Below are 70,755 nucleotides of genomic sequence, written 5' to 3' on the forward strand. Positions count from 1 at the left end.
ACTGCCGATCGCTATAAGTTGTAAACAACTGCAATTTTGACCTATAAACGCCATGGGACCCTATATTTTTTTCGGGCTTTTTTATAAGCGCTTAGAATAAAGTTTCAAATGGTGCCAAGGATTTGTCTGAAATTGAATTAGTAGAGTACTGAGAGGGCAAAAGGTTTGTATAGAGTTCTATGGGAAAATAATTAGTGGTCTTTTCCCTCAAATCAATCTCCCTTGCAGAGTTGTCGTTCGTATCTCTCTTATACACGAATGTATGAGCCGTTGGTTGAGAGTGTGTTCAAATCAGAGAAGACAAAAGTATATACTAAGTAGATATATATTTGTTATTGTATAATTTCTCTAATAAGAAATCATTAATGTATATGAACATTATGCTCAACTCTTTGCTGTTGTCATATTTTCAATGAACATCGATCCATAATTTCTTTTATTAAATTTGTTTGGAAAGGTGAAATTTATGTAAGCTCCGGCGTGATTCGAACTCAAGACTTGATTTATAGCTAACTGGTGGTCAAACCCATTCTGCGCTACGTCGTTACGCAACAATTTAAAAAAAAAAACAAAAACAAAACAAACACAAAAAAAAAAAAAAGAATTATATTAACATTCATTGTTTATTTCAAAAATACCTTACAATATGAATGTGTCGATGTATCTATTTTGTAAATGTCCGATATATGCACATGGATGCATTCATAACAATGTCAACCCGTGCACGCATGGGTCAAAATCTAGTACGGTATAAAGTGGGTTGGAACAGTTTACGCTTTTTTATAAACCGCTTCTCGGTTTATAAAGCGTAAACTGCCCCAACCCACTTTATACCGTATAAAATGGGTAGCTATTAAATTCATTCCTTAAACAAACAAACAAAATAACGCCAAAGTGTTATTGTCAAGTTTATTAAATCGAAGTGACCAGTTTTATGAATGTACGTTACTTCTTCCTTTAAACATTTATAATAGATATAACATTTTAGTTCTACACCTTTTCTCCATTAATCCGGCCAATTCACAGAAAAAAATTACGAAATTAAAAATTATTTGGAATCACAGTGTACCAGCCGTTGTTACTTCTCTGAACTACCAAGATATGACGCCATAATAGAATATGACGTCAAGTCACTGCAAACTTAAGCAGTCATGACGGGGAAAGTGTCATAACTTTTACACTCCTTCTCATGGCATGTAGATTTTATTTCGACGTTGTTGTTTAAATCAGGTGACTAAATTGTTGTTGAAAGTTTCTATGTGCTGTTATGATGGTGATTATTTGCAATACAATACAATTGTTTCTTTCTCTTTTTGATAATGTACGTATTCAAACAATAACAAAAAATGACTATGAAACGCTCCCCCATACACGTCCGTAGACAGAGTTAGAATTTATAAATCATGCATATATTACACTGGCACAAGTGATTAACAAAGATAGACTGAAGATGTTTTATGTGAATCTACTAAAGAAGTGTGTCTTCTAACTGAATTTTGCTTGGGGATCGTATGCAATTTATCCTGTTTTGTATAAATTGCGATGAAGAGTGGAAAATGCCCCCTTGTATGTGGGTAATGAAAATAACAATCTGTTACCTTCATTTGGTTCTTAAAGTTAAACCTGATGTTTTTGCGATTATAAAAGTCAACGAACTTTATAAAGCCGTAAAATATAAAAGCGAAAGGAACGTAGATTACATCCTTAAAAAACTATTATGCTGACTCTGTCTACAAAGGACATCAATTTCTACTGATACGTGATATCATTTTCAAACTTTATGAAATGAATAATATGGTGACTCAGCGTAGTTTTAAGCATAAAACTGTTGATATAGAGCAAAGTGTTCGACCTTTAGGTTAGTTATATAAGGCGATGTAACGTAGCTTACTAAATTTCGGCGGCATTTTTCAATAGTTTCTATCTTGCACACCAGTCAACCGATTGTTAAGAAAATTTCAGGACTAGAAGTGTACATTATATGCAATGATTTAAAAGCAATAAATTGATATTTTAATCATTAATTTTTTAAAAGCGAAACGTTGAATTTCAACCAATTATCGAGCGACATGTTGAATTTGATCAATTAGGGGTGTATCCATTGGTATCACTTCAAAATGTTTTAATTTTCAGTCATTATTTTTTGTTTATAACCTGACACGTTGGTTTTATTTATCTAAAATAAATACGATTTGAAAATATGTTTATCTATTATTTTTTTTAAAAAAAAACTTGCGACAAAGGTCAAATGAAAGTGGAACGATTTAATGGAGAATAGGTGTCAAACTGTAATTGTTTTCTCCTGATCTAAAATTTGGCGGGAATGTTAATTTCACAGGAGTCACGTGAAAGGAAGTTACCATAGTTGAGCACGTGACAAACACTTTTCTCTGGCAAGGTGCCCCGAAGAAGATCTCCGTTTATCTATTTATCAACAATAATGATAAAATAATGCATAAACTATATGAATGAATTAAAAATGAAAACAGCCGACCACTTAAGCAGCAGTTTACCAGCGGTTTTAAAGCAGTATCTTCCGGATTATGAACCAACATTACCCCTGTAAGTTATGTCGTCCGTCGTGTTTACATTAGAGATCAATATCGAAAATGTATTTTCAATATTTTACCTAAAAGATTTGAATTTCCTGAGATACTTGCAATTTTTGTATTTCGATAGAAAGTTCAAGTAATACTTGAGCTGCATAATGTCATGTTCAATGAAAGTGAATAGTGTATTTGAAATAATTTTAGTTTCTTTGCTATATTGCATAGCTCGAATTTCCTCAGTTTGGTGTTGTATACGAAATACTTCTAAATTACACACAGTTTTATCTCATTGGTATTTGTTTGAAGGATATAATATTAATTATTTCCAATTTAAGACTATATATTTGTTAATAATTTTTTGGGAAAAAAAAATAAACATTGTACTCAAATGTTGTGAGCATTGTGTACATTTATTTGATATATCTCCCCCTTTTTTTCTTTAATTCATATTTCAGCTACATTCAATGTCTGGTAAGACTAGACTAATATATAAGTTTTTTCCCCTTAGTTTTGTCAGGTTTGGGGGTTTATTGTATTTTATTATTTGAGGTTATAGATCTATTTCTAAGTGATTGGTTAATCCAGAGAGAGAATTGTGTTATGCCTCTCCTTGTCCTTTTGTATAAATACAATTAAGCTTTTAGTTAGAGATTATTAATGGTGTACATGGCAGGTTTAGAGATGAAAACACAATTAGTTTGTTTAATTTTTTCCTGAAATGGGATTGGAGTTAGAAATTTAAGGAAACTTATTGTAATTATATTGAAAATCCATAGGTCATAGAATGGATATTTATCCTAATGAGCACAGATACAGTTTTGTGAGAGCCAGTCCCTTGTTGTTTTCAATTTTAATAAAATAAGAGACCCCTTTTATGAATTTTTACACAGCATAAATTGGCAAATATTGTTTCTGTATGTGTCATTCACAAGTGTCAGTATGCTTTAATACAGTCCAATCCACACTTTGCAAAAGTTGTTTACCTCTGCTTGGTCAATCAAAAGGTCAATGGGAAAAATCATTATTTCCTATGTAGCTTGTGACACGAGCTTTGATTGGTTACAAAGTCGGGTGTAAATTTCCGTACAGCCGACCTGAGCCGGTTGTAAAAAAAAAAAAGTGACGTCACAGTGCACTGTCTATCTCTCTCTCTGCACGCTAGCAAAAGGGAGAGATGATTAGAAACTGAAATAAATAGAGTACATAAATAAAACAATCATCACAATTCCAAACTTCTATTAGTAAAAAACTTATTTTTTCTTTTGAGCATTCGACTCTAACAAACATTGTCTGCGGCTGGCTTCATGACTTGCACAAGCTTCACGGTTTACAAGAAACAGCTTGCACGGAACGCTGTATATGTTTTACACATAGGTACTCCTCAGCTTAATTGTGTAAAAAAATAGGAAATAAATTTGTTATCCAGGTCCAATCAAGGGTTTATGGGGATTTACCTTGGGTTGTATTCCATACACCCTGAGGCCGAAGGGTGTATGGAATACAACCCAGGGTAAATCCCTGTACACCCTTGATTGAACCTGGATAACTAATAATTAGGGATGTCAACGAATAGTCGACTATTCGACTATCAGTCGAATGGACCGACGATCGAATAATGAAACGACATTCGAATATTATTATTATTGTATAAATGCAACAAAAAAGTGATATAACGAGATGGAATTCTCATCTTAAAATTGAGAAACCGTCTTTCCTCAGAGCCAGTCGAAAATTTTCCTTAATAAAAAATTATTGAATTTCCATGTACTTATAGAAAGTATAGTAATTGTAAGTGTTTTACTACCACGGGAATTATATGTCAGATACTACCTGTGTTGTTTTTGTAATAAATTACCCATCAAATTACTGGACTTTGTTTGGAAAACTATTAAATGGGCTTGATCTTATACCCTGTAGCAATTATATTTTGTTATTTTAGGATTACTCAAATTGAAGGAACACTATAGCCGTGACAAGTTTTGACACTTCGATAATTATTAAAACAATCCGCTTACATTTTAAGGACATTTTGATAGCCGGGCAATCAATTGAATAGTATCTAACTGTTTTTATTTATTTCATAAATATTTTTTTTTAAATATCGGCTGGCAATTTTTAATTAATGCTTACTAAACATAAATTGACTGTTTAGACCGATTTATGAATTCGATTGATGGGGAAATTATACATTATGGAGAATTAGGTGTCTAAATTTATTTCATATAATCATGCTATCCACACGTTACGTTGCATTAATTTTGAGGTTACTTTTTAGATAGATTTATATAAAACGGTTTTTAAGTTACAAATACGTCATATACCCGTGAAGTTTAAAATAAAATTTTATTTTTAGAAAATGTTCCGAATATTCGACTATTGTTCGAATAATGCAACTGAATAATCGACTATGGAAAATAAAAATTTTGACATTCCTACTAATAATGTTTCTCTTCTTGACACTGTCAAAGATTTGGGCATGTTGAGATAAATTCACTGTGTCTAAATTTTTTTCTTTTAATTTATGGGTAGCTCCATCACGGGGCAATCAATTAAAATACACAAGATCAATAGTCTAAGATTGTTATTAAGTCAAATTGACAGTGTTACAAACCTGAAAGTTACAAAGGCCAGTGTGAGGATTCTAGTTTTTTTTCTCCAAAGGCAGCAAAGGGATCTAACTTTTTTAAACTATCAACTGCCTTTTTATGACTTGAGGCCAGCTGCAGCAGGGCCATCTCCAGTTTCTGGAAAGGGGGTGCAGTGGAGGATCTGGGAGAGGTAAAGCCTCCACTGAGCTCAAGTTGTTTATATTTATGAAGGGGTACCATTTAGTGGGTTCTTGTGCATTCTGAAAGTCATTTTTTCACATATTAAATAAACAAAATATAGCAGCTTTTTTTAAGGGGTGGGGGGGGGGGGTCACACCTTACACACACCCTGTTCTGACGGCATTGGGGAACTGATAATTGTTCCTCCAAAATTTTCTGAGAACTTGATATGTCTTTCATCACAGTTAAGTTTGGTGTAAGTTTTGATTAGATACAAATTAAATAGAAAATATTTACTTTGAACTTTGCAGGCTTCTGACATAGAGAAGTGGAGTCAGGTATATTGTGGTTTGATGAACTTAACAGTTCACCTTGTTGAATTTTGAATTATTTATAACAAATTATTACATGTATTGAATACATATACTAACATTGATTTTAAACAGAAATGTTCATATATTATTTGTTTGATATTTTGATCCATGGGAGAGCTTACTAGCATGGATATTGTACAAGATGAGTTAGTTTGTTGAAATGAAATATGTGCATGTTCAGGTCTATTAGTGACATTACTACATGTATATATATTATGATTTAATAAGTTAATTTCCTATGATCATTATGATACATAGATAAACACTTCACACATTTTATTGGTTTGGTAGGAAAAGCAGTAATTAACTTTTTTGCTGATTTTTGCCTACACATGTACAGAATTAAGGCAAAGAGGCAAAGTTTGTTTGAATTATATATTGATAATTTGCTTTATATAGAATGAAATTTAGATACGTACATTAAAAATTTATCGGAATAGCAAAACAAAACTTGATAAAGATGATTTTTAATACTAAAGGCTTTAAAAAATAGTGCAGTGATTGTGAATTTTGAAGTGAGATTCTGTATTCACCAGGCTGAACTTCATTGTGCATTTAAGGTTTATAGGTACTGTAAATCATAAACTCATTTATGCATTTGGAAATGTTTGCCATTTGCTATGTGATGGATTAGGTAATTTAAAAGAGGGATGCGAGATTTTATCGGTATACCGGTATATCGCGATTTTTTTATTGCGTGACACGTATCGTGATATGGAGACTAAAATACCGATATTTGGTACATAACTATAAATTCCGGAAATTATTCATTTATTTATTCAAACTATTGAATGATAATTACAGGAAGTGTAAAAAATGTTGAAAGCAGTTAAACAATGGCATCTAAAAATGCTTTATATTAAATAAGTAAAAATTCAAAAAGTAAAGTTATGTTTTTAAAGTATATTTTTTTAAGAAATATTATGGAAATTCATTTGAATTTGTAGTAAAAATTGTGTGTAAAATTATCATGATTTATCATGATATTTTTGGGGACAAAATTGTGATATATCACGATACGAAATTTCTGCCGATACCCATCCCTAATATTATTATTATCATTTTAAAAAAACACCTTAACATCAGGGAGTTTTAGGGTTACCAAATGCAATTGACTCTTGACCTGCCCCACATGTATGAAAATTAATTAGCTTTATTAGCTAGGTCACACTGACTTTTTGTGGTAGTGTTGAAAAGAGAGGATATAAGGGTACACTATAATTAATTCAGTCAGTAACTTATCAGACCATAGTGTGTTAACCCATGTTGTAAAATTAACTTGGGTGAAAAATTTATATGTTAACACCTGTCCAAGGTGCTTGCTCTCCACGAATGATAATCTTATTAACTTGTGACTAATTAACCACTGAATGCAGCATGGTTTTATTTGACTTATTAATCAACAATTTTTGCTGGGTGGCATTTGTTAAAATATACAGAATAAGTACTTTAAATTGTGAAAATAGGTTCAAAAATAATTTCAGTGTTTTCCTTTTTTTTTTTACATGTATATTGCTTATCAGGTATATAAATATATATATATATATATATATTTTTTTTTTTTTTTTAATTGGGCTCAAACTATACCAAGTAAGAATTATTTTGTGAATTAAGTCTTAGACAGATTAAGATCAATTTATTTGGGAATACAAAACATTTTTTTTAAAAAACAAAAGCCTAAAATTTAGAGCAAGTAAGGATATTATCATGTTTGAATATAGATTTGCTATACTGCATAGTATTGTATTGATTTTATAAACAGAATTATTTCTGTGGGAAGATATGAAGCTTTTTACATGTTATAAAGGGCATACTACATAATACCTTGTAGAAAACCCCGAGAATCAATAACCCCAAGGAACAGGTCCCCAGGAAAACTTTCCGATAGGAGTAGGTCCCCAGGAAAGAGATCGTCCTCATCCAAAAATAGCAACAAAGATGAGGGTTCCCACCAAAGGTCTTCATCTCCAGAAAATGGACAGAACAAGAGGAGACAATCCAGTGAAGCTGAGGTAAGAGGGCTATGGATTATGTCCCCTTACTAGTTTAAGTCTGAAATTTTCATCAGTCTGTATAAGATCTATATATTAAAGAAATTGAATTTGCAATCAAAGTCTCTTTCAGCTCATCTTAATATTGGATTAGGCTCAAAGAAACAAGAATCTGAAAAGCCTATTTGGTTTTATTACTTGGATTCCCCATTTGACTCTGTATATTGCAGGAAAGAAAAATTGCAAATTGTTTTTGAAGGAGAAGATTTCTGAACAGAGACCTGAACAAGATAATTGCACCAAAAGTACAGAATGATATAGCTATAAAATCAAGCTAGAGGAGGACTGCTGATTCTGATATAGATATGATGCTTGTGTTTCTGGATTTCACTGCTGGGATAGTGGCAATGCTAAGATATATAGTCTATTGCTGTTGAGCTTTCACTTTTTTCTTCCCATTAGAGTGTTTGTATTGATTCAGTAGATTGATACATTTGTTATACAGAGAGGCGAATGGTGGAAATTGATTCGAGGCTGGATAATGAATTAACTATTTGTTCAGGGAATTTCCAAATGCTTGGGTGATCTGTTGTTGGATGGTAGGTGGGAAATTGAATTAGGGGTCATTCTGTTTGCTTATTTCATTGGCCTTTAGCTCTAAGGGCTTACTTGATCATCAAAACAAGTTTATAGATTGTCACAATTCTGCAGCAATTGTGAATTATGTTTAGTTCCATTAATTTATGTCTGCTGCAGTTGAGTTGTTCCCTGCATCTCCTAAGAAACTTGAATCTGAATGAAAACATAAAGTAAAATTGTCCCTGTTGATAATCACTGGAATAAAGTTTGCATCTTTCTGATTTTTTTTTACCTGAAAGAAAGCTACATGTATTTTCTTGAAGATATGATATTGTATCATACTGGCTCTGTGTTTTACAGTATAAGAGCTTGTCCTTAATATTGTACACATATATATGAGAACATTATTGTTGGAGGTAATCCTGATGGTAAAGTGACCAAGTGATTAACTGGATTTATCTCCCTTTGGTAGCATATACATGTAGTTGTATACATGGAGGAATAGTTACTGTAAGGATTAGTTCCCTTCTCATCCTGTCAAAAAGTGAATTGATACAAAACCAGAAAAAAAAGTTTATTATTAACTTGATCTTGATTTTTCTAATCAAAACAAGATAAGGATTTTTGGGGGCATGAAAAAAGATAATTTTTCTACTGGAGAAAATATTAATTTTTCATGCCAGCATTGTAAATGTTCAGTGAGGTTTGAAGTAATATACAAAGCCTTTGATTTTGCATTGACAGAAAGAAGAAGAAAAAAAAAATTATGAACATGTCTAAACAGTTGTCAAAAAATTGATTGTGTGTTGAAACTTGAGCATACCGTAATTTTTTTAAACAGCCCTGTCAATTTAGCCTTCCCCTCTCCATCTTTAAAACAACTGAGTTGTTATTGAACTCAGAGCATGTATGAATATTGTGAGGATGCTGTATTGATATCAACAGCAGCCGTGTTTAATAGTTTGTTTAGGTAATCATGTAACAGTATCGGTTCAATAAATCATTGAAGCAGGACACACTGAATTGTGTTTGCTTAAAACAAGTTACCTTGTTTCCCCGGTAACCCTTTTCATCAATAATTGAGCCCAATCAAGCTTGTACAAGTTTTTCTCTATGTTTAGATAATAGATTTTTTCTTTTCTTTTGAGTGAGTTACAATTATGACTGAATTTTCAATGTTTGTGTAATGGTTTAAAGGTTTAAACTATTGGTAAGAATTGTCAGAGCTTTACAAAAGCTACCAAATGGGGCCCATTAAAGGGAATTGGAAAATCAAAGAGGTTATTAAAGAATATTGGAATATGAACTGCCTATACATATCAATTTGTTTAACATTTATATGTTGAATAATAGAAATTTAGTCAATTTGTACTGTCATTTTCAATTTTGATATTTACATAGGAAAAAGTATGCATTTGGTGGTTAAGTTTGATCTGTGATTTGAAGTTCTTTTTTTTGTTTTTTTTTGTTTTGGTTTTTAGCCTATAGCTAATTATTATTGATGAATATCTTACCCTTGGTATTTATTGAACAAATGGTACCGACGTTTCTAAAATACATTACCTTTCTTTGCAAGAGATGTCACAAATGAACAAAATACAGAATGCATATATTTATCTGTTAAATTAATGGTAATTCTGTAAGGAAAATTTTAAAAACATATCTCTAAGAATCAGTTGAAATGAGTACAAAAATTACAGTATGTATATAGCTTCCAGAGGAGAAATAGGATCATTTCATGTTACAGAAACATATCAGCCAACTTTTATTCTGTAAATGTATCAGTATATCACATTGTTGTTTTTTTTTACATCATGGTCCACTTTGATGTTTGTAAAGTTGCCCCCTGATCTCGTCAGAGTGCCGCTATGAAAGATTGATAATTAGTGGTCCCTGCAGTCCCAGTGATCTCGGAGGCTATTGAAACATTGATAGATCTAGGTCCCTATAGGAGCTCCCAGAGCACAGGGCTGTATAAAGTCTACGTCTATTGTTTCTGCTGTAGCGGGAAGTCCAACAGCTGTGGGGTATATGTTGGTTATGCGTGTAGACGGAACGCAGTGGTATAAAGAGGCCTCTAGCTGGTCAATAATATTGGTTATTATATATGGAACTTTTTTTCCTTTTTTTTACACAGAATAGATGTATTTAGACCAGAACGGTTATGACTTCATAATAAGATGAGGTGTGTGTGTGTCTTTTTTGTATGTGGGTGGATTGCAGGGAATTTTGAAATGGGTCATGCCTCATCGACATTCAGATATGTTTTGCCGTTGCGCTACAATGGCTACATTGAAGAGGTAGTAAGGAGTTGAGCTGTTTAAATGAAGGGGTAATAGGCAAGGTCGGTTGTGCCACGAGTTCGTAACAAATTACCCGTCCCAAATGCCTGGTCACACTACTGGGTAAGTTGCTGTTTTAGCTCATTATTATTTCTAGTGTCTAGAATTATAATTAGTTGCCTGTGTTCACTCGGTCAGTAACTCTATGGCTCAATACTTGTTGAAGTGTATTTCCTTAAAAACGGGGATCATTTTGAATGTTTGTGCAGGCCAGAAAATGCCAAGTTTGAATATATCTGATGTGAAATTCAAGAGCAACAAATTCTATGTTGAATATAATATCAATCAAATATTTACAATGTTTTCATTTAATTATCAAAGAAACAAAGAATCTTGAATTAAATTAACTTTTTATGCTATTTTCTATTGTCTTTAGTCCAAAAGTATCAGACAGAGGATATAGTTTAATAGTAAACATTAAAATGGACTGACCCTTTCTGAAAAAAAAATCCAAGTATTTTTTTTCTGAGATTCGTTCTTCAATAAGGTAGTAAATACATGTACTCTTTTTGCAAGTTGTAAATGCCTTTTGCAATCAGCTGCCGATAAACATATTGGTTTACATATAATGTCCATGGTACCTTTATATTTAACATGCAATGTTATCACAATGTGTGGTTCAAGTACTGTGACTTTTTTTCTATCTGTGTATGTATGTTGTCCTGCTGTTCTGTGGTTATATAAACTTCTTAATTCATAACAATATGCCAGAGTATACTGTAAATGTGTACTTAAAAAAGCGGGCTTCATATTTTAGCGGCTTTGGCGCAGACAACAATGCACTAATTCATTAATACCGCTAAGAAATCATTCATAAATACACTATACGGCACAGACATGTATAGCGCTAATTCATGATTTCGTCAACAACTCTATACCCAGTGATTACACTAAATTTTGAATACGCCAATCTATGTACATGTACAGTATATTGCCATCTAGGTCTGTTGATAAATTTGGTACTGTGTCCTTCTTGGTGCAAATGCACCATATAAGAGTACAATGGTCTGTTTAGTTGTGTGAGTAAATTTTCACTGCTTGCAGATCTCTTGATATATTTATACCTGATTCCATTAATTCTGTTTGTTTATTTGACTAAGATAGGTACGTACCCATGCAGGTATAAGTTTGTAAGTCTGTAGATAATATGTCTTCAGATCTATCAAAATAGTATGCTGTGCTGATATCTATCAGAATAGTGTGCTAGCTGTGCTGATATCTATCTGAATAGAATGCTAGCTGTGCTGATATCTATCAGAATAGTATGCTAGCTGTGCTGATATCTATCAGAATAGTATGCTAGCTGTGCTGATATCTATCAGAATAGTATGCTAGCTGTGCTGATATCTATCAGAATAGTATGCTGTGCTGATATCTATCAGAATAGTATGCTAGCTGTGCTGATATCTATCAGAATAGTGTGCTGTGCTGATATCTATCAAAATAGTGTGTTGTGCTGATATCTATCAGAATAGTATGCTAGCTGTGCTGATATCTATCAGAATAGTATGCTGTGCTGATATCTATCAGAATAGTGTGCTAGCTGTGCTGATATCTATCAGAATAGTATGCTAGCTGTGCTGATATCTATTAGAATAGTATGCTGTGCTGATATCTATCAGAATAGTATGCTAGCTGTGCTGATATCTATCAGAATAGTATGCTAGCTGTGCTGATATCTATCAGAATAGTATGCTGTACTACATCATTTTAGTAATTAATGTGCCTCTGCTTGTTTTTATATTGAAGAGTTTAGGTGTTACAGATTTATCTCCCCTTGACCTCTATATCCAGATTACCTGTATATATATAGTTTCTTATTTTTTTCATCAACAAATTGATGCACGGTAGATTTACATTTTATGCTCAGTACAATATCTCCAGATATACATGCATGTAGTGGCTGTTTTGCCAGTATTGAGTCATGCATACAGGGGTAGACAAATAGAAATTGTCAGTACTTGCCCTCGGATAGGTTTCCATCGTAAAATTACTTGTCCTGCCAAAAAATATGCTTGTCCCACCTTTTTCTTAAATAACACAAAACTAAAACATTATCATTAACATTTAGGACCAACCTTGACCCAAAATCATTAACTTTCCCATAGAGAAATTAAGGGGAAAATTTCTAATTCTAGGGAGACTTCCTAGCATCTGCACTGTGCATTGATTATTAAACTTAAAATTTTAAGTACATGTACATGTCAGTGTATATACATAAACGTACTTATAGGGTTCACTGTATTTTTTACATGAAAATAATACACTTCACACTTGTATCTACATTATTGTGTTATGGAAAAAACTCCTGAATGTCAATTAAGGATTCAACTTCATGACTGTGTGTGTTTGCCAGTCAACACCTCCAATTTAATAACAGCAACATGTGTTTGTATCGTGTATTCACGGCATGATTTTTACATTTTGACAAAAGAAAGGTCCAAAATCCTCTTCAACTTTTTTGACATGACATCGATACCTGCCATGTTCTACTTCTCATGTATATAGTTTATCAAGACATGAATGGGCAATTCTAGAGAAGTTCCTACCGAGTGTTCGATGTAGTGGTCAACTGCATCGAAAACAGATACTCTGCTGTGATTCATTATATTTTAACAACGGTAAAACAAAACAACGTTTGAGTATTTAATTTTTGTTAACTGGAAAAACACTTGTCTGCGGGCCAAAACCAGTTATCAAATAACTTGCCCGCCAAACAAATTGGTTGTCCCGGGCGTCGGGCAATGCTATTTGTCTAGCCCTTTGCATAGTTCCTTGGCAATATATTCATTATCTCCCCTTGATCTCTATACATTCAGATTATCGCTATATATAGTTTCTTATTCTGCAGCAAATTGATACATGGTAGATCTATACAATTAATTTTCAGTACAAAATCTCCTAATATACATGTAGTGTTTGGCTGATAGGCCAGTATTTGGTCATGCATAGATCTTTGTATACAGTCGAATTTCATTATTTTGAACATGAATGGACAGTGAAGAAGCTTTGTTTACTGTAATTGTTTTAAACTTTCCCTTGAAGTTCTCAGTTTAAGGTGCCTTAATGTATTACTGTCCCATCAGTGCAAGAGAGTCATATCTGTGTATTGCTAGCATGACAGCAGTGGGTCATACTACTGTATTTGTTTTATATTGATTGGTTTGGCCCCCAGGCATTTTGTGTGGTCATCATTGAGAATGTGTGACTTGTTATCTACATACCTAGAGGTGGTCAGTCTCTAAGAAGGCACATGGTACTGAAGTTTTTATTTATATACTCCATTGGATATTTCTTCATGTGGATTTTGGAAATTTTGTTGCAAAGGTTTGTCATTCCTTATATTTTCTGGCAGTATTTGTGGCGATTAAATGGATTTTTTTTAGTGTGGTCTGTACTATTCCAGTACTGTCCAAATAAAGCCTCACTTTTTATTCAGATTTCTGAAAGTTTCTGTTTCACCAAAGTGCTAATAATCCTTTGAAGTAATATAAAAGGACATCTCTAAGATTTAGATTTTAAAAAACATTGAAAGAGAGAGGGAATGATGGAAGGTCTGTTTGATTTGTTGGATCCACCTATGAAGTTTCTGTATCTTCCAGTCCAGTGGGTTAATCTTGGGACAATTTTTATTGAATGCTTCTTTTTGCTTGTTGACTTTTTTATGATGTCTTGTTTGGGCACTTTGACAGTTAGTATGCTTACCTATACACATATTGTGTTTTATAGAGTCATTAACTTCAGCATGTCTTCCCAACAGAGCCATAGAAGTTTAGGTGTTTTATTATTTACCAGCCACAATTAGGGGGCGTGTCACAAGTATGGTCCGTGAATACAGAGGAGGAGTTCACTGATGTTATGACCTGAAAATTACCTGCCAATATTGAGGTGTCGATAACACAGGTGAAATAACAGCTGAATTAATGGCCATTTATTGGGTCTGGCCACAGATGCTCTATTTTCATTTTTAGTCAGTAATAAATCTTTAAACTGGAGCTCCATTTCTAAACCCATGTAAAAAATTTATCAATTACCCTGTAAGTGATTCCCAGATTTTGTTTGCTTAATCAATTTTGAGTTAGCCACTGTGGTTTCATATGAAACCAACAACACACTGCAATTCAGTATTTTTTTTTTCATAACTGCTTAAGGTAGCTAAGGTTATGTTGCAGAGTACCAGAAAATTACCCCAGGAGGAAGCAATGGAGAAAATAGGACAGGAAGTGGGTTCTTTTATAGGCAAATGTACAGTCAGTAGAAAATACCAGATCCTGTGGTGGGAAAAAAAACTCAAAGAAATAAAGAGAAGAGAAATTTTTATGGCAGGAGAAGAAAGGGGAAGATGATTGATTTTTTTTTGGTGTAGTGTGATTAGAGCATGTTACTAGAACTCTGCCTCCTAAAGAAAGAGCTGCCTCTTATTTTGTTAATTGAAAGGTAATGAAAATTGATAGAGGTAGCTTCATTAGTACACCATAGAGTCTAGGTCGGAATTCTAAAAAAAGATCTGATTTTATAAATGACCAAAAAACGAAAAGAAATGGAATGGTGATGTGACAGGTTGTAGCTTATATGTCTCAGTAATTGCTTAGTATGTGTTTTAAATTGTAGTCCAAATTGTGTCTTTTTATAGAATAATTTGTATGTAGATTTATGAAGTCTCTCTAAAATTGATCCACAAGATTCAGTTCAGACATTTTGCCCTGCAAAGGAAAAACAGAAATTATACTTTTTGGAAAATTGGAGCTTTTTCACCCAAGAGACTACTGCTAATATAATTCTCGATCCTTCTTACTTCATCAAGCTTCTTTTCACATACTGTAAACATTCTTTTTTCTGCAGGGTTATAATTTCCATGGAATCACAAATTTTGTTCAATCCATGGGCAGATTTTCTTGCATTGTCCTTTTAAGTATGCTTTGAAAAATTTCGACGGAAAATTTGTGACCTCATACATAACGTAAATCAATCTCATGTAGAAGAAAGTACCTATATAGTAACTTACAGGGTATTCATGGCTAAATTAAAGAAAAAAACTTGCATCTTTTTAGACGAAGGGAAGTGGAAGACAATGTACCATTTTCAGTCCTAGTAGATACCAACATTACTAAAAATAAATGCAATAGGGAGCTGCTTTTAAGGATTTATGACATTCTGAGATAGAGCTTTTTTGTGCACGTGTTTGTTTGTTTGTTTGTTTTTTCATTAAAATGCATAAAAAGAGAATTTTTCATCACAAAGACAATAGTGTGCTAAATATTGTGAGCATGTGGAGGGTAGCTAGTATAAAGGTCATAATTAGAATTAAAAACTGTGTTTATTTAGCTGAATACAAATTTGAGACGAGAGCTCAGTATATTCTGTTTTAAAAAACAGAAGTCAGACTACTAAGACTGGCTAGAAATGACACTCAACTGCTTTGTGTCTGAGGATTTTTAATTAGTTTAATTGATACATTAACAAGACTCATCAGGCTCTAATTTGGTTTGACGTAATCTTTGTCGAGTCACGGTAGCAATGAGATTGTCATTTATTGAAAACTGACACCTTGATTCTAGTAATTGTCATATTAGTTTATAGTGTCACACTGCTATAAAGAAGTGTTTCTCCCCATTCATTGTATCATCAGATTGATATTGTTAGACTATGGTGACAGGATGCAGAAGATTTTTAATTTAATGGACACTGGAAAGGAAGTCTGCACCTGATATTAATTATAAATTATTTTGTGCTACAGAATGTGATGTGGGGGTATAGCTACATGTTGCTGTAATATGTATATTGCTGATATGGAAAGGTTCGCTAATTGGAGGTGCTTGTTATTTCATTAAATTTAAATAGAAATATAAAGTTTAGTTTAATTGCATTGAATGAAGCTTGATTGCACTGCCAGTATCATGATAATAATGAGCATTAATTTGCAATTCTGTGGTCCTTACCCTAGCTGCACTGTTCAGCACCAAGAGGAAATGAGTTTATTTATGCAGTATTAAAAGAGGTTTCATGTGGAAGGATAAGTTTGTTCTGGTGAAATGAATATGGCAGGATAAATGATGGAAATTGATTGAGTTAAACTGTCTGATTGTTTGATATTGATGTTTTGAAGGTCTTTGCTGGTTCTCAACTCCTAATGGATGGATTCCAACCGGGAGAAACTTTTGAGAGAACTGTCATGCTATACTGAGGACTATGGGTTCGGGACTGTCTTTTGTGTTTGAGAAATGCTTCGATAAACTGCATGGTCAATACTTTACATTAGCTTGCTAAAGTCAGAGGACAATGTTTATTTAGCATCAGTATTGATGGTTTTCAGAGTTTTCAATTTGAAATTCTGCTACAGTTAATTGATTAGTGATGAATGAAACTATGTGTCATGAAGAAATGAAAAAAATACATCATTTTCTCAATTAAGTAAAAAAAACCTCATATTTTTGATACTCATTTGTATTATTTGTAGTTGAGGAAAAAAAAAAAACTAGGCAGAAAATTTGGTATATTCAGTGTGATGTGCATCTCTACAAACAATAACATGGAGGTTGGACTTTTTTTTAAAATCTGAAGTGTAAGAAAGGGTTCCTTTTCAAGATGATGTGATAATGAATCACAATTACTAGAACTTAGATCCACACCCCCATTTAGCTGTGATCTACCACCATCTGTTCAAGTGTTGTGACAGAATTGCTAGAACTTAGATCCACACCCCTATTTAGCTGTGATCTACCACCATCTGTTGTGACAGAATTGCTAGAACTTAGATCCAAACCCCCATTTAGCTGTGATCTACCACCATCTGTTGTGACAGAATTGCTAGAACTTAGATCCACACCCCCATTTAGCTGTGATCTACCACCATCTGTTGTGACAGAATTGCTGATGAGTTGTGTGAAATCAATTGTAATAAGGTAAAAGCCAAATATTTGCCAACTTGAGAGAACAAGGTCAATTGAATGCTTTCAAAGGAAACATGAAGTCAATAGTGGTATTCTGTGAAGTTTTAAATGTTTGTTTATTCCATGTTTTGTAAGGACCAGTGGTTAAAACAGCTTTTTTTTTATTGGAGGAGACATTCATGTATGAGAGACAAGTGTGCGAACAATACAATGATCAAATACGGCAAAAGAAGGAAGACTGAAGGAAGCAAAGATGTGACAATGCAAAGTACAATAAATGGTTTTTAAAAGCATGCACTTTGATCATTAAATGCATCAAGCTAGCTGACATATTGTATGGACTTTGTAGACAGTCTTTAGTAGTATATGATTTATTGAGTAAGTTAGAAGTCAAAATATGTAGGTTCTCCTCTGTTTTGCACAGTCTGCAAATATCTACAGAATTTGTTCAGATATTTCTTTTAATGGACTGATGTGGGCTACAAAAGTGCTTTTAATTGAATTAATGAAATAACATGTCAGTTGGAATGATCTGTATTGTACTTTAAAGAGTGAATATTTGCTTCAAATTACAGTGGGATGCATGTCTTATGATTTCACAGCTTCAGAAGATGTCCAAAAAAGAAAACCCCCTGTTCATTAACATAGAGATAGGGTCAAAAAGCAAAGAATTACAAGGGTATTATGACTTATTTTGTGTGTATAGAAAATCGTTAGACAATTACTGCTTGAGGTTGGAGAGAGATTTAGGGGGTTTAAGGTACAGTATGAATACACCATGAGGAGGGAGAGAGCTGATTAGCGGACCAGACTTAGATGATATCATGTAATGTCCAGCTAACATTATTGTGGCAGAGGCGTTGATCCGTGTCCATCTGATCGGACAACTTGTTTTAGCGCCACTGAAGGAGGAGGCAAATGGTCTCAATTGTTTGCTCAATAAGCATTACCTTAGGGGAAAGAGAATTTGTTTAAATACAGAATTATAAGCTTTTGTTAGAATGAAATAATTCCGCATTGGGGTTTATTGTGGTCAATAGTTGTAAGAGGCCTATTGAGGGGAAATTGTTTGTATCAAATTACTAATTCATTTTTAGAAGGGGGTGTCTTTATATGGAAAATATTTTTGATAAATAGTGAAATTTCAGTATGTGTTGAAAGCTTGCTCCTAAAATTCATATTTATCTTTAATATAATCCTTTTTCTTTTCCAGTAGTAATTTAAGTAATTAAAAATGCTGATTTGTTTTATGTACCTTATCATTCTATTTCAAACATAGAATGCACTGAAATAAAATTGTTGAAAATAAACATAGTCTCAGTTGCTCATAATTATTCACATAGACACCACCATTATATTTTTTTCTTGTTAAAAATGTCCACATTGTAGTTTAAATGCTCAGTGTCCTATAAGGACCCCATGGACTTATTTATAGATAATTCTCTTTTTTTCGGCAAAGTAATCCTTCTTTTTGACTACTCTGTGCCAGTAGGAACATAAGGGATTAAGCTAGTGACATGTTAACTGTGTTTTGGGATCCTTTCGTCACTGTTGACCATGCTTTTCTCTGACTTTTCTGCCCTCTATACAAGTATACAAATAGGTATACTAATTCAGCCATGTATCCAGAATTTTTACCATTGGGGATTTCATTGTCTGATGAATGCAATATGAGCTGAAATGTCGGAACTTTCTGCTCTTTGAGAATTCTAGTACTTGATGCATTGAAGTTGTTAGCCTGACATTTTTACAGGACACTGGCAAGTTGAAAATTTTGATTCAGTGATGGCATTTGGTCCAAAGTGAGGAATAGGAGCTTTTCTTAAATGGAAAACTAAAACACAGCATTTGCTGTAAGTCAGACCAAGACGGTAAGCACCTTGCTCAAGATTTCTGTCCAGAAAACTTCTTTTTTCTCACCTTCATTGTTATTTATGGTGCATACATATTGTATACCCCATGGAGAGCCCCTTTTATTGTTGCTTTAATTATTGATTTGTTAATTGGATGTTACTAGAAATTGCTTACAGAAATATTGAGCTTCTGACCAGTATATGGGACTGAGCCACATTCCCTCTCTGTAGCAGGGTTGGATGAGTTAGGAACAGGTGCTTTACTGTTTTTTTCTGTGTGAGGTGTATATCTGACCTTGGTAGTCAAACTTCCGCATGTTGACAAGGTGTAAAGATTTACCTGTGTAGGTATCGGTTTGTCACCTGAAAAACTTCAGGTATGTGCAAAATCATTCAGTTGAGTATATGCAAATACTGGCTTGGTTGAGTTATATATGTGTATATAATATGTTCTATATGTGTGTTGTTGTTTTTTTTACTTACTTGTATTATGTTTCATGGTTTTCATTATTTGCAGAGTTGTCCATGCTCTGAAAACTATAGGAAGTTTATAGTGAAAAACAGTAAAATTTTGTGGAATTTTTTAGGACATGTTGCAAACACATTGTTTTATATATTAAGCTAAAGTGTAAATACTAGCATGGTACAATTTCCCATGCTTTGTTTAGGACACAAGATCTTGTAGGGATATCAGTATTAATTCCACATCTATCTGATCAAATAACGGCTAATTCATGGATCGAAAGACGATTAAATATTGATGTTTTATGACATAAAATATGTGTGAAGGTATAGCAATGGAGATGGTCCCCAAGGCCTGGTGTGTCTACCTTCTGGAGTTTTGCATTCCATTGTCATATAGTGTCATTTTAAGTAGAAACAGATGTATTGTCTGCACGCAATGCAACCACATGTAGACATGGGATGCAAGCAAAAGGCTTGTATGGAGAAAAAAAGTTTTCATTGTAATAGCAATTCAATATACATGTATGCCTTTATTTTTGGTTTGCATTTATTTTTCTGTCAAAGTGCCCTTAATACATTAATTCTTCCATTTCTTAAAATGAAGTATTGAAAATGAATGTTGAATTTGTTATTATTATTTTTTTTTGTCCCCTTTTTAAGCAATGCAAGTTTAGTTTATAAGCATGGATAATTTTTGCTGACATATTTTGGTGAGGACATCTTAATTGGAGATGTTGAATTTGATCAGTGTCTTAGAGCACATTACAATGTGTGATTAACCTATAGTCATTAAGACATATCAAAAGTACATGATTACTCATTAACGCTGGATATTGTTTGTGTCCTAACGAATTAAACGCATAAAAACACACTTCCTAATTGTAGAGTCATAAAAAAAGTGTCAAGAGTCCCACATTTTGAGTCTCATTTTGTGATTTTTAAAGTCTTTTTTTTGTGAGGTAATTACATCATGCCAAACAATGAAATGTGGAATTGCACTGCATTGTCACTGGGTAATAACCACAGTTTGTTTTTATCTTGCAACAAAAAAGGAAATTAGAAAAAAAGAGATTTTGTAATAGTAACCCTTTCTTTTGCTCGTATCTGCCTCAGGAATGTCAATCTGTCAAGTATTGAGTTTGATTCTCTCAGCAGAAATCAGCAAGGGGGACATTGAACTGTGGAAGCAAAGTTTTTTTTTCATTTTTGAGCTGTAATAGAAAATCTGGGAATTAACCAAAAAAATAAGAAAAAAATGAATAAAAGGAGAAGTGATAGATGTGATGATTTAAATCCAGAGGAGAAGGAGGAAATCAGGTCCTGGAGAATCCTGATAGGATGTGTAAGGGAATGGCGGAAAGCTAGAGAAGCTGAGTGTTGTGATAACAGTGAGGGCTACTCAAGACTCCAGAAGGTTTGTGAGAGGAAGATTTAAGGTTCACTGACCCTCTGGTAAGAGAGATAACTCTGACTGGTATAAATCAGAATGTACTTACACAGTAAGAGGAAGATTTTAGGTTCACTGGCCCTCTGGTAAGAGAGATAACTCTTGATTGGGATAAATCAGAATGTACATACACAGTCGAGAGGAAGATTTAAGGTTCACTGACTCTCTGGTAAGAGAGATAACTCTCAATGGGATAAATGACTATTATTCTTTTATTAAATTGTCAGGTTAAATGACAATTTCTGTCAAATCTTGCTCAGCAAGATGTGCTGAAATTCTGTGCATTTTACTTATGAAGATTCCTTTGGAAAATTGTTAGTGCAAAATTTTGTGTGGGTGAACAGAGAAATGATGAATCTTACAAATTTATATACACATCTAAATATTGGGAAAAAAATAGGTTTTGTAGGTAAAAATTATTTGATGTTTTTTATTCAGGTCCATAGATATAGGTTGTATCAACTGAATATTTTTGACTTGATTTCTAACCAAATTTACTTATTATACATAAGTTTCATATATGAATCAGGAACTGAAGTAAGCCTTGATGTGCCCTAGAGAATGAGTATGATTCTAGGATGTGAAAGCGATAAAATGTCTTCCCATTAAATTCCATGGGACAAATTCATGCTTCCATAAAGGTGTCATTCTTATGATGGGAATTTACTGGCCCTAGTAGGACCTGAAATTTTGCTCTGTTACACATCTTATGTATAGAATGTTTGAAAAATACAGGTTACATTAATCAAGTGATTCTGGCAGTATGCTATAGGTCAGTTTGGAGTCAGGAGGGGTAGGGTACAGCAAGATTTTAGCCAGGGGAGCTTGGAGGCAAAGGGGGGAAAAGGTGAGAGAAAAAATAATTCTGCCCTTCATACAGATTTTTAGACAATAAAAACCTATGCTTCTTAAATGCAGTTGTGAAAAAGCAGTTGAAACTTTGTTATGGTTCTAAGGCATTTGAAGGTAACTATGTTGTGGTTTCATTCAATACAGGAAATGACACACGTGTCCAAACCTTTTAATTTTGAACAGAAAATGAATAGGTCCCTCTAGCAACATTAGATGGTCATCATTGATCAGGTATTGACAGGTAAAAATATTCAGACCTGGATACATATTTATATAAAGAATTACTTTAACACCAGTGGAATGAACTGAAAAGGCTATTGGTATTTATTCAGTTTGTCATAAGGAAACACCATTAACCTGATGTAAAGATGGATCAGCGAGTTCATTTTCAAATGTTTATTTATTTTCTTCACCTGTTGATGGAATAAGAATAAGAACCCTCCTGAATACGAATTTTTGAAGACTATTGTCACGTATATATATATTGTAAGAAATAATTAAATGTTTTCATTGGAAATTTGACTATTTTATGATTTGTCAACAATTTATTATCTTTATCATGTTGGTTTACTGCCATTTGTGGTGCTTTTGTTGTTGATGTTGTTGTTGTTGATACATTTTCTCCTTTCCTATTACATAATTTGGTGCTGTTGACCACCCCAGACCTTGCAGATGAAAGAGCTGCCAGGGGCAATAAGAACTTGGGCTGTGTCTTTGAGGGACGAAGACAATTTAAAGAGGGAGGAATGTAATGGTTTGGACTGTGGACAAGGGCCTGGATAGCTCAGTCGATAGAGCACCTGACTAGTGAGCAGGGGTCCCGGGTTCGATTCCCAGTCCAGCCATACATTTTCTCCTTTCCTGTTACGAAAGCATATTGGTTAACTTTATTGACAAGTTCACCAAGTTATGGTAGAAAATTATGATGAGTAAAATGTGAATGTTTTAAAATATAATTGCCTGAGCCAAGTGACACAGGGGGTCATGTACATGTTGGAATATTTTTCTCATTTGAAAAAAATCAATAACTAGCATTCTTTTGGGTAATTTGGATAGAAAAATAGGCAATTGAGCAATGTAGTGAACAAGGTTTGTTATATTAAGTGGGCTTATAATTGTTGTCAATCTTTTGTTGTCTAGTTATTGGTGCCCTTTGGAGCATGATCAGTCAGGCAATCCAATACAGTATACTGCACAGTGTTTTAATTCTTCATATTGTTTCTGTCATGCTTTGTTAGCTTGCCCCCATATCTGATCTTAGGGGGCTTTCTATGGTGTAAAGAGGTGGATCATATTATGAGTGCAATGAGGCCATTGCAGATTGAAGGTTAGATTTAAATGAAAAATCATTGTTGGATAGCTATGGATTAAAAAAAAATCTACTTCTGGGTACTAAAAATTGATGTTGAATAATTCCCTCATGGTGCTGTTTCTTCTTTGATAATTTTTTTGCCTCCAATTTTGTTCAGAAATTAAAGTTTTTTTGTAATGCAAAGAACTGTACTTGTGTATTCTTATCTGTTGATGAATTGTTGGTATATAAACATAATGACACTAAACCTCAATTCACCTGAAAATAATTTTATGTAATTTTTTTAAATACCATGTGAAAAAAATTATAAAATAAACTTGTAGAAGTGGCATTACAATGTAGGACAAGATACAGTGGATTTATTTGAGGCTCCCTAGCAAGGACGAGGCCTCCACCCGATACTCAACCCTTCTATTATATAGGGTGTAATCAGAAGCTTAAATCAGTTCCACTCAGGCAAACTTCTCTGTCAGAAGTCATAACCGAATTCTAGTCTGCATGCTGACTCGCTTGAGTGCACTCAAAGAAACTTGTATCTGTCATGTGGGTTATGTTCTTTTTCTTTGATTCACCAAGTATGTACCTTAAAAAGGAATGTGTATATACTGTGAATATGGTTTAATTGCTGTGGTTCTTAAAAAGCTTCTTTTCAAAAGCTAAAAGGAATTTGCAAGTGTAGATTGTACAATCTATAAAATCCTAAGAGGTAAGGACAATATACAGGTTGCTTACAAGTATTAGTGGTTTGTGTTCCAATACTGCAGAGCAGTTTTCATTTGTTGTTTGAAAAGCTCAAAAGAACTGGGATGAAAATATCTGTGCATCAATGATTCAAAGAAAGTAAACTGACACAATGTCAGAGAAGTGTCCTTAAATGTTCCATGGGTTTACAGCAAGCATAATACCCCAAAATAATTGGAACATGTAGCTATTCATAGGTATTTTAGAAGAAAGATTAGAACAAGCTTTTCTGTAGATTTTTTAAATGTGATAAACTTCAAAACCACTTTAATTTATCTATGTACAGAAATTCTCATCTTATGGTTTCTGCCAATCATTTGAGATGGAAAAGGTTTTAATTTACTGTAATTGTTGTTTTATTAGACAAAGTGATTCACAACTAAGATAGCTTGTGAACAATGAACTGGCCATGTCATATTGACTAGTAAAAGTAATGCTCAGGAAGAGAAGTGGAGCTCACACTTTGACCTAATTTTTGTTCTGGAAAAAAAAAATTGCAGCACTGTTTGCTCAGCACATAGGAACCTTAAAAATCATGTCTTGTCTGCTGCTCTGTACATGCAGACAGTTGAAATGCTTTGAAAATAATCAATACCTCTGTTTTCACCAGATTTCTTCTAAAACTTACTGTTGATGTTGTCAAACGACTGTAACTTGAAGGAAGTGTATGTGATTAATAGAGGGCAATGGTCTTTATGTGAGGTCAGCAACCCAAAGGTCATCACCCTGGAGACAGATGATTTTTTTGGGGGGGGGGGGGGGGGGGGTTGTCGTATGTAATATATACTATGTACAGTAGGGTTATATTTTCCTTTCTAAATTAACATATGTGAAAAAAATCAAATGCTTACTTAATTGAGTTAATTCTCTGGCACAGCAAGTAGACTGGAAATTAATCATATGGAATCAGATTTTAAAATTATTAGCAAAAAAAGGGATGGAATGCAATGATCATAGAGTCTATACATACAGGGTATCATTGCTGTTAAAGCTTATTTATACATGTGTACAATTCTGTTCAGATTGACTGTTTTTACCATGGTAAACCATATATTGATGACCCTTAAATGGTTGCTTTAGTTGGACCAAAGCAGAATAATTATGATAAAAAAAATTAACCTTTTTTTCCCTAGAACATTAGAATTGGTATTGTTTTCCATCAATGGTAATGTTACCCAGAGCTTTAATGAGGCTCCATTTAAGCTGTCACATTTTGTGGCCAGCTAGGCATAAAACTAAAGAAAACTGGTCAATAACAGGTGTATTAGGAACAATTATACTGGAGAGAGAAAAAAGGAAAAGTCAATTTCAACCTTGGCTGAAGCAGGGAGAAAAATGATCTATGACATTGTTGGCTTTAAACCACAATATTGTAGACTTTGTCAGGAAGTTGTGAAATGCTGCTGCCATCAAAGATATGATAAAGAGTCTTGTTTGAGGGACCAGTTTCTAGGTTCTTAATTCTATGGTCACAGATTGCTTTGTTGGTCAAATTTAATCAATCTATGCCACTGATCTATCAATAGAAGTGAACTTAAGGAAAGCACTTATTAATTCTTGTCTAATTTTTCTTCAAAAGAAAAGTACATGTATTAATGTTTTATGATTAATTTTTCAAGGGCAGCTGAAAGCTTTATCCTTGCTGGAGTCCCCCCCCCCCCCCTTTCTATTAATTTGGTATTTTGATAAACAAATTGTCTTTTCGTTAAATGGTAAGATTCATTAAAAAAACTATAATGCATGATATGGAAAAAGTCTCAATGGTATGAGGTCAAAGTTACATAGAAATTCCTAGTTGGATATTGGGTCCATGTTGCTGTGATGAGGTTTTGTGTCTCCACTGTTGAACTTGTGTACGGGAAGGAGTTAATGGATTTTTGGCACCTTTCAGATAAAGAAACAAAGTTATAGTACGAAATAGGATTACAACACAATGAGTCATTCAGAAATACATGAACCTATTATATGCCAGCGACTATATGTATGTGGCTTAATTAGAGAATTTGGAAGATCCATTTTACTAGAATTACATCCATTGATAGAAATATATTACGCTAGAATTGTACAGAAAATGTCCATCCATTACTGGAGACACACATACAGGGAAATGTCCATTGATTTGTATTCATATTTTCTTCAATGAATTAATGCATGTAGTAACTTGGCAAAAAATGATTTTATTCCTCCCTACTAAAAATTGCAGCCAAAGGCCCATGATAAGTTTCTTCATCATAAAATTTATAAACATTGTTTAAATATGAAGTCAAGATGCTTTTTTTTTTCTTTTCTCTTACAGAGATTGGAAAAGCTGTCTTTGAAGTGGGACATTGCTAAAAATGATGTCAAGCAAGACCAACATCAGCTCCTTAAAGACAAGGTTCTATTGCAACAACAACTTATCAAGAAACAAGATGCCCTTGCTCAGGCCAAGAGAGAAGAGCTGGAAAAGGAGGCTCAAAAGGTATATATCACAGACAGGTAAACTCTCTAATAAAGGAGCAGAGATAGTGTCTTTACAGGTCATTTGATTGGTTACCATGGAAATGAGAGAAATCTGCTGTAGGTCCCTGGTTTCAAGTGGTGAATAGATTTTGGAGTTATTATATTGTCTAGCACCATTTGAAATCAGTGCATCTTTTAGTGGAATGTCAAAGCATGGGAGCAGAAGAAAAAGAATGACCAGTAATATCTGTCCTTTGTTTGAATGCTGGTACTCTTTAAGGGCATGATGTGAATGAATATGTAGTTCTCGAATCGGGTTAGTTAAAAATGATGGTTAGTTATTTGCTATAATATTCCTCTTGTAATCAGTACAATTAACAAATTTGTTGTTATGTTTTTTAAGTACAAAAAAGCAATTCATTTTACAACTGAAAATAATTGCTTGGATTTAATTTACTAGGATATTGTAAATTGTGGTTTATTTTTTTCAAACTGTGTGTTAAGTAATTATAAAATGTTGTAAATAACATGTATTGGAAGCAGACATTCCTTATGATGTAGAAGATAGGTCACAAACAAAACAACAATGCTAGATGAGTTTTATGATGTTGTTGGCTCTGCCTTTCTTCCCTCTTTTTTATGTACAATGGATAAGACATAAAGGGTGTACTGGGACCATTGTTTTTTATACAGCTTCTTGAGGCTACTGACCGAGATAGAAGGGTTCTTCTCTGGAGGTGAAGATGAGAAATTGATTTCTGCCTGCCTTGGTTGTAGTCCTTGGTCATTAGTGTACTTCAGGGAGAGATAACTCCTGTTTTTATTGCTTCAAACTTGTTTATTCCATTTTGATCGTTTTACAGGTACAAATGGCTGTGTGGAGAAGGACAGAAATAATGGGAAGGGAAGTTATATAACTATTTTAGGTCAACTGTTTTTAAATTGAAAAAAATGGCATTTAGTTAGTTGTGTTAAAAAAAATCTTTTGTTAATTTGTGAAGTGTAATCTATATCTTGACAATTCTGTTTTCCTGGGGATTTGCAAGATAGGTCTGGTTTCATGTACAATAAAGCAGAGAACACAGTATCAGCATTCCTGATGGATACGGAGAGAATTTTTGATTCATAAGCATATAATGCTACAAGACCTAGTCAAACCTTGATTGTTTCGAGGTTCCTTTGTATGAAAACTTTTAGATTGAGGAAGGAGATAGCTGAATGATTGTGTGAATTATTAATGTCCCCAGATGATTCTGATAAAAGACAAATATAGGTTATATGTATATATCTCACTGGTTCCAGCATTTAAATCATTCATACTGTGGAGACTGCTTCACTGGGTGTTTTGTCTTGGAACTATGTATCAAAGAATTTGTTATATCTGGATAAGATCTTCACAATGCAGTAGGATTGTCAGTTTGCAATGGCTACAGTCATTTTTGTTGCATAGAATTTCTGAGGGGAGAAGCGAAGAAATATTGCAGTAAAAAGAAGCTTTGCTGTGAAACAAAAGGGCATAAAAACACTGCATGGAACATACAGAGAGAAGAAAGCATGTAAAGGTAACCTAGTAGTCTAGATGAAACCCTTGCGCATCTTGCCTTCTTGAAAATATGGACAAAAGAATTTTTTAATAGTAGTTGTAAAGATGTTGGAGTGTGCACTTAAGCTGACATTGACGTTCTGTTATAGATGATGGTCATTTAGCTATACATTGTGAGCCTAAAGTGGTCAATAAGAATTCTGGGGAGACGGGTCATTTGTAGAATGATTGACAAGAGTTAATGTTGACCTTGGGATTATTAACATGGATATTCCAAGCCATATCTCGGTCTACAAGCCCATATGCATGAATTATGAAGTGTTTTCTTGCATAAACGCAAGTTTCATTCCTAAATGATTTAGTCTTGTTGATTGGAGTAATGAATGCTATTTCATCATGTTCCTTTTCTGGGATGCTTTCCACGGGTGAATGGAGGTTCTGAGACTCACTGGTTTTTCTGTACATTAACAATTTATTGGGACTGGGAGCTACATCTATATATTGATTCACATTGCTTGTTTTTATTGATCCTCAAGCGGACTAGTTCTCAAACCAAACATAAATACGAGTTCATTAAATTTGGGCCAAATGCTAAACTATGGCCTGTCTGGTGATGAGAAGATTTATTTTGGAATCTGCCATCAGTCATTGAGATCCAGTACTGGATTTCAAGGAAATAACAGAATTGTTGCTGAAAAAGCCTACAGTGTTGCAGGTACTTGTTTTGTTCTTTATGTTAGGGGTTTAATGTGATTTTGCATTCATATCTGGAAAAGGATTTTTCTATTCAATATATATATAAATAATATGGTATGCATTCCCATATTGAGCATTTCTGAAATTAATCAATTATAAAGTAGATTTGTAAAGACGGGGGAATTCTGCAGCGGGTTTCATCATTGATTTCATTGAAGTGTATCCATCGATTCGTACATTTGCTGCACGTTTGGTTTGGATAAACTACACTTCTTCAGGTAATACAAATGTCTTAAGTATTAGTATATAAGGGGACTTAAAGTGAATACCAACTGGTTCAGTTCTGGGTGAACCATTGATTCCCGTTTGAAATTTGTTATCTGTTGATTCAATATTTAATTAATTGTGCATGAAGCATCTCAAATGCTGCAATGTTAGAGGTTTTCCTTGATTGTTGATAGTTCATGAATGTCAATGTTGACTGGTACTCGTTGGAGCTGGTTCATTTACCTAGTAAATTTTGTAACAGCTGCCAAAAAATTAAAAATTGAAAAATGAAGTTGACTGGTGTTTGTGAAAAGTATAAGGAGTTGTAGATCATTGACCCTGTTAGAGGTTATTGGGTGTGAAAGAAGACATAGGACTGTGGCAGTTGTCTTAATTGCTCTTTCACAGGTTAAAGACAATCCAAATGAGTTGACTTCATTACAGATTCTGACTTGAGCAATGAGCACTCATGAATAATCCATTATAATTGTGAAAACAAAAAACAAAGACAAAAAAAACTGAAATTTGTCTTTTTATTCTATATTTGGAAATAAATTTTAATTATAGCAAAAAAAATATGAAGTAAAACGATATCAACAATTGAAAGAAAAAAAAAGGAGGATTTTTGGACTGTAAAGGAAACTGTATAGACCTGGTTCTTACCAATTGCTTTGATGTGAAATCTTTTCTGGGAATCAATAGGGCATTAACTGATGGGGAGAGAAAACAATAAAAAATTGATCAAATGGAGCTCAGATATGGCCAGTAGATAGGAGTCCTTCATATGTGATTACCAAAGAGTCCTCATCTAATGGTCGGTTGGAGTGAAGTAGAGGGGGTTATCCATTCCAGAGCCAATGGACCTTGGTGGCAAAACATAGGTCATGCATTTACAGTAAAGCAATCAAAGGGATGTAGCATGATAGATGAGGGGGGTTTCCAAGCAATTTAGGCACAAAGATGGAATATTGGTATTTAGAGTTTTTAGTGCAAGTTAGAGATGAAGAGAAAAGGATGTTAAAGAAAAAGATAGACCTGCAAGTAGTGTATTGGGGTCAACTGACCTTTGTACTGATTCAATGAAAAAAAAAAAACAATTTTATGAATTGTTGCAAGAAGGAAGGGAAGAAACTGTGACAGGAAACAAAACTTCAAATTAGACTTGGGGGAGATAATCCATTGCTGATGAGACATAAATGGGGGAATCGGAACCAAAGCCATGGAAGAGAAGACATATTGGCCAGAAAGTGTTTGTTAATTGTTCAGTAGTGATTAGAGCGAAAAGGAGCAGTAAAAGATTTGACATCCAAAAAGATTGTAAGGGGAGGCAATCCTGTAGTAAATAGTGTAGGCTACAATTCCCAGTCAGATGAGAATAAAATGAGAAAAGAGAATCCATGAGTGCTTTTGAATTGTAAAATCCAAGGGAGAGAACTGGAGGAATCTGCCACTTATTGACAGCCTGGTCTCATCTGGTGAATAGAGAAATCAGTTCTAGCACCATTTGAAATCAGTTTGTCTGTGTGGTACTTCATCATGACAGTATCAACTCCATATACAACAAGTAATGTGCAAGTCATTCAACTGATTGAAGTAATTCAGAAGTATGTTGCTAGTCCTGTGTAAGCATTTTATAAGTTTGCTAAGTGTTGAATGAGAAGTGTCCATTGGGAATGATTTGTTTATATTTGTATAGTTTCAGCACTAGTGACTCTACTTTGAGTGGTAAAGGTGATCTTCGTACATAATTTTAGTAGTAAGAAAAAGACAATGAAAAGAGGGAGTTATTAGAGAAGAGATATAAAGTACTAGGTTATTAAGTGTCAAACGGCATTCAAAAGGAATCTGTGTGATATCGTTGAAGGGGCCTTTGGGAAATTAATTCTATTGGCAGTCAAGGCTGTTTAATATGCAAAAAAATTACCTTTTCATGAGCTGTTGAGAAGAAAGAGCCAGCAAAAAGCTTCAAAGCAGTTAATTAGCAATACTTAATGAGATGCCTACTTGTGAAGAGAAGTCAAGCATGAATCTGTTTATGGTGCTATTGTATACTGCAAAAGATTCCATTACTATACTGGTTTGGCAAATGTAACACTTCATGAAATTTAAATGATCTTTTAATTAGAATGGAAGCAATGTTTTGATTGTATTTGAATGTTATCATGCTGATAAGAGATTGAACCTATTATATGCAGCTTCTTGCTAACGTTTGAAATATTTCTCTTTAAACTGAGAATATATAGAAACATTTTCATTCATGGTTTAGAATCTATGTCTTTTGAAACTCTGTGGATGAATTTAAATGAGAAGTTTAAAAGTTTTTCAAATTGTGTTTAAAAGGTTTCTGATATGTGAAACAAAGGCCTCTGGACTTATTACTTCTGTCCTCAAGAAATGGATGAACTGTTTCAGAAATCTGATCTGTGATTTATTAAAGACAACCTTCAAAAAAAGAATTGTTTTCTTGGCAAGGAATTTTAATTTTCCAGTGTAATGCATGTAAGTGTGCTTGGTTGATTTCCAGTTGGTTTACTGGAGACAATTAAGTATATTTTCAGTTATTTGTAACATTGACTAGACACATTATGTAAAGCTCACAACTTAAACACTGTGTTCTTCCTAAACCTTTGTTCTGTTCTCGAGGTTTTCATGGCTGTATGGTCCTTCATTGTTTGATTGCACTGCTCTTGTTTCACAGTCAAGCTTTTTGAGATAGATTGACTGACAACTGCAGAAACCTCCAAACTTAAAATGCTATATACATGTATTGTAAAGTTTATTTAATTAAGTCTTGGTCATTAAAGATGTGTTATTTTATGAATTCTTCCAAATTCTTTTTGTTCACTTGGTGTTTAATTGTTATATCTTGATTTTATTGTGTTTCTTAGTTTACTATTGATTTCCATGTTACTTGCAAATGATGCTTGTGAAGATGAAATTAAACAGGCAATTTATTTGAATGGGTACTCTTAATTACCATTTGTTGATCATATTGTCTTGTTTTACTGGGGTTGGGAAAGTATTGAACAAGCATAAAGGCCATAAACTAGCTTGCAAGAGAAGTGCAAGATTGTTGCATTGAATTCATTTTCACCATAAAAAAAGTCAGAAAACAATTTACATTTTATAGTAATGGGCAATTTGGTATATATGATAAGGTTACATAATTTTTAATGTCCAACACAATTCCTTGCAATTCAGTTATGTTACTTTTGGTTAAATTTTGATGTTAACAACAAAATTTTCTTTTTTCAGCAAAGAGAGTTGGAAAAGGCTAAAAAGCAGGCTAAAGAGTCCGCTTTACTTCAGCAGTGCAAGAATTCTCTAGGTGAGTTTAATGGGGGACTTTTTTAACCTCCAATAACAGAAGAACCACATGAGATAGAGAGAAATCTCAAGTTGTAGAATTTTTTGTTTTAAGATATAATGATCGTAGAAAATTACATAATTTTAATCACCTAAAACTATGCAGAAATATTTGCTGGAGATTAAATTTGGCTTATTTCAAAATTCGAAACATTAATTTGTCAAGGAAATTGTATCCATTCGTATGAAATTTTTGGCCAGAAATTGTTATCGTGGTTGGATCACAAACCAACAAAATTTTATATCGATGATAATTTCTGCTTCTACTAATATCTGATTGAAATTATACTTTTACAAATACATTATGGAAATGTCAAGGTTTCATCCTCTGTTTAATGGTGAGGCTGATATATGTATAGTTCAATGTATTTGAATCAGCAGAACTCAAGAATGTCAACTAATATGGGTATATATATATATATATATATATATATATATATATATATATATATATATATATATATATATATATATATATATATATATATATATATATATATATATATATAAGATAATTAGTGTCTATAGCAATGTAGAAAAGTGCTGTGATGTATCTTTCTGTTAATGTTTTTGTGACTTTGATAATTTAGAGTCTTGCATTGTGTGTCATTGAATGGTAAAAGGAGTTATCTGTCTAAATTTATCGTTAAATTTGTATAGTCATAATAACACCTTGTCACTTCAAAGAATGCTGCGCTTCTTAAGCAGGTATCCTCGTTTGTTTAGATTGGCATGTTTATACAGGTTTAGTTAACAAAATAATCACAGGTGAATTAGCAGTATTTGGTGACATTGCTGCACCTAAAAATAGTGTCAGATTACAGAGAAGAAGTGTGGCATGCGTAACTACACACAGCCAGCAAAGAGAAATGTTCTAAATCTGTGTATATTTAATTAACTTTGCATAACACATGATATGTTGTATCAATTGATATATAAAAAAAAAATTCTCAGACTTATGGGTATGGATTAAAACTCGTCAATATTCAGGTGTCGATTACCTGGCACAGCAGGTAAATAAAATAAATAACAGAGGCAATCCTGGCTCGTTAACCTTGTCTTGTTACCTCTAAGTCTTGTAGTATAAAGGTTGATTAATAAATCTCTCTCACTGGGATTTAGGTAAATATAATCTGTAAATCTTAATGAAGATTTATGGAGCCTCTATTGGTTGCAAGTCAAAGGGAATTAAATTTAGGCTGTAAATCTACCTAGATAATCCGAACATAATATCTCCATGCATTTGTAACCATACCTGGCTACATTTGTATTAACTGAATGCTTTATACTGTTCTATAAATCAGTATATACAAATATTATCTCAAGTGTGCTTTACGTTGTGATTTTGATCATATTGTATTGACAAAGTTAGTCAATGACAATGCAGATTGGTGATTTTTGTGTTAATTAATAATTTATTGGTGGAAATAATTGAGGGGCCAATGACGCAGTGATTGTTAAGTGTTCTATAGTTCTGTGTTTCTATCTGAGGATTCTCACTATACTATGCAGGTGCCCTGTAACTGTTAAATATGTTTACCCCCAAAACCAGATTGTCCGGGTCCTTGGGGTCATCGCTGGGCAGTTTGGAGGCCATTTCAGGTAAATTATTAACTCTGTACTTTCTGACAGAGGAACTCAGACAATACAAGGTTTGGTTTTGTTTCTGTAAAGAAAAAGAGGCAGTTATGTTTTTTAACTGATGTTTGTTTTGAATGTCATAATTCTTCCTTTACACTATGAAGCATTGAAAAGGGTGAACAAGCAATCCAATATAAGTGTATTTTTAAAAAAAATAATAATTTTTTTTTTCTGTTGCTTTTTTTGTGTATACTATATATAGAAAGTACATGTACATGATTCTACAAACATACATAATATGGGTTGACATGCAAAGAAATTTGGCACAGTATGAAAATTTACTTTTGAATGAATTGAAGTTTTACTCTTGTGAAAGTACTATCCAAAATTAATCTGAATTTTATATCAATTATGTAACCCAATGGATAGCAGTTTTATGTACATGTTGAATACGAACATAGCTGGAACTTTAGACGCTTTGTCATATGACTTGAGTGTATGATATTTAAGAAATCTAAATAAATCTGTTCAGCAGACTGGAAAAAAAATCAATATTGGGGTTTCTTAACCACCTCCAGTGTACACTATAGAGAAAACCCCCTCTATAGATTGTGTGGGAAACAGATTTATGACCAAATCTGGGAAAACTATTCTCTGCCATGTCCCAGTGGCATCCAAATTATTGTCTGGGTTGTCAAAAGAAGTTATTAGATCATATGAGTGGGTTTTTTATGTGGAAACTGCTAAAAAAAATTGAATTGAAAAAAATTTGAATTACTCAGATTTTTGCACCATTTAAAGTAATCAAAAAGCAATTGCATACCACCTTTTATACAACTTTCTGGTCTCATTTTCAGAAGAAGACAGGAAGTCTGCTAGTAAAGAGAGAAAATCCAAAGCTAAAGCAGTGGTCAACACACCACCCTCCCCTGCTGTCCCCTCTAGTCCTGTGAGAACACCATCCAAATCCAGACGCTTCCAACCCAACCTACCCCCAGTCAGCCGCACTCCCACAAACTCGGATCTCCTGGATCGCGATCCCTCATGGAGCATGCCGGAGGGGGATCAGTTACCATGGCATCAAAAACAGCTCTACCAGGTGCTTGGGAAGGGAGCGGACTATTTCTTGCACCCTAAAATCGAGAAGAAAGCTGTTAAACCCATCAACAGCAGGCTGAGAAAGGAAGGAGGTGGGTTTTTAGACTGAAATATTCAGTCATTTTGAGATTTTTTTGGAATTTTATTAAGTCTGCATGTGCATAATTTTGCAGAACGCTTCATGTATATATAGATTCATACTGTCAAATTTTTTGAGGAGATGATATCACAGGAGAATATAACAGTATTTTAAGTGAGTGCTTGAATAATCTCTTAGTTGACCTATTTGAATATTAATAATTGGAAATATTTTCCAATTTCCATATCTGTAAATAATTAATGCCATTTCACTGTTGGAAATTTGAGTCTCTTGTTGGGTCAATAGATGAATGAGTAACTACATGTACTTAAATGGTTTCAAATTTCCAAATGAGTTTATTCATGCACATGAGGTTTATAGCACAAATTTGCTCATCCAGATGTTCTCTTCGTATGGTTATGGTTGAAGCATATGGAGACTTTCATAATAATTGTAATTAATTGGTATAAAGAATTCACTTTCGTGCATAAACCAAAATGTCAGGTTGCATGATTCCAGAGCAGTGCTTCTGACTTGCACATGCATGCAACACTTAAAATTTCTAAGCTTTACTGAAGTTATATTGATCATGTAAGTGTTTATGTTAGAATATGTTTCAGTGATAATAGAGAGTGTAAAACTTTTAATTTTAGGCAAAGTGTTAAAAAAAAAAAAAGATATATTAGAAACCATTTTCAAACTACTTCCTTTGTTGAAAGTGAGAAATGAAGATAAATTTGTAGAGCCTGATATCTTATGACAGGGACAAGGGCAGTAACTGCAGGGCTGTAAATTGACAAGATATTTTTTTTTCTAATTGAATACATTGAAGTGGGTAAAAATTAATTAAAATAATTTTGCTTCCAAAGATATGACTTAATTCTTAATTATATGCAGCTAAGTCCATATTTTTTCCCTGTGGTTGTTTATTTTTATATTCACATTTTCAGACCTGGAGCAAGTTATTTTTGAAAGTTTTCTGTGATTGATTTTATTTGATTTATTTCCCTTCCCCAATTTCGCCCAATTTTCTTACAAGGGAAATAACTGTTACTTTCTTTATGCTGTTACCTAAGAATAAAAAAAAAAACTATCCTCCAACTAATTGATGACTCTTGGCGTGTCGAAGCTTCTCTTGCTTTGTTGTAATGTTCACAAATTTAGCTTTTACCAGCTATGCATGTACAAACCTGCAGAACTAAGTGTAACTTGATATCAGTCAATTTTAAATGCTGCTTACCATCAATTAATACTAATTCAAATGGCATAGCAGAGAATACTTTGAATTGGTGTTTCCTTACTTTACAACCATTTTTTCTATATATTTATTAATTTTGTTAAGAACTTGAAGTTAAAATGAATTGCCCAAAAAAGAAACAAAAAATAAGATTAAGATTCCTAAGAAAATCAATATACTTTATTTTACATTTACTTCAGTACAAATTCATTCTGTGCTAGTTTATGGTGAAAAGTGTATATATCTAAATTAGAGTTAAAATAATTTTGATTTTATTTTCCTTTTTTTTAATATAGGATTTTTGTTGTGTGCTTCAATCACATGATTAAATCATTACTATCCATATATATATCTCAGCCATCATTTTGATATGTAGCTTTGCATGCATGTTGTATATTATTGCTTGCCTTCTCACAGGAAAACGCAGAAGACAGGAGACTTCTGATACGACATTTGATCCCTTAGGTAAAGAGTTATCCCCAATATCCCCAGTTGTGACCAGTCCCTTTGTTATATTCCCTACAATTACTGGCAAATTGATCGTACTCGGAATATTGCTTAATGATTCATTTTGAACAAAGAGAGATAACTCTCATAAGATCAATTTGCTAGTTTTTCCTTTGTTGAAAGTTTTTAACAGTCACTGGTTTTTAAATGTTTAGGTGTAGGAAGGATTATATTAAACTTAAATTTGCGTACATTGAAGACTTGTGAATATAAAGCTTTCCAGTTCATAAAGTAATAGATAAAAGGAAAAAAAAATCTAAGAAAGTTTATGATTTGTTTGTTAAAATTTTCTCCAATGTTAAGAGGATCGGAACCAATTAAATCACTTTGTATTTCACTATGTCATTGTTTTTAACAAGACTTTTGAATACCAAATTTAAGTTTAATCAGAACAATTAAAGGTTGGAAATAATTTTAATTGTGCCTCCATATTTGTGAGGAATTAATTTTCAAAGTTTCTTAATTTGCTTATTTTCATCTAATTTTTCTATTTGGTAATGTAATTAGAACAAGAAATTATCAGAAAAATGGGGCATACTTGAATAGAGCTGACAAATATGTATTAATTGATGTCAGAGGGATATTTATTACTTGTGCTGGTTCAATTTAGATTTGGTACAATGTTTCCTAACCTTACCTAAATTTGTGTGTTTTATAGTACATGTAGTACAATTTATTTGTGGATAACTAATTTGTCACTCAATATAGCGCTAAGCTTAATTTTGACTTTGTCATTATGATAGATTTAGACTTGTAGATGCTGATAAGGGGTTAATGCTGTAATAATGCTTTGTGTTCTGTGTAGCCTGAGGAAAGGGAGATTATAATATGTTGACTCTTTACCATATGTGTAATTCATATGCACTGTCAAGATGTACTGTCTATATATATATCCAGTAAACAAAGAAATTGAATTGTAAGATCCAAATTTTGTCATCAACAGGTCGAGCTGGGGTGGAGCGACTATTGAAGACTTTGAGGGACGAATCCCAGATTCGACTTCTCAAGGCCGACGCCCATATACCACAGGAATTAAAGGTAGAAATTTACAACCTATAACATCACATATACTGTATTATCAGTAGTATATTAACCGTGCTTATTACTGATGGCTTTTTATTAATTATCTATGATATAGCATTTAATCTGATAAGCAGTAATGAAATTAAAAACATTATTTATTTCTGTTTTGAACAACATTTAATATATGTTATAAATCAACAGTATATTTAACTTAAATACCAGTAAAGCACATTTTAATTAATTACATATATATATTGTTTTAATAAAAAAAAGAAAAGAAGCTTTAATATGTAATTAGATTGGAATTTGCATGATTCCTTGTTGGATTGCATGATGGATATAATTAACCTTAAGTATGACCTATTGACCTTGACCTTGGCAGGACACATTCGGAGCCTTTGTAAGGGAGAGTGTTGGGAAAGATCGACCACCAGTTCAGAGGTTTTTCTGTGCAGAAGAAGATGTAAGCACCTCATGTCTCTGTTTGTGTAGGAAGGGTTTCCATGAGAGTGCTTTTATTTAACACATGAATTACAAAATGAAAAAAATTTAATTCCTTAATTTAGCAAAAATTTTATATGCATTAGAAAATTTATTACTGATAAAAAGTGTACTTGTATGCATGGTACTAATAACTTTGACTTTTTAATCTGCATATTCATTTTGGAACAAGAAATTTAAAGTCTATCATAAACTAAGTAGTAACTGTATAGGCATTTTATTTCCTCTGATGTATAAAGTATCGTAATATTTAAGTTGGGTTTTTTTTATTTTCATTGTATCCAGGTTCCCGAGTTAGCTAGACTCCAGGACCACTCTAAGTCTGCTCAAGTGAGACATTACAAGCACAAGACAGACCTGATGTTCCGAGCTTCTAAAAACAATGAAGACAGAACTAACATTCTGATTCACAATAACCCTCCCCCAGAAGTAGCTTCTGTAGACCCCGAGGATGATGGGGTGGGACGTTATCTACCTTCCTGGGTTGACGACCTTGTAAGTTAATGATATTCCTATAGAAACTTCTAAAGGCTTCTATGGAGGCATATTTTTTTAATGATAGAAGTAAATTAATTTTGTAAAAGTACTAAAAGTGTAGATTGTTTCAAGTAAATTAGACTGACAGAAAAGGTTCAACAGAACTCTAACTTCGTTGCACTGAATCCAGCTAGAATATAAAATTTATTTGAGAGCATGCATTTTTGTTCATTTGGTCATATTTTGACCATATTCTACTTTGATGTTAAATGATTTTTTTTGTATAATTTAAAATTGGATATTAATGCAATAATTTGTTTTTAAAAATATACAAAGGATATGCTCATTATGATATAGGTTTTCTAAAAATGTATTTGTACATTGTAGGCAGAATCGGAGCCTGATTACATGAAATGGGTTAAGGAAGGTAAACACACCCATCGTGACCTTACAAGTCAACCAATCAGAGAAGATGAGGAAGAACCAGAGAGACCAGAGGAAGAGAAGGCTGAAGAGTTTACAGATGAGGTTATTCTGCAGATGAGTCAAAGAAAACACCATAAACCTCAGCCCAAGTACATCTTCATCAAAGACGAGGACACAAACTTTAAAGGGACCTTTACAGACAAGTTCCGAGATATGTACGATAACGCAGACATTCCCCGACCATTTAATGCTAATAAGCTTCCATCCCCTACCAAGTCCAAATCCGTGCTGGGACTTACCACAGAGGACATGGCTGAAGGTATGGGGAATAACTCTGCTTACTGCTATTCAGTAAACAGAATTGAGGTGTTATATTATTTATAAACCTTATTAGTGACTTTAAATAATTTCAAATCAAAAGTTTGATTGCATGACTACTTTATAATCCACCCTGAATTATTGCATCATCAATATTAAAAAATGTCTTGCATGCAGTTAGAATTTGCTTTGCTCTTTATGTTAAGTCCTTTCCATGTAATTTCTACTTTATATTGTAATTTCAAAACCTTATTCAGAAAATATAACAACATCATACAGAAATACATAAGATCTCGGTGTACATTTTATTTTTCAGATGATCGACCTTCCTGCCAGTCAGCTCCTATTCCCAGCAGACACCATCGTTATTATGATTATGTATCCCAATGGGAGCCCCTAAGTATGAATGCACTGATAGAGTACACAAAGAAGAAAGAGGCTGAGGGGGCAGGAGAGTTCAACCAGGGTCGTCCTAAAATGTGGACCAATCAAGTCAAGGTTACATGACCTGAATGATTATTGGTTAAGAAAGACTTACTCTCTGTGATCTGTGGATGTGATTTAATTCTTGATATGAGAAAATTGTGTTAGGAAATGGGCATAGTATTTTTACTGGCAGTAGTTGAATTTGTAATGTAAACATAAGAGGTTTTAAAGTAATATTTATTCAGTATTATATTTTTGCAAGTATTGCTGAAATTTTGAAACTGTGATATTTTTGGAGATTTTATTATATCCGTCCAACTTTTCTATTTTGAGCTACATGTATATTGCATTTCTAAAGATGGCCAACTTTATGATGAGATGAATAAATAATGTTAAAAATATTTTTAACATTGTATTGTTTATATTTGTAATAATTACACAGATAAGAACTACTTTATTCCCTCAGTACCTGGCTGAGGCAATCTGGTTACAATAAATTTTATTCATTCAAAATTATTCGTATTTTGTCTGCACAGTAATTATACATATTTGGAGGATTTTGGTGAAGATTTTTGGAAACATTGTTTACTTCAAACCTGATGAGTCATCCTGTGTACACTGTCTCTAAACAGATGAACAATTTTTAGTTTTGTCCCCGGAATTTTGAAAATGTTATCCAGTATTTTGGAATATGAACTTTAAAGAAAATGAAAAAAAAAATTTGAAGATCACAGTTTTTGCTCTTTGAAGATTTAGGATGGCACTAAAACTTGATATAAATCATATTTTAATACATTATGTTTGCTCCTGGATGTTGGGTACAAGGTGTTTGTGTGATTATAATGAGGAAATATTTTGGCATTAGACAGGTAAATTGTTAACATGATGAAAATAAGAAAATTGCTTTCTGCAACTCAAAAAGTTGTATGCAATTTTATCTAGGTTCCAAGGCTCAAGATTCAGTTTGGTCTTATTTTGGAAATTCAAAATATTTTTGAAAAAATTTTTCTTCACTCCTGGAAGTCTAGGAGAGAAATTGCCAGTACTTGTGATGATTAGCTCCTAAACTGAATTCCCTTGGTCAGGAAGTGAGTAAGTTTGATTTTTAAAAATGCAGGATATACTATAAATAGTCATACCTAAAAAAAAAAAATTCAGGAGTGACTTTTTTTTTAAAGTAAATGCAAGTTTAAAGCTGACATGAATTTTTAAATAGGCAAAATTTTTATTAACATACGATTTCATCCCTGTACGCCGTCTTATTTCATATCTCCTTCTTCTTCCTTTAAAGTGAAGGGCCACTACTGCGGCATTATCTCACTACAGATACTCTATCTATTGTTCTACTCAATCTCATCTCTAATGGTGAAGTGTTCTAGGACACATGAATTGACTGAAATGCTATAAATCTCGGAATTATTCCTAAAATGGATATAATACGTTGAAGTTATGTTTAGGTTATGAAACATGTATTTTTGATGCACACTAATATGTGCACAGTAAACTTGACAGTTAACTCGTGCAAATATTTGACAAGCAACCAGAATGCATGCTATGTATGTACATATGAGGGGTTGTCCCAAGAAGTTGTAAACAATGTTTATAAACTTTGTAAATATTCAACCAATAATAACCATGATTTTGCATGACTATCATTCATTAAATGTTCCTTGAAATAATGAATTTTGAAGTAAAAATCTACATAAGAAGGCCGGTACGGCCTATCGGCGGACGCTCAAAATCCGGGAGAAATTGTTAAGTACTGTCGATCAAAATCCGGGAGAAAGTACAATCCTTTCTCTGATAATATGTCCAACTTCAAATTCATATTCCATTCCAGATATAAACATCACATGATGGTGATAAGCTCAACACTAAACACGCATTCCTAAAGCTCACCTTGCATTACTAACATTTTGATGTTGTTGTTGTCGTTAAATTCTACTCCTTCCAGTTTTGATTTAATTGCAACAAAACTTCGTACGAGTTTAGAAAACACCATGATACATAATTCGGTAAATGTTTGTAACAATACGAGTATAAACCAGTAGAGCTCAGTCTCATCAGAGACTTCTTGTTGGAAACTTGTCTTGAATCAAGCTTTTATGTTTTAAATAGTTTGCGAAAGCGAGGGAACATTGAAGCTCATTGGTCTGTCAGTCCGTCTGTCACAAAAACTTTAACCTTGGGCATAACTTTTGAATGTGAAAAGATAGGGCTGTCATATTTCACTTGTACAAGTGAAAAGTAATGCCGCAACTGCTCTAAAATTTTGAATAATCGAATATTCTCATACATACTAATATCCCTATCAATGATGACTTTTTCTTTAAAAATTCAATCAGTTATTTGCAATGCTTTTTAAAATAACAAGATTAATACAAAATTAGCCTTTGTCTGTCGCCGCACTGCAAAAATGTTTTAATAAAATTATTCCTTTTGCATAGAGCTTTTGTATCGTCAGATTCAAGAGTACATGTTGAAAAGATTGATAACCTGACTTAATTAATTTATTTATATTTAACGCAAGATTTGACGTCCAAAACATTGACCACTAACAAGGGAAATAATCAACATTATTAAGATACAAAAATTGCATAAAATACCAACGTAAATGGAAGGATGCTTAATTTGATTGATTGATTGTTGTTTTACGTCCCGTTCGAGAATTTTTCACTCATAGAGAGACGTCACCATATACCGGTGAAGGGCTTCAATTTTGACCTTTACTCAGCACTCGGGGGACATTGAGCAGTGAGGGTTCTTTATCGTGCCAACGCCTGCCGTAACACGGGGCCTCGGTTTTTAAGGTCTCATCCGAAGGACCCGCAACTTTCACTTCAAAGTGCCGAGCGCATGGCGAAGGAACAGTTGCTACCCATCTTTTATCGACTTGGGTCAGTCGCGGCCGAGATTCAGTCGAACTCACGACCTCCCGATCACGGAGCAAGCGCTCTACCACTTTGAAGAAGAAAGTGTGTGGAAGATGAGCCTTTCACGTCACTTCTTGTACGCAGAGATGGATTTGCAAATGCACTATGGAAAGCTAGAACAGTTTTTTTAAAAGCTCAAAGCTAGATGCTTTCGCACAAGTTGAGAGTGTACATGAACCAATCAAATTTGCCAGAAAGCATCTTTGGGTAAAGAGGATTCAAGTTTGGTCACAGGAAGTGCAAGGCCCTCTTTTAAGCGGAGATAATAAAGAATTCGTGAAAATTGGGTGGCATCTTTTAAGAATCGTTTTATCAAGAATCACTGGGACAATAAAGATGAAACATGTGAGAGCTTCATTACATACTGTAAATTCAAATTTGTTCATAACATGACCCCCGGGGGTAGGGGGAGCCACAACAGGGGGTCGAAGTTTTACATAGGAATATATAGGAAATGTCTTTAAAATATTTTTCTCAAGAACAGCAAAGCCATAATTAGTCTTAATTTGGTCATATCATGACCCCGGGGGTAGGACAGGGCCACGGCAGGGGTCGAAGTTTTACATAAGAATATATGGGAAATATCTAAAAAAAAAAAATCTTCTCAAGAACAGCAAAGCTATTATTAGTCATATTGATATAGAAGCATCCTCAGGTAGTGTAGATTGAAGTTTGTACAAATCATGACCAACGGGGGTAGGGTGGGGCTACAACAGGGGATCAAAGTGATACGTAGGAGTATCTAGGAAATATCTTAAAAAATCTTCTCAAGAACAGCAAGCCATGATTAGTCATATTTATATGGAATTATCTTTAGGTAGTGTATATTTAAATTTGTTCAAATCGAGACCCCTGGCTGTAGGGTGGGGCAGAAATGGGGGATCAAAGTTTAATATAGGAATATATAGGACAAGTGTTTAAAAATCATTTTCCCAGGAACAGCAAAGCCATGATCAGTCATATTTAGATGGTAGCATCTTCAAATAGTGTAGATTGAAGTTTGTTCAAATCATGACCCCTGGGAATAGGACGAGCCCACAATGGGCAATCAAAGTTTTACATAAGAACGCATAGGCAAAATCTTTAAAAGTCTTCTTCTCAACAATAGAAAATTCATGATTCGTCTTATTTGTATGGAAGCATCCTCAGGTAGTGTAAATTGAAGTTTGCTCAAATCATGATCCCCTTGGGTAGGATGGGGCCATAAAAAGTTATCAAAGTTTTACAAAAGAATATGTAGGGAAAATAATCTGCTGATGAAGAACAGAAGGGCCATAGTTACTCAGATGAGCATTGTGATCCATGGGCCTCTTGATACGGGTAGTGCACTTGTCAAATATGAACGTACTAGGCTATCATATCCCTTTCAAAAGTTATCACCAATATTAAAATGTTTGAAAATTAGGTCAAATTTGGCGGTCAAGGTCACGGATCGAGTCAAAAATCATACCATGCAAAAAAAAAATGTCTTGTCACAGATAATGCACATGTCGAATTTGAAAGCCCTAGCATTTCTCATTCAGAAGTTATAAATGATGATAATTTTTTTTTTTTGAAAAGTAGGTCAAACTATGACATGTAGGTCAAACTATGACCTCAAGGTCAATGTCAAGGGGTCAAAAATCGTAGAATATTTGGAAAGGTCTTAAGCTTGTCACAGGTAATGTACATCTGAAATAAGAAATTCCTATTTTTTCTAATTCAAAATTTATAACTAGGGTTAAAGTAATGTTAAAATTTTAGAAAAGTAGGTCAAACATCAAGGTCAGGGGTAAAAAAAATCACAGTACATGTACGTGTGGAAAAGTCTTGTCACAGGTAATATACATGTGAACTATGACATCCCTATCTGTTTTAGTTAAAAGATAATGACCAAGGTTAAAGTTTGTTAAAATTTGTGAAAAATAGGTCAAACTTCAAGGTCGCGGGTCATAAATCATAGTAGACTTAGAAAGGGCTTTTCACATATACATGTGCATGTATATATATGTGAAATATGAAAGTCCTATCTATTCTCAATTAAAAGTTATGACCAAGGTTTAAGCTTTTGTAACTGACAGACTGACAGACAAATGAGGTTTAATGTCCCCTAGCTTTCGCGAAAGTGGGGGACAAAAATATGATGGCATGTGTAAAGCAGCAGTCTTGGTTTTTGACTATAATTAAGTTCTAATAAAACATATTTGTATTCTGCGTAATAAATCTACATTTTTTTAATTCAGGAATTTTGCTATTTCTTTAACACCTGAATTATGTTATAATCATGTTAATATTAAAGATGAAAATTTTGGGTACTTAAAATATCTTCAATATTTTACAATTCAATTTGCTCTTTGATGCGGATCTATTTTTGGACCCCCCCCTTCTTGGAAAAAATCCCGGATCCGCCCACGGACTACATATTTTTAAAGTATTTACGAAAGTTAATATATTTACTCAAACTTTAACTTATTGATATGAACTTACAACTTTATAGATTTGCTTAAAAATGTTAAATGAAATTCAAATATGCCATTAGTTTTAAATACAAACTATTTTCTGCAATGTATTGATGATTATGGAAGGAAGTGGTGGTGGTGAAATATCTAGTGAGGCAGTTGTCACAATGAAAGCTACACCACTGTCACTGAACCAAAAAAACCCCATAATATGACCTGTTTTCGCGTATTATGTACTTTTTCTGCCATGCTGCCCCCCCCCCCCCCCCGCAAAAAAAGATACATCAAATGACCATGCAAGTTTGATCGAGGTAAGTATACAAAGCCATATTGCCAAAATAAGGCAACAGTTACCATGGTATGATTTAAATGTCATTTTGATCTGTGAATGAAATCTTTAAAAACATCCCACTTACAGAAAGATCGAAATACTGGAGAATCGTATTTTAAAAAGAAATTGAAATTGCATGTATATAACTTGTGAAATTCAGTTAAGAAAAATTGCTAATTTTAAAATTTCAACAAAACAAGAATCATATAAAATAATTAAGTCTAAATCGGTCTTTCAATGCTGAAATTGTTTTTACAAAAGAGGTATTTAAAAATCCAATATTGGCATTAAATTTTTGATGTGGTATTCCTCCTTAATATGAAAAAAGAAAATACCAGGGAACGAAAAGTTCCGTGACCAAGTGACTTGCCCTCAAAGAACTGGACTGTTAGCATATATAAAGGATTAAAGAGGGATAAATGTGGCCAAATAGCAAAGACACTTAATTTTTGTACTTTGAGATGTTTTTCGTTTTTTAGCTCTGTCCTTGATTAAAAATAGATATGCCCGTTGTCACGTGACACGCATAACTGCATAAATTAAGATGGCGACTTGCTGAATGAAAACCTGCCCTTGTGAGACTTTCTTCCAAAATTTCGTCCTTATGAAGAAGAGAATTTGGCCTCAAACACAATATGTCGGAAATAAATACCAGTGACCTAACTCCTGATGAACTTCGGAGGGAACTTGAACGTCTGCAGACCGAGTTACAAGAAACGACCCAAGAGAAGGTGCAGGCTGCAGAATATGGTCTCGCCGTTCTAGAGGAGAAAGAACGCCTGCGACAGCAGATAGAGGAGGTAGAGGCACAGTATGAAGCCGTAAAGCACGAGCTCGATTGCGCTAAAGAGGTAAGGATTCGCCATTGATTTTTTTATGGTTTAAATCTAATTTAGATGTACTGTATAAAACATACAATGAATGACACATGTGTGTGTATTGGAAACACAATTCTGATAGCCGGCATTCGTACTATAAATCCCTTTACATTATATTTTGATGCCATGGCATTTAAATCGAGATATGAACAACTTGTGTTAGGTATTAAAATTTTCAGCGTCTTTGTTTTTATTTAATTATCATTATTATCAATTAATCATGTTTATTTTACAAAACTGCACCACACGTCAAAGCAGCATACCCATTACATTGAGTCACTGTTGACTGTGTTACCTTGTTGACTAATACTTTACCTGCATCAGACATGTGTGTAGGTATTACTAGGTGCAGTGTATCTTGTGTATATTTATTGATATGTTTTGTCTTTATATTGACTATTATAACATTAGCTACTGAAAATTAATCACTGTAAATGCTTGTATATCAGTGTACATTACGTGTTTATGTTTATTGTCATTGGGAAATATATGGCCCTGGCCATTTACATTCTATCCTAAGTATACCACTCGTACAGAATAGAATATCAATTTCAAACACTTACAAAAAGGATTTTCCTTGAATAGACTATTAGTACCCTTGACTATATAGTTTTTTTTTTAAGTAGTTCATATTGTTTTCATTTATCATGTTTAAGAAGTTCATTCTGTTTTCATTTATCATGTTTCTTCCATATCATTTCAACCATTAATGAAAGTTTCAAATGCTTAATACAGTATGTTTTATGTTTTAAATATAAATTTGTATTATAATAATAGTTGCGGGCAAACGTATCATGGGTAAATATAACTTTTGATCTTCAAATCAAACTCTTCTTTTGGGAAAGGTGTATTTTATTAGATGTTGCCATGATAATTGAAATCTGCAAATTTATATGAACTAAATGCTTATTCTAGCATTGTATTCCATAATTCCTCTGACTTAAGTTAGCAAACAAACGGGCATCCCTTCTCTGCTTGTTTGGATCATGATGGGACAAAAAGACGTCAGAGGAAATTTGGAACTACATTGCAATTAGTGTTAAGAGTGTCGTAACCAGCCTCACTCTGAGTTCAGCACAGTGATACATATTTCTGATCACAGTAGCACTGTTTTTGTTTTGCTGCATTTTTCTTTTTGTTTGATCACATCTGAATTTAGACTGAAAATTTGTTTATTGGATTCCACCAGGATCTTGCTGTGACACATAAGAATCCCGAAACATAGTGTTTAGTGTATATTGATTAAATTTTAAACTGTGAGCTAGTGACTGAGTACAAGTAATTTGAGCATTGGAAAAAAAAATTTGCCTTTCTCTATTTCTGACATGAAACAATGATAGGATGATAAGAAACAAATCTCATATTGACCATAAAGCAGGATCAGTATAAATGAAGGATTTCTTTTGCTTTATATGATGGAGGGTTTCACCATTCTAAATTTAACTGCAATATTTCATCAATTACTTATTGTAAATAGAAGATACAGGATAATCATCAAGATTTCATGAACATGCAATATCTTTACCTTCATTAGTATTATAATTCTTAACTATTAATTAAAATGAGGTATTTGATCCTCTTTTTAAAAAAAGTTATGTTAGATTTAGCTATCATCAGCAGTAATTTTTATTTTATTACACCTGTAATTAGAGACAGGTGTAATTACTAATTAAGCAGCAAGCATGTCCTGTCATGCCACAGGCTTTCACTGCAGTACTAACATGTTTACAGCTATGTAACACGTGTGTTCCTTGTACATATTCTGAGTTGACAAAATTAGAGAGTCAACTAAAACATAGCCACATCCTTCTTTTTTAAAAATCATGGTATGATTTAAATGTTAGATGTATACTTATGCTATGAATATACTAGTGTGAATACTATAGTAAAGTCAGACTGAAGATGTAAGGATGTTGTCCTAAACAAATAGTAATTAGAGTCAGAACAAGTAGAATCACTCTAGCTCTGAACTATATAGTAATTCTGTTTGGAGAAATATTTAATATGTAATATTTTTGGCTGTATATTGCTCTTAACATTTGATTATACTATGAATCACCAATAATGACTGTCTAGCTGACATACATTTATAGTGATACACATCAAAACAAGAATGTAATTATGACACCTGAATGGTGTTACCTGTTTGTAATCTGTGTCACAAGGTAAACTAAATAATGATATAGGTGGTCCCCTAGACAATTTTATGATTACCCAACCCCTGACTCTTAGAAATGAGATACATGGAGCAATGTGAGTTTGGTATAACTTTAATCCACCAAAAGCTTTGTGTACACATTAATTAATTAGTGACAGGCTTGGGACAGGAAGATACAGGTGTGTCACAGTGCTCTAATTTGGACAGGTAGACATTATGGCTGTCAGCTCAGGTTTGAAGTTCTGTGTTTTGATCTCCAGTGACATCAGTAGCCACTTCCTGCCTTGCATTGCACAGTAATGGGACTGACCTGTTTTGGATCAAAAAATCTACTAAATCCAAGATTGATATGTCTTCCCCCAGTCTGGCATTCCAACACAGAGGTTTTAGAGCTTATAAAATAGTTTTAAGACCTGCCATGATAATTAACCATCAATGAATCAATAATTGTGTTTCCAAGGCTAAACACTGATGGTATTGTCACCAATTTACACATTGGACATACACTTGCACTGCAGAATTAATAATTCAAGAAACATTTGCAGAGTCACAAAATGTTGTAGTACTGTAATAGCTGGAAACACTAAAATGGTATAGAAATCCCAGTTTACCAGCAGATTCAGTAAGATCTTGCATTGATTGCAGAACATAATAATGCAAATAAAATATTGATGAATTTATGTACATGAAATATACAAGCTTACAAATACTACTATATATTTTTAATCAGGGTAATTTAAGGTCATGGAGCAGCTGACGTATGACCCTGCTTGAATGTGTTTAATGCATTAGAGAGGATTGTTAGCAGCAGCTGTTTATATCAAACAACGGTTTTCTCTATCTTATTAAATCTCTCTGTAATACATCTGAGGAATAGAGCCAGCAAATCTGAGAGACTGCATGCATCTGTTAATATGGCTGATGATAAAAAAAATCCTACATGTAATTTGTAATTCAGGATACAAACAGTGCTAGAATTGATGAAAGGTTTTAGTCAATCCTGACAAAGAGAAGGCACTGATTCATGTAATTAAGCATGCACATGTCATGATCTGTTATTCGTTGTAAAGGATCATCTCTGTCTTATGCATCTTACCACCGACACTGTTGGTTTATTTAGTGAGAATTATAAGGTATTGTTGAGACTAAAGTGTTGTCAATGATGTAACATTATTTACTGGGCCTTTAGTTGGGAGTGGGGCTGTCGCATCATATTAGATTACATTTCTACTACTCTTGTAACTCAGAAACATGAACAAGACAACATCAATGTACAATATTCCACAGATATTCAAATCCAGATAAATTGGGTATTCTAAAAATATCATATAGCCATGCAGATTCGAACATTTTCATTGAAAATTACATAACACTGTGTATGGGGCAATATTCTTTAACTTGATAAAATTCTCAAACTAGAAACATTGGTAGATGTTGACATCAAAAACATTCTACTCTCAGTTCCATGACTTTGCATAGATTTTGCTTACACATGGTCTCATTCATGCCCCACAGCAATAGAGTTGGTATACTTATGGGGAGGAGTACTGATCAAATACATGTATGCTATCTCAACCTTCATCAGAACTCTCTGTCTTTGATAATGAGATGTTAATTAAGTACAGTATGTAATTATCTGGATTATCATCATCCTGTTAATCAGGAACCAATATTACATGCCTTCCTAAACAAGAGCACTGTTTTTTTCCTGTTGATGATATCAGAGATTACAAGGAACTCTGAGCTGACAATATAGGATAACCTTGTGTATGGATTTTTTAGAAAAACTGAAATGTAATAAAAGTTTGGATAGCACAGCAACATTTCTGTGACTCAGAGATCTTTTGTTTCGATTTTCTAAAGGGGGAAAAAAAAACCTCACTTTTTATTTATCTGGAGAGCAGAGTCTGGTAATTTATAAACAAAAAATGATCCAAATAAATGAAGTATTTTTCGTATTGAAGTACTAATAACAAGAATTTTAGCTTATTTAAAGAAGGTATCAAATATTCCACTAAAATAATGTTCTCATGATATTTAAGGAGGGGTATACTTGTTGTGTGTAAAGATTCAATAGTGATTGTGATGACTAAATATTAGGGCTGGGTATTGGTGGGAAATTTCGTATTGTAATGTATTGCGATATTTGGAACTGCATTGCGATATGTATTGCAATATTTTTAATAACAGTGAAAATGCTCTTTTCTTATTTTATTAACCTCCATTTATAATCAGAGTGTATAAAACTTTTATAAGTACGTTGTAACAAAAAAAAAATTCTTGTTGATTTTACTACAGATTGGCACCAAAATGCAACCATACAACAGATCTTTTACCCTTTGGTACTATTTGGCACGATTGAAAACGTTTCTGACAGCTTAAATTTCATATTTCACTTCATAAATCTAAAGCCCAATCATTTTGCTGGTATATCGGTACTGCGATATTTTTTGTTAACGAATCGCAATATACCGGAATATCGATATTATTGCGCAGCCCTACTAAATATCCTCATTTTAAACAAACATGGACATTTACTTAATGTTATTTAACAATGTGTCATGAGTCACAGAGAGAGTTTCAATGGAAAATAATGAATAAAGTATTTGAATAAAATATTTCTTTCAATTGATCTATCCCAGTTTTTTGGACAAGGTTATCATATTTGATATTTAGATATTGGCTTAGATCCACAATCTTAAGCAGGGCAAAATTTGACAGAATTGACCTTTTAACAAGACAATTTCATAAGGAATAATATTAGACATTTATCTCAGTAAGAGTTGTTTCTCTTATTAGAGTATCAGTGAACCTTAAATCTATTTTGTTTAAAATTTTTGCAACCTTGATACATTCCACATAGATGTATCTTGATTTTTGTTCCTGTTCTCTATTGAAGGCCCTTAGCAAACACCAGGACACCTTTCGAAAGCAGCAGAAATCTGGAATCCACCATGAAGACACGTTTCTACAGGAAGCTGCCTCTCGGGAAGAAAGCTACAAGTCCACCCTTATTGAGTATGAGACTGAACTCAAAACATGCAAGCAGGCAATCGAGCGCTTTTCTTCAGAGAATGAGCGCTTGAATGCAGCTCTGCTTGAGTGTCAACAACACAATGACAGTCTTGAGGAACAGCGTCGGCAGATTAAGAATGAGATCCGCGAGTACAAGATTCGAGAGAATCGGAACTTGGCGGATTATGCCGAACTGGAAGATGAAAATATCATGCTGCAGAAACAGGTTTCTCAACTTAAGCAGAGCCAAGTAGAGTTTGAGGGTAAGTTGTATAATATGCTGCTGGTTTGGTAAGAACAGGTAACCCTCATTATTATTAATTAAAGATTTAAGGAAAATTGCACTTAATGAATTATTCTAACAATGATATTATGTTAACAAAAATAAAAACACAGGACTTTAAAATTCATTTTGTTTTTTAATAAAATGCTGAAAATTATGGCAAGTTTAATATGTTGATAGCTCACCTTATTTAAGGCTCAAGTGAGATGCTCTGATCAAAGTTTGTCAAGGATCTCTCTGTGTGCATGTCCCTCTTTCCATCAATCTGGATGTCTGTAATTGTGTAATTGCTTCACATTTTCTACTTCTTGTTCTGAACCACTGGGTCAATTTAAATCATACTTGCCAAAGTATTAATTACTAGGTAAAACGATTCAAAACATCCTTATAATTATATGTACTTGGAGAATTTGTTGAAAGTATAGTCTTCTGGCATAGTTTGGAGTTGCAGTGAGGGATTACATTTATCAAGCTTTAGGTCTTGATGGATGAGATAGAAAAAAAAAAGTTACTTAGGTGAGCATAGTGACTCATGGGCCTCTAGTAAAAATTGCCCAAACAGTGCACCTTATATTCAAATAAACTGTTGATTATATATCTTTTTTTCAATAATTTCAGGCATGAAGCATGAGGTGAAGCGACTCCAAGAAGAGGCTGATGACCTAAATGTGCAGTTGGATGATGCTGTAAATCTAAAAAAAATTGTGGATAAAAATTATGAAGAAGCCATAGCAGCACTTCAACATGAGAGAGAACAGAAACATGCACTTAAGAAAGAACTGGACACCAGGCTGAATCAGGAGTCCATGTTTAATCTGAGTAACCTGGCTCAGCTTGGAGGACTGACAGATGGATTACCACGCTCAGTGAACCATGATAATGGAGTTGCCCCTGATGAAGACGATAGCGAGAACCCTGCTCTGAGGCGGATTGAAGCAGACTTCAAAAAGGATGACACCAAGTCACCTGTCAAACCTGGGCCAGGAAAAGTTAATGATATACTGAGTGAGATTCAGGAGAATGAAGTGAAAAAACTAGAACAATTACTGGAGCAGAGTGAATCAGAAAAATCAGAACTTCAGAATGCTTTGGAGGAGGCTCAGAAACTCATTGAGGACACTCAAAAGGACCTCATCGAGCAAAAGAGCAGAGCAGATCAACTCAAAGCGCAGATCTCCTCAGTTATCAGCTCTCCAGAGTCTCCAGGTGTTGATGACTCATTGGATGAACTGATCGCCAAGGAGACTGATCCAGAGAAGAAGGCACTGTTAGAGATGAAGAAAAACTTGGTTTCTAATGAGCAGAAATACTCAACAGCTTTATCCGAGATTACCCACTTACAGAGTGAAATCAGTAAACTGCAGGAGAAAGGGCACAGTGGTTCTATGCAGGGAAACAAGGAGTTTGACAGTGCAATTGATGACTTAAGAAGTAAATGTAACCATTATGAGGAGCTGATCAAGGATTTGGAGAAGGATCTGAAAACAATGACAGTAGCTGCTGGGGAAGCACAGGGAAGTCTAAATACCACACAGGACGAGCTAGTCAGGACCACTGAGGAACTGGCCCAGCTTTATCATCTTGTATGTGAAGTAACAGGAGAAACACCTAGCAGGGTTATGTTAGACCATGCAAAGGCATCATCACAACTCTCACGGCAAGAGAATGGTGAAGAAAAAGAAAGTGAAAACCAAGACGAGACCTCACCAAAGACCACTAAAAAATCAAAATCCAAAAAAGACATTTCTGGTAGTGAAATTAAGGGTGATCCTATCTCCTGCTATAAACTTACTGAGACAATCATTGATCAAGTGAAATATCTCAGGCGAGCTGTGGAACATCTCATGGAGGTATCTCGACAACGTGGCGATGACTCAGAAAGTTCTGATGTACTAGAATTACAGGAACAAATAGTGAAACTCAAAGCCATGTTGTCCACAAAGAGAGAACAAATAGCAACACTGAGGAGTGTTCTGAAGGCCAACAAATCAACAGCTGAAATTGCTCTAGCTAATCTCAAACAAAAGTATGAAAATGAGAAAGTGATAGTGACAGAGACCATGATGAAACTCAGAAATGAACTAAAAGCACTCAAAGAAGATGCTGCAACGTTTGCCTCATTAAGAGCCATTTTTGCCCAAAGATGTGACGAGTACGTAACACAGCTGGACGAACAACAGCGACAACTGATCAGCGCAGAGGAGGAAAAGAAAACACTGAACTCACTACTGCGAATGGCAATCCAACAGAAACTGACGCTGACTCAAAGGCTGGAGGATCTAGAGTTTGATAGGGAGAGGCGGAGTCTTAGACGACAAGATGGGGGTGGAAGGGGGCGGAGTAAGACGGCGTCCAAAGTAAGTCACTCCCACAACTCTTATCCTGACGAGCGGCCCGGGGGTGTGAGGTCTTATCACCATAACTACAGGCGTGACTATTAGTCGCCTGTTTGCGGTGAGTTTGTCAAATCGACATGATTACTTAGGAATGCTTGGCAACCATACCTCTTTAATCAAAACTTTTAACTATTCCTACATTTTGTATTCTTTTACATAATACAATCTGAAATATATTCTTTCTTTTATATGTAATTTTAAAGTATTTTCATAATCTTCATCTTTAAGGTGCATGATTGCTTTATCAATTAATTGCAAAATTTTCATATTAAATTATAGGTATGAACAGTTTGAAACTTTCTTTTAAATGAATGTTACTCTATATACCAGTACATACGGCTATAAAAGAATGAATTGTTATCTGCAGAAATACTTTGTATGGGAATTAATCTTTTATTTTACTTTTTATTCATACTTTATTGAGGGAATCTAAAAAAAAAAAAAAGTTGCCACAATTGTTCTGTCTACTTCACATTATTTTCAGTAAAATGATATTTTTTACAATACTATCTTTCATGGAGAAAAATATTGGAAAAAGAAATCTTATTTTTAATTTTGGAATATTTTATCAAAATGCATATAAATGATGGCAAAAGTAAATGGAGGAATGGTTGCCAGCAACAGCACTATCTCCTATGCTTAGTCCTGTACCGCTAGAGGTGAAGGTCAGGTCACTGGTTTGTATTTAACCATGGTAACAGTACATGTAGGTCATTGTCCACGGGAGATATAGGTAATTGCTGTAAATAATCCTTGTCTGAAGTAAATACTAATATCTTAAACTAATTTACAAGAGTATGAAATCATGCATGTCCACAGCAACACAGTAGTGAACGATTCTAAGTGCAAACTTTCCGAAATCATGCAAATTCATGCATATTAAGAGAGTACTGTAGATTCCTTAGATTTTGAAAGTATTTGATTTGGCCAGATAACGGTTTGCATCAGTTTGCATATTTTGCGAGAGCATCAATTTATAAAAACATAAATTTATATATTTTTCGCAATCAATGAAATTTAGAAGGTTAAGTTGTAAAATTATTGCACCAAGTAATCTGTCATAGGTACTTTCTAGATAACGTCAAAATAAGTGATGGATATGAAAATTTGTACTGCGCTATATCACGATTTTTTCTAAAAATATCACAATATCATGATGTTTTTACATGTAATTTTTGCTATGATTTTAAATGAATTTCCATGATTTTTCTAACAAATATAGTGCAAAAACATTACTTCACTTTTTTCATTTTTATTATATTTGTATACAGTCAAACCTCATTATCGTGAACTCCATGGGACCGAGAAAAAACTTTGAGATATCCAAGGGTTTGAGATATCAAGGGTAAAATACTTATAGAATAAGGGGTTGGAACTTTCAAATCACTTCGACACATCCATGGTATTCGAGATATCAGTGTTCGAGATACCGAAGTTCAACTGTATATAAATAACGCATGTTAGGATGTTAGGATGCTGTTGTTTTTCTGTTTTACAACACTTTTTACAATTCCTGTAATTGTAATTCAAGAGTTAATTTGAACCAAAAAAAAATTGTTTCCAGAATTTATAAATACATTGTACATACTAAATACCAGTATTTTAGTCTCCATATCACGATACATATTGCGTAATAAAAAAAAGGCATGATATACCAGTATACCAATAAAATCGCACATCCCTAGTCAAAATCATATGTGATGTAAATAAGGAAGAAATCTGATATGAAATCTGCTCTGGAAATGAAAAAAGCTTAATATTAAAACAGCAAATTCAAGATTCTTTAAGAGATGCTCATTACAATATTTGCAGGAATGTTAATATTTTCTTTTATTTAAAACAAGGAATCTACAGTAATGGAGTGAAAAGTGTTTTCCTTATCAATCAAACACGAACTGGCAAAGGATTGTAAAGGATTTAATTTTATTAATAATTTTACATTTGTCTGTATCTTTACTTCATAAAGTTATGGACTGAGTTTTGAATGGATGAAATTCAATATTGAAGTGCATTTAGTCAAAAGGTAATCATGAAACCACATTTAATAATTACAAAAAAACTTGGTGTTTTTTTTTGTTTTTTTTTTGGGGGGGGGGGGGTATGAACATTAAATATGGGAGGAGCTTAATTAAAAGTCTGCTTGTTGGAGGAGTGCCCTAGCTGGCTCAGCAATTTCAAAGTCTTCAAACTTGGGATTATTAAATCTCAAAATTCTTTGAAATCAAATTTCTTGTACAATAATTTGGAAAGAAGTTGCTTCAAAATTTTTTGTTTCCAAGTATATATATATATCAAGATAGATACATGCACTGGGTACATGAACTACAGTAAAACTTGTTTAGTATGAACACACATATAGCAAATTTATGCATTCTAGGAGAATCTTTCTTTCTTTGCATTTTTGAACACGAGAATGATTAGCTAGTATACCTTAAATTTAAAATCGAAGTGTAGATAGCTTCTGCCTTTTTTCCCAGTAAACCAGTCTTCCACACCATTGTGCATCAAAATACCTTCCACAAGCATTATTTCTCTATATTTCTCAGAGCCTACTTTAAAATATGTTCTTATATGTACCAGTATATACATCTAGGAAAAGAACTTGATACTACAAAGTATTTAGGAGAACTTGATATCGCAATTTTGTCATAGCCGAATAGAAATAATTCCCTCTTCATCAAAATTGTTGGAGAATATACCCCTCAGTCTTGAGATTTTTTTGGCAAATAAAAAACCATACTCTTCGGGCTCATTTTTTTAATTTCCAAACAAATCTCAAGATTATCGGGGTTAATTCTCAAACAATTCCTCTAACGCGGGAATTATTTCCTAATTAGAGCATAATTGCACAAACTTTCTGCAGTAAAACTTACTTAATAATGAATCTCAATGAATAACTGCCTAGCTTTCTTTAACCAGTATGAAAATAACGGGAAGTAATTCTGAGTGCAGTACTTACGGCATTCATAGAAAATTATGTATCACAAAGAAATATAAACACTGCTGTAACTGTAATGTGATGTAAAGATAAGTAATTGGCACCACTCAAATTTATTGACAATGTGTGGCTCCACCTGGTGACAAAACTGGTTCATTATTGATTTCATCCTGTGCTTGATTGTACATTGTACACACACCAGTAATGAATTGTAGACTTGTTTCTCTTTTCCACCCTGTACGGGGAGTAGCAGTACGTATGATGTGTAATTATCTTTTTATTTCTTACCAATCATTTACAGATAAAGTTCTGTGTATTACTTATAGATTTGTCTGCCTGCAGATGCCTAATGCATGTAATTTATCCAAGTACAAAATCATTGTCTGTCAAAATAGTACCAGTGGTCTATATTTCTTGTGTTTTAATTTGTATTTATAGCTGTTTTAATAATGAGCATTCATTTAGTGATTATTTTTAAAATATAATAAAAAGTTTTGTGCGTACATATGTATATATTTTCTACCAACGATTCTTTTGAAAGGTCTGAAATATAAATTGTATGCTTAGATTTCGAACAAAAAACCCAGCTTATTTTACTCCATCGTCTCAAGCCACAGTTCGCTGTTAGCTCGATCTTTCCAGAATGGGAGAGGGTTGTACATTATGGATGTGGTTTGCGACAATGATTTTACTCTGATCAATTATTCAGTAGCTGCTTATAATGTTGATCAGTTTAATCTGTTCATTATTCATTTAAATTCTGTTGCTTTATTCAATTTTTAATGTAATGAAAATGTTAAAGAACTTTTTAATTGTAAGAGGAAAGCATGCTATTGTGAAATATTACGAAAAGCAGGACTAGTATCTTTCTTCAAGAGGAGCAATTTTACAACTCTCCAAATATTATATTTACATGTACAGCATCAGAATGATGTTCTGATGTTTTAAATGCACTTTCTTGAATTATTAAATTTAAAATAATATATTTCTCATTTAATGATTTGTATAAGACTCAGCAAATAAAAATAAATTCTACAAATAACTTAAACCAAATTAATCTTAAAAATTCTCATGTCACAAATGATATTTTAATGAGCTATTTTCAAAGTAATATGGCTGTATTAATATTGTGATTTTTACTTTGAATTTATAGTGCTAACTTGAATCCTCAAGGAAAAGAAGTGAAATTTCCTGAGAGACGCCAGTACCAGAACAGATCTGCTGATACCAGACGCAGGGGGATGCTAAATACCCCGAGGGCTTCAAATCTATCCTGAAAGAACTTCTTCCTCTTATGGTGCACACAGAGAGAAAGAGTGAAGCTTAAAAACTTATTTCAAAGCTACAAAATACATTTCTGTGATAATCGTCTGGTAGTCAGCATTGCTTATACATGTAAATCATTGTTTTAAAAAAAAAGCTGCATTTTTACCAGTGTTTTTTTTTTTTCAGCTTACATATGAGCATTGATATATATATAACCTGTGTATTGTGTCAATTGATTTGTTCTGTACAGAATCTTTATTATGTTGCCAAAGCCTGGTCACAGATTGTGGAAGTGGTGTATGGTAAAGTGGTGGTGCCATTTGGTGGTGCCTTTAAAGCGGTGCCTGTCTCCACATGAAGCCATTCCATGTACAGGAAGTTTGTAATCAATGTACACCATATGTATTCAGTATTCTAGTATAATATATAGTCATTTTCTAATGGGTGTTCATATTGAAAGCAATGATTTGTAATCAGGTTGCTGTAGCAACCATGTGAGAATTAAATGTGTTCTGCATGAATTGTAAATGTTTGGTTTCACGGGTAACCAATTTTTTTTTTATTTGCCAAGACACTGGTTTTTCCTCTAACTATATGCACAACTTGTGCTTAAAAACAAATTACCATGAAGATATTAAAATGTGAATGTTTGGAAATGTTTACTTGATGTTTTCTGTACCTTGAAAATGTAAATTAGATGTATTATTGTATTTATTCATTATAAAGCCACTTTGGTAAAAGGTTGTAAATTTTAATCTTAATAATCTACTAAATTCCATGGACTATGCAAGAACAACTGACTCTAGGATCAACTTTTGCTGTTTAAGCTAATTTTGCAATTATCTATACATGTACATGTACAAAATATTTTGTTGTAGTAGTACCAATGGAATGGATTTCAGTAATATATTTTAATTTATTTCAAATTGAATTTTATTTATGATATATTTTACTTTGCTTGGATGAAGCATCTTAGTAAGTAATGGTGTACGACTGTGATATTTTTTCTTTTAAAAACATGACAGATTTTTCTAGAACTTTGTATAACTTAATTGGTACCAGCATGTTTGTGGCTTTAAATCTTTGTAAAAAAAAATTGGGCTGACACATATCATCTTGCCATATTTAATTTAGTCTCTATCTTCAGGACTATATAAAAAGGTACATTTAGTGCTGACTACAGAATTATTATATTACAAACAAAGTCCAAGTCATTTTCAAAATACATGTTATTCTTTGAAAGCAAAAAGTAAACTACAGTTGATAGGGTATTTACTTATAAAAAAAAGTTAAAGTAACCATACCCAGACACAGTTCATGCATCATTGTAGTCTTCTAATCAAATTAATTAAAGTAGTTTTAATTCTATAGAAAGTCATTTTAATCATGTATTTAAGATTGTTACAGGCCAGATTATGTGTTTTGTTAAAGATCTGCAATAAAATACCAGTATCAGTATGAAGAGTTGTCAATGCAATACTGACTCAGTTTCTATCTACTTGTATATCAGATAATGTACAAGAGTTCTAATATGGAAGGAGTTTCTGTATGTACCAAGTAGCAGTCAGTCTTGATATGACTGCTATACAGTGTTGGAATGATCTGGATATGACTTTTATACCAACACTAGCTGCATCTATAGATGTAACCCTCTCCATTTTTTTCTGATGTTTTCTTCCCCACTCACTCCTTAAACAAAATTGGAGAATATTACATTATTGCAGCTATGGTTACAGCACTTTCTGAACGATCTGGATATAACTGTTTGAATGATCTCAATATGACTGCTAAATCTGCACTACTGTTTATATATTTGTATTATCTCATATGTGTTACAGCCACAATATTGTTTGAATTATCTCTATAGCAGTATGACTGCTATATCAACACTTCAGTGAAAATGATCTCTAAATGACTGTTATACCTACACTACTGCTTGATTGATCTCTATATGGCTGCTTTACCTACATTACTGTTTGATTGATCTCTATATGGCTGCTATACCTACATTACTGTTTGAATGATCTCTATATGGCTGCTATACCTACACTACTGCTTGATTGATCTCTATATGACTGCTACACCTACATTACTGTTTGAATGATCTCTATATGGCTGCTATACCTACACTACTGCTTGATTGATCTCTATATGACTGCTACACCTACATTACTGTTTGAATGATCTCTATATGGCTGCTATACCTACACTACTGCTTGTTTGATCTCTATATGACTGCTACACCTACATTACTGTTAGAATGATCTCTATATGGCTGCTATACCTACACTACTGCTTGATTGATCTCTATATGACTGCTACACCTACATTACTGTTTGAATGATCTCTATTTGGCTGCTATACCTACACTACTGCTTGATTGATCTCTATATGACTGCTACACCTACATTACTGTTTGAATGATCTCTATATGACTGTTATACCTACACTACTGCTTGATTGATCTCTGTATGGCTGCTACACCTACATTACTGTTTGAATGATCTCCATATGACTGTTATACCTACACTACTGCTTGATTGATCTCTATATGGCTGCTACACCTACATTACTGTTTGAATGATCTCTATATGGCTGCTATACCTACACTACTGCTTGATTGATCTCTATATGACTGCTATACCTACACTACTGTTTGATTGATCTCTATATGGCTGCTACACCTACATTACTGTTTGAATGATCTCTATATGGCTGTTATACCTACACTACTGCTTGATTGATCTCTATATGACTGCTATACCTACACTACTGTTTGAATGATCTCTATATGGCTGCTACACCTACACTACTGCTTGATTGATCTCTATATGACTGCTATACCAACACTACTGCTTGAATGATCTCTATATGACTGCTATACCAACACTACTGCTTGAATGATCTCTATATGACTGCTATACCTACACTACTGTTTGAATGATCTCTGACTGCTATACATACACTACTGTTTGAATGATCTCTATATGACTGCTATGCCAACACTACTGCTTGAATGATCTCTGTATGACTGCTATACCAACACTACTGCTTGAATGATCTCTATATGACTGTTATACCAACACTACGTAAGTGTTTTTTTTATTTCATATGTGATATACCGACACTACATTGTGAGTGATCTCTGTATGAATGCTATACCTACACTGTAGTTTGAATGATCTCAATACGACTGCTATACCTACATGTGTACACAACTGTTTAGAGTGATCTCATTTGACTGCTTGTACACAACTGTTTTGAGTGATCTCATTTATACCTCTATACTAATATTGATTCAATCTAATTCATACAAGGGGTCCAGCCTAAATTCCTTTGCAAAGGCGTATTTTTCTTTGCAACAGAGAAAATGGCGGAGTCGAAGCGGAGACTGGAAAGAAGGCCAGTAAACATCACGAAATTTTTAGTTATTCGCGCATTTAATTCGGTATCAAAATATGTCGTTTCGGTGAAGCATTTATTTGTCTTTTGGAGGGATACTTTTGGATACCCACGACTTACATACCAAAATTCTATTGAAATAAAACGACATGCCTTGCAGACACGGATTGAATACGTGTGTCATCATATGAGGGTAAATACTGTCTTTTACAACAGAGTACATGTTGAATGGAAAATAAGAGAAACTTATCTCATATATTACATCAAGACTCCTTATTCAAACATGACTTTCTGTGACAAAATGACAAAATTTTGTCTAAATTCCAAAATAAAGGTAGTATAGGAAATATTTCATTTGCAAATTGCGGTTCAGGGCTTGTTTTTCCTGTGCAAATCACTTTGCTGTATAAATAATACAGAAATTCACCATCACAACGATTACAAAAACGAAAAATACAATCTGATAAATTTGGATTTAATCAGTACGTAAGTTTCAAGGTATTGCTTCCTTCAAAACTGTTTTCATAACCGGTCAGATTTATCTATTTCAGGAAAGAGCACTGCATCAAATGCAGGAAGATTATTACCAGCAAATATTTTCTTCAACAATACCAATAGACGCAGCAGGACTGTATTCATGTAATCATTATGGGAAGTCTTTCCGAACCAATGAAAAGTGTGATTTGTATTAAAAAAAAAAAATAATTTTTATAATAAAGGTCTTATTAAGTACCGCGAAAACAGAATGTATGCCATAAAACTCTTCCCACCTCCTTCTAAAGTGAAATCTAAATACAACAGCATCGCCAGGAACTTGTAAAAATCCAAAGAATAAAAAAAAAAACTATCGTGAACAGATTGAAATCATCAAGATTGTGTAAGATAATCAAGTACATTAAATCCAAAATGTGAAATATTCTTTAATTAATCGTCATATGAAGGGTTTAATGCAATATATTTCTTGAAATATTTTTTCCAATGATATCATCGCATAGCATTTTTTAATCTCTTATGGAGTTATGCTTTCGGGTCCGTACTGCGTTGGGGGGAGGGGGGGGGGTGTCTAAGGATATTTTTTGATGTAGTTTAACAAGGTAAATTTTCATTTGGAATCCCCCCTTTTTTGAAAACATTGCAATGGGATTGACTTTTGAATATCATTGTTATTTTTTAGAAAACATTGTCTTTATTTACGAAATAAAAATTGGAGAAATTTTAATTTTGTTGTTTTTTACCATGAGCAAATAATATTTGATGCAAAGCCTATCTGTTCGTTGGGGGGGTGGGGGTGGGGGGTTCCAAAAGAATTCTACTAAAAATTTAAAAAAAAAAAAAAAATTAAAAACCATTTCCAGAAAGTTAATACAGAGTGATCTTTTTCTCAGTCACCAAATGTTTAAATTCTGTCTTGATACACGTACATGTTTAAATTTCGCCGAACATATCCTATGCTAAAATACTAAGTTCATTCTAGTTACCTAATATGTATATAAGTATAAATGACGTGTCTAAGACCCATTTTATATTACGAACCTATGACAAATTTCAATGATTTTATTTTTAAAACAAATGTCCATATTCAAATACATGTATGCAAATTGTACAGATTCAACTGTCAAAACTTTTATTCGGGTTCACAGTTTATATCGACAAGAAACATTCAATACATGCAATACTTGTGTACGAATACTTTAAGATGATGAAAGAGAATGACAGTTATAAAATTGTCATCATCTTGAAATGTATATCACTATATGACAATTTTCATCGTAAAAATAAATTATTATTATAAAAATTGAATTTCAGTAATTCATGAGTTACATTGCAAGAAATATATGTGATTTTCTACACCCTATACAGTTCCCTTTCCAATGTCCCCACTTTCAACGATGATAGAATTTTAGATCCGTCGACCATAATCCATCCGATCGCAAACAGTCTAAATACTCTTTGGAACTTGCATATGCCCTTGTCCAGAATTTTTTTCCTTATTTACAACCTCAGGTTTGAGCGTATGAAAGGATCAGTCTCTAGAGAGAGAAAAAAATTTTTAAAAAAAGTGTATCAGAGGTAGGGAGAAACTAACCCTCCCCAATTAGAATCATAGGATTTACTGTGTACACACCACTTATATTATGCTGGGTGACAGGTGATTTTCATCGTGAAAAGTATGTATACAATTTGATTGCAAACACTATATTGCTGCCTGTAATTTTGGCGAAGAGGCCTTTTCAATATAACGACCAATGTTCTGAATCACAGAGTTGCAAAGTAAACATGTCCTAATATCGACTTTGCAAAGTAATTTTAATCTTAAAGTCGTAAATTGTGGATTAAATTTCTAAAACTGGCTTTGTGTGAATGGAAATTGTGTTTTTCTAATATTTGACCGGAAAATTTACAAATATATGTAATTTTTACAGCTTTGAACTGTGCAGTATGTTACAAATAACCGATGATTGGTTATGAATGCGACAAACAATAGAGACATGTCTATGGTTTTTCTTCAATAATTTTTTCATCTTAAAGTAAATCTCTTTAGCTTAGTTTTCCCACTGGAAAGGATGGATAGGCGCACCGAAACGTAACATTCATTTATCAAAATTAATGATTATAGTTCCTAAAATTACACGAAAGTTACTGACCTTGTTTTCTTCTCCGCTTCGTATCCGCCATTTTTTCGGTTGCAAAGAAAAATACGCCTTTGCAAAGGAATTTAGGCTGGACCCCTTGTCATATCTAATAGTATTTTACTGCTAAACCTACACTACTGTTTGAATGATCTCAAAATGACTGCTATAACTACATCATAGTTTGAATAGTTTTGATATTACTGCTATATCTACTTTTTTTTTTATCTCCACATGACTGCTATACCTACACATTTATTTTAATTGAGGGAGAGAATCTAGATGCCAAAAGAAAAAAAAATTGATCATTATCATTTAATTAGGAGTTTGAAAATGTCTATATAGAGCTGTTCTACATCGCTTTTTGTCAATGCTGCGAATTGTACAATTGCGTAAGTTATAAACGTAGCATTCAATGCGAGCATGTTCAATATGAACAAGACATACATCCAATGAGAAATTGATCTGTTAAGAAAACATATATATAGGTTTTTTTCTTGCAACATCCAGTATGTTGCCGAAAGACTTTGTTTATGAAGGACTATTTTTTGGGAATGGACCTATCTGATTCATTGTGCACAAATCGTTTACGTCGTCATGCATGCAGCATCCTTAACAGGATGAACGAAAAATGGGAATTACATAATATCTCCCGGGGGGGGGGGGGGTAGATCATCCGTCAGGGGGAAAAAAGCCTGTTACATAGGTCACTTGCTGCATCGGACATCTATTGCGACTTTGCAACGCATCTTGGTACAACTAGCTCACAACAGATTATCAAAAATGCTGACCACTTATCTAAACTCATTTGTTTAGCAGTGGCTGTCAACTTAGTAGCTTACTTTTGCAGATGGAATTAATTTTAAAACTTTGTGCGTTCTTTTTATTCTGTTACGCATGTTTTGTTCTGGCTGGCAGGAGCACAGATGTGAACGTCTGGATGACACAGGGTTTGTGAGGAATCGCCTTAACTGTGGGCTCTGATGGAAGACTGCGGGGGTGGGGGTGGAGGTGGGGGGCTCAGGGCTACACCATTGCTTGGAAAATATTATTAAATTGTATGCGTAAAAAGTTTTACTTTACCGATATGATTACATAGACAATTCCCACAGATATTTTTTCTATTTAGTCCCATGAACTTATTTTTGAATATGTTGATGGTTTGGAAAAACCACAGTCCTTAAAGATGAGTTACGTTAATCTACTTTAGTGTTAACTCTTTATAATTATCAAGATTAATCTGTGGGCGAAAAGTACGATTGATAATGGCATTTTTACATCTCTTGAAGAACGTGTGCATGCATGGTTGTTACTTTCTATGTCAAAAGTTTTCTTTTAATAAATTTCATGGGTTGAACAAACATTTTGCATATAATCGAACGTTGCATGTAAAGGACAAGATAGGCTAAGACCTCTTTTTTGCCCCTGGTTTGGGGTGTCTTTTAGAATGATACAACAGTTTATCAATAGAAACCTGTTGTCACCCTTGCCACAAAATGAGTATTGGTTCTAAGTTATGGGATACACAGAGGTCACAGGAAGGTCAGAAAATATGTCAATTTCCGAATCTTCTCATTTTTATGCAAATTTTCATCAATTTTACAGCAAATTCTGTTTCAGAAAATATAGAGCACAAGCTTGCCTATCTACCAAAATTATATATTTCATACACTAGTATCAGATGCATCTTATATATAAAAATCTCAGACAGGCAAGCTCCCGAAGTGAAAAGTACCGGTATCTCAAATTTGACGAAATTCCAGCAGAATTGAGGAAATTGAGAAAATGTTCTACTTGTGCACCCCCTTGTGGCCTCCGTGTAAGCTATACGAATCAAAATTAGTGCTGGTTTTAAAAACAAGCATCATAATAAGTTCTTAACTACAAATTGTCACAATTTTAAATGTGTTCTGATTTTTACATCAAATAAGGGGCCAGATTCAGCGGTTACCATACCTTGTCTTTTTTAAAATGGTTTTTAGAATTAAAGGATCCAAAAATGTTCTTTCGAAAAGATTGCGTTAGAATTTACCTTTACAATAAAATAATTGGATTCAGATTAAAAGTGTGCTACAAGGTTTCAAAAAGCTGCAAATGTAGATAAGAATATATTTAATTTATATGCATATTTTATATTCCACCGAGGGGTTGGTCCGGGGGGGGGGGGGGGGCTTCTTATGTTATTGTATATTGTCGGACATCCAGGCTTCCTTAATTTGGTGGCAAAATGGAGGTACATGTAACAAAGTGTCCTAGAATTCATTAATTAATATTAATACATACATGTATCACACCACAGGAAATCATTACATGTAGTTTGAATGAATAAAGACGAATGTTGAAATTGATATGCACTATAAATATTTAGCTATTAAAAATAATTTTCCCTATACAAATGAATCGGAAAAGAAAGATTGATCGTAGATTGGCAGTGGCGAGTTGTGGTTAATATCCCACATTGTCAAAGTTATTTAATTCTGTAACTTCAATGACAAAAATTTATTATATCACGAGAGAGAGAGAGAGAGAGATTGTAAATTCTTAATTCCGGTTTAACTAGTATTGTCTGTTTGGGTTTTGATTTTTACAAATTTTACATTTTAAAGTAGGAATAGGAAGTGCATGTTTTATCAGTTCATATAAAGACCCCCTAATCACACGGTTGCCTGTTTGATCTTCGTACACTGTGGGGATATCAATATTTTCTCTTAAAAGGTATGGTCCTTATTTCGACGATCTTTAATATTAAGTCGTGTCCTCTGCTGTATTTTAATAAATATGCCTCAATGACGGATTAATTATATTAATTTGAATATGTTAAGTGCTGTGACCTTTTCTCAGTTCAACATGCAATTATATATATGCACTTGTTTGTAATTGGAGTTTTGATGTGTGTGTAAGTGTGTGCTTTGATTTACATTGAAACTCAGTATATTGGAATAAACTAAGTCCATGTTTGCTGACTGATATACGGAGAATGTTCACCGAGGCCCGAGGAATACATGCGTAACTAATCCGTTAGCTGACCTGACCTGCAATCATTTTAATTTACGCACAAAAATATTTTTTATGTACCATATAGTATTCTCTCACAGACAAACTGCAGCTGATAAAAACGTCTAAGATTATTATTTTTTGTTTTGAAGAAATGAGATTCAGAGAAAATCAGAAAGGGGATAAAATAATAGAATGCTATTTTTTTTAATTTAAATTTCTCAGGGCTGAAAATAAATTGAACATTTGTTTTTCAAGACTGCTTTAATTTGTTTTAATTTCGACTGTCGAAAAAGGATTTTTGGAATTCCAAAATAAACAGTCCGTAAATTAGATTTATAAATGATCAAGCAAGTCATATAAAAAGAAATCTTTTCAAAAGGCCATCTTTAAAATAATGTTTGCTTGCCCTCTCCCGACTCGGAGTAAAAATAATGGGTCTGTAAATAGGTGGGGAATTTTTCCCCACAGAAAACTTTCCAATATACATGTTTACGGGATGAGAATATTTGAAGGAAAGCAAATTATCGTTTCCTGGAGGTTAAAAAATGTTTTGATCAAGTCGGGCCAGTTTTAGCCAGTCGGTCGGGAGAGGGCAAACAAACAATTTTTTAAAGATGGTCCTATTGTTTCAATAATTTCCATATAAGTGTCATGATTTGCAGTACTTATTCTAATTACAAATACAGTTGAAAATAAATATTAAACATATGATTTTTGTAGAAAATCTATATTTTTTAACGATTTTTCAAATTCTTTTTAGCGCATCGTGTTTCATGCAGTCATGACCTTGACTCAAAGTCATATATCTCAAACATCAAGGTCAATGGGCACTGAGATTGTAAAATGATGTCTGGCTTAGCTGCTAGAAGTTAAACCCTTGGAAGGATGCTTTAGGCTTTTGACAAAAGTGTGTCAGATCTTGACTGAGGTAATAACCTGCAGGTCAAGGACAACTGGCAATTGCATACCGAAATTGTATCTGTCCTTTACTCTTGAGCAATTGACTGGAATAAATTCAAACTTTGAGTACATGGAAAATGTGATGACCTAATGGAGGACATTGACAAGGTCATATCTTTAAAGGTCAAGATTACTGCATAATGATGTAATAATAATAATTCAACTGTTAGTAAAGTCAATAACTTTAAACCATAAATAAACAAAATGTTCCACCCTTGTATCCTTCACTGCATTATAGATGTTTTGTATAACTTTAGAGAATGGTGTATTGGGCATATAAAGTGAGAACCAGGGTTATAAGGAGGTGGGGGGTTAGTTTCTAAAGTTATTTTACACTGCATTTAAAATACAGACAGAAAATCAAACAATAGAAAAATCCATTCGTAATTAAAATATTCTGATATTTATATTCTCATTTCTGAGTAATGGAGAGAGAGAGAGAGCAATTTGAAAATTCCAATCTTAAGCCCCTTTCAGGCCTCGGTCCAATTCATGTATGACTGTGGGCACTATAAGAAAGAATCAAAGGTCATTTAAGATATATCCTTGTGTAATTCAAACTATGTTCTAAATTTCTTTTCTTTCTTAATTTCAGATATGAGTAGTTTTGACTCTAAAGGTCAAGAGGTCATTTCCTGTGACCTTTGTTCTCATCCTACACATCAGCATTTCTGCAATGACTGTCAGACATCTCTATGTACTGACTGTGTCAGTGAACATGTGGACAAACTCAAGTCTCAAACTCATGATATTGTTCCTTTCAAGGACAGAAAACAAGAACTTATATTTACTCCCTGTCCTTTCCACCAAGGTCAAAGGTGTGAAGCCCACTGCAAACAGTGTGATGTCAATGTCTGCATCAAATGCATTCTGGGTAATCATGCATCCCATCCAGTGTTGGAAATGGCTGAGGCCATTAAGAAAAAGAAAGACGAGATTGAACAAGAAACGCATGAGATACAATCAGTCATCATTCCCAAATTTCGAAAAGAGAAGGAAAAAAGTAAAAGCAATATTTTGGAATCAGAAGCAAGATGTGCTGAACTGAGAAAAGAAGTTGAAATTCATAGAAAACTCTGGCACCAAGAAGTGGATGAAGTCTTTGACAAAATGATATCAAAAATCAAATTCATGACAGACAAGCATATAACAGCACTGAAAATTCACCAATCCAAGCTCAGGAGTATGCTTCCAAACATGTTCCAAACCATCGAAAAGAACAGGGAGATACTAAAGAACTACAGTGCTTCTGCTCTAACAGATCACAAATCAAGATTACATGAATTCCAGGATATCCCTTCAGTCATTGATATCACAATTCATGAACTGAATACCATAACAAACAAAGGGACAGAACTCAGTATAGAGTTGGGGGACTTCAGAGCCTCCCTGACCCAGATGACACTCACTGGTCCAACAGATGATGTCTCAACAGGTTCACTGAAAGCATTGTCAGAAAAAGCCACAGTGGTTGCCAATATTCCAACTAAATTGAAGAACTTGAGAAGTTTGGAGTGTGTTGGAGCAGATGAAGCTTGGGTCAGTGGTGAGGATAAAACAGTGAGATGTTTTGACATTCATGGTTCAGAGCGAGATGCCGTAACTACTACCTGTCCCATAGCTCCAAATGATATTGCAGTGAACCAACACGGTGAACTTCTTTACTGTGATGGTCATAATAAAACTGTGAATATAGTCAGAAATTATAAGACAGAGACGCTGTTCACAACACCACAGGGCTGGCATCCTGATGGACTGTGTTGTACAAGGAGTGGGGACATCCTAGTCAGCTTGGGAACTACTGATTTCCAAAGTCGCAAAATTGTCTCCTATGAAGGAACTACACTGAAGCAAGAAATGGATAAAGACGATCATGGAAACCCAATCTTCAAAGGAGGTGAATATGCTCTTTATGTGGCAGAAAACAACAATGGCGACATATGTGCCTCCGATCAAAATGCAGACAGTCTGGTTGTAATG

At 33.6% G+C, this 70,755-nt stretch overlaps 3 protein-coding genes across 4 annotated transcripts in view; all 3 read left to right on the forward strand.

Moving 5' to 3' along the window:
* The first annotated feature begins 2,373 nt into the window (after positions 1-2,373).
* LOC133187475 (uncharacterized) lies at positions 2,374-40,558 on the forward strand. The gene is made up of 10 exons (XM_061322868.1): positions 2,374-2,562; positions 7,523-7,703; positions 26,460-26,624; positions 32,367-32,439; positions 34,916-35,248; positions 37,923-38,017; positions 38,385-38,465; positions 38,789-38,998; positions 39,368-39,725; positions 40,041-40,558. The coding sequence occupies exons 1-10, from the start codon at positions 2,465-2,467 to the stop codon at positions 40,229-40,231; spliced, it is 1,785 nt and encodes a 594-aa protein (XP_061178852.1). The 5' UTR covers positions 2,374-2,464; the 3' UTR covers positions 40,232-40,558.
* A 5,811-nt stretch (positions 40,559-46,369) lies between these two features.
* Positions 46,370-60,244, forward strand: LOC133187476 (protein bicaudal D homolog 1-like). 2 transcript variants are annotated; one of them, XM_061322870.1, is made up of 4 exons: positions 46,370-46,703; positions 51,788-52,166; positions 52,805-54,543; positions 58,674-60,244. In XM_061322870.1, exons 1-4 carry the CDS (start codon positions 46,488-46,490, stop codon positions 58,677-58,679), a joined length of 2,340 nt encoding a protein of 779 aa, XP_061178854.1. In that variant the 5' UTR covers positions 46,370-46,487; the 3' UTR covers positions 58,680-60,244. The 2 variants fall into 2 exon arrangements, with proteins under 2 accessions (XP_061178854.1, XP_061178853.1); XM_061322869.1 differs by having other exon boundaries at positions 46,371-46,703; positions 52,805-54,640.
* Positions 60,245-69,372: 9,128 nt separating this feature from the next.
* Positions 69,373-70,755, forward strand: part of LOC133187477 (E3 ubiquitin-protein ligase TRIM71-like) — a 1,951-nt gene continuing 568 nt past the window's right edge. The window contains exon 1 of the mRNA XM_061322871.1: positions 69,373-70,755. This exon is cut by the window's right edge and continues 568 nt beyond it. Within this exon, the coding sequence (XP_061178855.1) occupies positions 69,373-70,755 (1,383 nt within the window).

This window comes from Saccostrea echinata, unplaced genomic scaffold, assembly GCF_033153115.1.
Source record: "Saccostrea echinata isolate AGI-Se365-2 ecotype Australia unplaced genomic scaffold, CSIRO_AGI_Sech_v1 ptg000015l, whole genome shotgun sequence".
Classification (NCBI taxonomy): domain Eukaryota; kingdom Metazoa; phylum Mollusca; class Bivalvia; order Ostreida; family Ostreidae; genus Saccostrea; species Saccostrea echinata.

Coding starts and splice junctions, on each gene's coding strand:
- LOC133187475 (XM_061322868.1), top strand. CDS start 2,465: ATGAATGAATTAAAAATGAAAACAGCCGACCACTTAAGCAGCAGTTTA. Junction 35,249..37,922: donor CAGGCTGAGAAAGGAAGGAG/GTGGGTTTTTAG, acceptor TGTCATCAACAG/GTCGAGCTGGGGTGGAGCGA. Junction 38,018..38,384: donor ATATACCACAGGAATTAAAG/GTAGAAATTTAC, acceptor TGACCTTGGCAG/GACACATTCGGAGCCTTTGT.
- LOC133187476 (XM_061322869.1), top strand. CDS start 46,488: ATGTCGGAAATAAATACCAGTGACCTAACTCCTGATGAACTTCGGAGG. Junction 46,704..51,787: donor AGCTCGATTGCGCTAAAGAG/GTAAGGATTCGC, acceptor TCTCTATTGAAG/GCCCTTAGCAAACACCAGGA. Junction 52,167..52,804: donor GAGCCAAGTAGAGTTTGAGG/GTAAGTTGTATA, acceptor CAATAATTTCAG/GCATGAAGCATGAGGTGAAG.